General features: G+C 45.6%; 3 protein-coding genes across 17 annotated transcripts; 2 read left to right on the top strand and 1 right to left on the bottom strand.

Annotated features, from left to right (window-relative positions):
• Nucleotides 1-6985: 6985 nt before the first annotated feature.
• On the top strand, nt 6986-18418 carry OVOL2 (ovo like zinc finger 2). 2 transcript variants are annotated; one of them, XM_065834915.2, is made up of 4 exons: nt 7021-7175; nt 7871-8061; nt 10294-10483; nt 16212-18418. In XM_065834915.2, exons 1-4 carry the CDS (start codon nt 7076-7078, stop codon nt 16520-16522), a joined length of 792 nt encoding a protein of 263 aa, XP_065690987.1. In that variant the 5' UTR covers nt 7021-7075; the 3' UTR covers nt 16523-18418. The 2 variants fall into 2 exon arrangements, with proteins under 2 accessions (XP_071661960.1, XP_065690987.1); XM_071805859.1 differs by lacking the exon at nt 7871-8061 and having other exon boundaries at nt 6986-7175.
• A 2698-nt stretch (nt 18419-21116) lies between these two features.
• On the bottom strand, nt 21117-30535 carry MGME1 (mitochondrial genome maintenance exonuclease 1). 13 transcript variants are annotated; one of them, XM_065834236.2, is made up of 9 exons: nt 30404-30535; nt 29111-29202; nt 28043-28062; nt 27375-27469; nt 26028-26112; nt 24968-25551; nt 23578-23794; nt 22817-22949; nt 21117-21590 (listed from the first exon to the last, which is right to left on the bottom strand). In XM_065834236.2, exons 6-9 carry the CDS (start codon nt 25485-25487, stop codon nt 21456-21458), a joined length of 1005 nt encoding a protein of 334 aa, XP_065690308.1. In that variant the 5' UTR covers nt 25488-25551; nt 26028-26112; nt 27375-27469; nt 28043-28062; nt 29111-29202; nt 30404-30535; the 3' UTR covers nt 21117-21455. The 13 variants fall into 13 exon arrangements, with proteins under 13 accessions (XP_065690308.1, XP_071661957.1, XP_071661953.1 ...); XM_071805856.1 differs by lacking the exon at nt 30404-30535 and adding an exon at nt 30239-30260; XM_071805852.1 differs by lacking the exon at nt 27375-27469 and having other exon boundaries at nt 28907-29202.
• SNX5 (sorting nexin 5) lies at nt 30531-48324 on the top strand. 2 transcript variants are annotated; one of them, XM_071805850.1, is made up of 13 exons: nt 30531-30581; nt 39926-40030; nt 40499-40609; nt 41198-41319; nt 41634-41757; nt 42383-42478; nt 43325-43430; nt 43510-43585; nt 44409-44448; nt 44538-44624; nt 45739-45898; nt 46634-46719; nt 47765-48324. In XM_071805850.1, exons 4-13 carry the CDS (start codon nt 41246-41248, stop codon nt 47810-47812), a joined length of 897 nt encoding a protein of 298 aa, XP_071661951.1. In that variant the 5' UTR covers nt 30531-30581; nt 39926-40030; nt 40499-40609; nt 41198-41245; the 3' UTR covers nt 47813-48324. The 2 variants fall into 2 exon arrangements, with proteins under 2 accessions (XP_071661951.1, XP_065691817.1); XM_065835745.2 differs by lacking the exon at nt 30531-30581 and adding an exon at nt 30766-30916.
• The last annotated feature ends 16668 nt before the right edge of the window (nt 48325-64992 follow it).

Raw genomic sequence — 64992 nt, 5'->3', positions numbered from 1 at the left:
TGGCAGCAGTCATCTGGCAGGAATGAGGAAGCCTTGGGGGCCACAGAGGTACCATTTGTCCTTGGGGAGGGGACAGGGGATTTTTTACTACCGAGGTCTGAGCTGGGAGAGGCGTGGCAGAGCTGGCAGGACTTGCAGGATGGGGAAGCACAGCCCCGCATACAGTGCAGCAGTTTATCAGCCTGTGCCAGCTGTGAGAAGCAGGGATTGTAAAGGTGTTTTGAAAGTGCTCTTGTTATTTTTAGGAACCTGGGAAGGGCCTGGCTGGGTCAGACCCCAGCTGTGGCTCATCCACCTTTTTTCCACTAGCACCAGCCAACACCTGCCTTTTTGGGGAGAGCTTTTCCAGGCAAGGTGAGCAACTGCCGACTCCCTACCCCTGGATAAAAGGTTGTGGTCCCAGTAATCTAATGGGACAGGCTGGTCTTGCCCAGCAGCTGGGCTTCATGCTCCTTACTTGAACTCTCAGCCTCTGTGAGCACATGCAACACATCCTCATAGGCAACACATCATGTTAGAAGCGCATCCCAGCAGCAGGACATCCTGACAGCAGCACATCCCAATGTGAAGCATATCCTGACAGCAACACATCCCAACAGCAGCTCATCCTGATGTGTAACGCATCCTGACAGCAGTGCATCCCATTGGCAGGGAACATGTGTCTTTTCCAGGGCAGCACCTTCTGTTTGCATAAGTCACCCTGCTGAAGCAGGCACCATCTGGGCAGCAAAAAGGGAGCATGGAGATGTGGTGGTGCTAAGAGTGAAGCATAATGCAAGGAATGGCAACATCTCTGAAGGATAAAACCAGCACGTGGGTTTTCAGTAGACCACCCACTGTAGCCTTCCCTTTGTGGTCCAGCAGTAGGTGAGGCACCCTTGGGAGTCAGGATCAGGCCCACAGGCAGGGAAGCTGCTCATCTTCGTGGGTATTGACACCTGCTCTGGAGGGACCCACAGGGCCACATCTTTCCCTGACCCATCAGAGAGAATCAGAATCGTTTAAGTTGGAAAAGAACTTTAAGATCATCAAGGCCAACCATAAACCTAGCACTGTCAAGTCCACTACTCAACCATGTCCCTAGGAACCTCATCTACATGTCTTCTAAACACCTCCAGGGATGGTGACTCCACCACTTCCCTGGGCAGCCTGTTCCAATGCCTGACAACCCTTTTCGTGAATAAATTTTTCCTAATATTCAATCTACACCTCCTCCGGCACAACTTGAGGCCGTTTCCTCTCATCCTATCACTTGCTACTTGGAAGAAGAGACCAACACCCTCCATGGTACAACCTCCTTTCAGGTAGGTGTAGAGAGCAATAAGGTCTCCCCTCATCCTCCTTTTCTCCATGCTAAATAATCCCAGCTCCCTCAGCTGCTCCTCATCAGACCTGTGCTCCCTTCACCAACTTAGTTGCCCTTCTTTGGACATGCAAAATCCAAAACGCAGGTCAAAAACAAGTGGCTGCCACTCCATTTCTTCGTTGTTCATGCAGCTGGTGGGTTTGGAGCACAGAGAGATGTCTCTGGTGAAAACATTGGAGAAATCCTAGGGACTGAGGACCACCACTAGCCACTGGTTGCTGGAACTGTAGGGGCTCTGACTTGCATAGATGCGGCTTTTGGAGGTTAGAGCACATGTGGATTCACTGATATCTAATAAAGGCTGTGTGTGTGATGTATTTTTAAGCACTGTGGGAACAGTAAGAGAGAGCAACTTGCTATCTTCTGTGTATCTACCAATTCGCAGGAAACTCCTGGGATTTCACTACCTTTGCAACCTCTGGTGATGTATCAGGCTCAGTAGGAACACACCAAAGTTCCCAACAAGAAACTGGGCACACAGTGAGATCACAGGAAACCAAGCAACAAAAAGAAGTTAGGCAGTGTGAGAAAAGATGGGGAAGGAATTTCAAAGTGGCTTCTAGAGCAGATGCTCGTGTGGTCATGTTTCTATGGCAGAGTCTGCTAGCTCAGGGCTCTGCTGACCACCTTGTGAGAGCGGACGTCTCTTCAAGGGGGGTCACCTCATCCTACCAGAATGGTACTGGACCATGTGTGGGGATGTGGGGGGCACAGGTCCTCCAGCAGCTCCTTCCCCCAAGCCTCAGAGCCATAGGTGCCACCAAGGAGGGTGCTTGGGGGGTGCCAGTGGGGTCTGACATATCACAGGAGAATTTGGATGCCATTTCCATGGGGAGGGGAGCAGGACTCTGAGGCTTGGCGGGGAGTGGCCCCGGCAACTTGGGGTGACACCGGGCGCCCTGAGGGAGCAGAACCGCAGCGAGTGGGTGGCTGCAGAGACAGCGCCAAGCAGGCGGGAGGGAGTGGGAAGAAGCGGAGGTATCAGTGGAGAAAGACAGGGAGACGCTGGGAGTGGCAAGGGCCGTGGGAGGCAGGGAGACAGGAGCCTGGTGAGTCAGCCTGGTGGGGTGCTTTGAAATTCGGCAGGGAAGCACAGGCAGGGCAGGTTCTGCCACAGCCTGGGGAGCCATCTTCCCCTGGCTGGCACCCTCTTCATCCCTCCTTCGCTGCTCAGCCAAGGAAAGCAGATTGCCTCCAAACCAGGGTGGCTTGTGGAGCCACTGCTCTCTTCTTCTGAGATAACGCTGGCATGGAGCCACCCTGGCTCCATCCGCTGCAGTGAAGCGGTTCCTCATCTAACCAGGAGAGCTGCCAAAATACCAAAACCCGGCTTGGAAGCAGAGCTTTCCGGTGGCTGGGCTTGGCCCCGTGGCTGGCAGCACAGGGAGGTGTTGTGCAGTCATGATCAGGGCAGTAGCTTTGCTTTAGATGTTCAAGCAATGTTCACATCCCCCTGACCTCTGGGGGACTGTGGGCCAGTATTCACCCAAATGTTGGCATTGGAGGTGCTATGCTTAGGGTGGGAACCTGCCCTCGGAGGCAATAGCAACCCCGTCTGGCAACACATAGTGTGTGCGTGCAAGAGGCTGCCGAAACCCGGCTGAGTCACACCTGGTGCTGCAGGTGTGTGAAGGGGTGCAGCGTGGGGTGGAGAGGAGCAGCCACTGAGAGCACATCAGCTCTTTCACAGGCAGATGCTGAGCTGGGAGATGAAGGGCAGAGATCTGTCTGGGGCTGGAAGCAACATATGCCCTGGGTGAGAGGTTTTTTAAAAGCAGGGGACCTTTCCTCTGTGTGCTGCTGTGGGCTTTCAAGGTGTGGTCCTCAGATGTCCCTGCGATCCTTCTGGGAAGAACCTACAGCATTCTGGACCTCCGCTAGAAAATTCAGGGATGCAGCAGGTTGGGAAAGGCTGTGGAGGAGATACCCTCCCTTTTTCCCAGCTTGCCTAGGCTGCAATGGGAGCATCTTCCTTCTGCAAACCCTGTAACACCTCCCTGTAACATGGCTGGGGTATGAGCCCAAGGCTCATGGTGGTCTTGTGGCACCTGTTCCTGGGTGCCAGCAGGGGCTCCATGCTCACCACCCCCCCTCATGTGGGGAAACATGGAGCTTTTCATGGAAGGAGTGTCACTCTGGGATGCCTCTGGCAGAAGACTGGGTAACCTTTTGGCACCCAGCCTCTTCCCTGACTCTCCCAAAACACCTCTGGGATCACTGTAGGAGTTTGACAGCCAGGGGGATGTCAGCTGGTGTTTCAGGCACACTGCAGATCACAGAAGATGAAGGTTCGTCTTCCCAAGGATCTGGAGCTATGGCCTCTCTTGCATGGTCAGTAAACTCAGATTTATCATCGTTGCTGGGAGCCAAAGACCAAAAGCTGTGCTGTTGCATTGCCAGGCTCCTGTACCAGCCAGGGTCTCATCTCCGTCCAGCCCAGTTTGGCTCAAAATTCCGAGAAATCACTGGAAAAGGGACACTCTGTGACTTCTCTCAGCCTTATGGGCAAAGCATCCCTGTGTGTCATCTACAGGTGTACCTGCTGGTGTCCCTTCATGTCCCTGCAGGAGGGGTGATGGCTAGGGACAAAATCCCACCAGGGGCCAAGTATGAAGGTCCCTTTGCTGGTGGAGAGAGGAATCCTCCAGAGGGACAAGTTCCCCATGCCCCTTGCATACAACCATTGATCCCCCCACCACCTGTTGGTGGGTTGGAGAAGGAGGTGCAACTGAGACAGCAACACATGGCTGATTCATTGCTTGATCCAATCTCTTCCCTAAATGACGAGAGTCAAATGAAGCATATTTTAGTAGTCAAATTGTAAAGATGGCTCTCATTGTGGTTTGACCCTACAGGGTATTTTGTGCACTTAATTTGATTTACACCCAAAATGTTAATTTAATGTACTGGATTTTCTCCCACACCCAAGTAATACTGAAAATTAAACAGGATCCTACAGAAAGGTTTGTGTGCCATTATCTTGTTATCATTGTTATTTATTGAGTAATTACAGTGCTTGAGCTGTGCATGCAACACTGCTCAAGCAGCTGTGTGGAGAAGGATGCTGGCCCCTCAGTGACATGTCCATGGCATCAGGTGTGGCTCCTTGCAATGGTGTTGGTGGGCGCATGCTATGAGCATGCTTCCCAGGCTCCACTGGGGTAAAAAATACCAAGGAATGGTATTCTTAGGAAAGGCAGCATCATTTTCTTCTGGGCTACGGCCACGCAGCACCAAGGTTTGGTCAGCATTCAGTATTTCCACCTGCTAACTCAAGGGGAAGGTAGCCCACTGCTGCGGAGATGCTCTACTCTGTGGAGGTGGTACCTCTCCATCCAGCTCCTCTTGCCTTGCTGAAGGCTGCAAGACCTTCTTTTCACCTTGTGCCTCCAATGGCTCTGGGCACACCACAACCCTGACCACTTGTGTCAGGCCTCCAGAGGTGATAATAATAATAATTTAGTTCCTTATTGAGCTGTGCATGTAGGTGCATGTCTGATTTGGAGCACCCCAATTAAATGTGTGCTCCAGGACCTCACTAAATGGGAACCTCAAAAGCAACATTTGAAAAAGACAAGAAGACGTTAAAGTAGTCGCAGCAAACTCTTGGTTCAGGAGTGCTGTGATTAATGTCATTTGCTACCTCTTTCAGCTTGAAAGACAGGGAGTGGTTAAAATAAAAGAAACCTCGAAAGCATTGAAATAAAATCAATTAAACCCATGTACCTTCATTTTGACCCAAAGCAAAATCTCAGACATAACACAGAAATTACATAGCCTTAAAGAGAAAGAGAAGTTTTAACGTGTGGTATTGCTGAGGTATTGCCTGAAGGCATGCTGAGGTGGCTTCTCCCCTGGCACTTGCAGAGACTATAGACTCTCTGCAGGAGCAGAGGGAACAAGTAGGTGTCCCCAGCCCACTCCATCACTCCCAGGGATTGTCCCATGGGTGAAGGATCAGGGCTTAAAACCCATCCTGGAAGACCAAGTGTAGGGTGGTGGGGAAACTCCTCTGCTGCTTCAGCCTGTGGGATGATGTCTGTGCCTGAACATTGGTCTGGTAGACCCTCCTGAAATAGGGTACAGCAGACAGGGCTGCTGCAGCTCCCGGCTGGGATTTTCTTCCTGGAAACACCAATTGCTTTGGGATGCTCAGACTGGAGGATCTCTCTGGTGTGTGACACCAGGTGTGGGGGGTAGGGCTGGGGATCCTCCATCTCAGCACCTTCCCTGGGACTGCAGCTGCTCCTACTCCTCCAGGCAAGAGCTTGCACCAGTTTACCCCTTGATAAAGTCTCCAATGGTCCCAAAGTAGTGGTCCTTGCCCCAAAGAGTTACTGAGGATGTGCATTAAGCAGAGTTCTTTCATCTGGCCATGTTTGATGGTGCATCCTTTCCAGAAGCTCCAGACCCATTGAATCTTTGTCTCAATGAATGAAATGCTGAAACTCCCATCTGTTTACCCTGGCCTGTGCTTTGCTGTTTTGGAGGAAAGCAGCAACCATAGAGAAGAGCGATACCATCTGAAAGGCCTCTTCACACAGGGAAACAACTTTCTCTGCTCAGCCCCACGAGCCCACACAACTGCTTCAGTCTGGTCCTGGCTCTTCTGCAAGGATGTGATCAGGGAGGAGGCACCAAGTGCGTTTCCACTGCATTTAATAAGAAAGCAGATTGAATAGTAAGCGTGAGGTGGGAGAAGGCACCCTTGAATTCTGTTAAATACCTGAGGACACACCATGCACAGACTTTACTGTGCTTGGAGACTTTCCAGTGCATTTTTGTGGGTTTTCTTCTGTTTCTTATGCTTCCTTCCCCCCACCCCATCCTCTTCTATTTTGTTTAGTTTCCACTTAGGGAAGAGGAGGAGAGGACAAGAGGCAAATAAAAAAAGAGGGGAGGGAGAGAAAATGCTGAGGCTGTGACACGTTTTCCATTTTAAATCAATGACTGAAACAGAATAAAACCTTTAAAAAAACACCAAACAAACAAACACCACCCCCCAAAAAAAAAACCAAACAAAAACACAAAACCAGAAGAAAGGCTTGTCATTAAGGAAAATAATAACAACAGCTTTCCCTCTGCTGCTGCCCCGAGGACAGCTCAGCCTCTTCCCGGGCTCCCTGAGGAGCATTCCCCTCCGCGACCTGCCCCGGGGGGGCCCTCAGCGCAGCCCCCCGTGGGCGACGGGACGCGCACTGCGGGTGGAAGCACCCCCGGCACCCCCCGGGCGGCGGGCGGGCAGCTGGTCCGGCCGCACCGGAGTGGCCGCCAGCGGGGCGGCGGGCGGCGGCGGCAGCGCTCCGCTCCCTTTTCTTCTTCTTTTTTTTTTTTTTTTAATTTTCAGACGTTAAATTCTTTTGCAAACATTCATGCCTTAGGAAGGGCTGGAACAAAGCTCAGCTGCTCCAACCGGTCGGACAGGTAAGCAGACTTGTTGACACCGTTATGTTTGCAGCACGCATGCTCCTTCCCAAGTTTCCTGGTGCATTTTTCTATTCCACCTTATGAAACTTTCCTCCCCCCCCCACCCCCCTTCCCCTCTCCTCCCCTTCCCCTCCCCGCTCCTCGGCGGCTCTGCCCGGTGCGTGCGGTCCCGCTCACCGCGGACGGCAGCGCAGCGCCCGCGCCCCGCCGGGCTGCGGGCGGGCGGCGGCTGAGCTGCCGCTCCGCTCCGCTCCGTGCCCAGCCGTGCCCCCTGCCCTCGCCATGCCCAGAGCCTTCCTGGTGAAGCGCCGGAGCCCGCAGCCGGCGGTGCGCAGCTGGGATGGGCTGCCCGACGAGGAGAGAGCCGACACCTACATCCCAGGTAGGGCGCCGACGTGCTCCCTCCCTCGGCACCGCTCGCCGCCGGGAGGGAGGGAGAGTGGTCCCCGCCGGACCCCAACCCTTGCCTCGGTCCCCGGGGGCTGTGGAGGGGGCGGGCGGGGAAAGGGGCTTTGCCGGGCCAGGAGAGCCCCGAGGGGGCGGGCGGGCAGCGGACCGGGAAGGGCTGTGCTAAACGTCGTGGGGGGGGATCACGGGGACCCTTCCCGCACAGTGGCGGGGGTGCTGGGTGCTGGCCCCGCCGGACGATGCCGCTCCCATGCCTGGCACCATCTCCCACGCCGGCGAGCCCCCGGGCATGGGGGGGACAGTGTGAGTGTCCTGGAAGGTGGGAAACCTCGTTTGCATGAGAAAGGTGGCGGGGGGAGGAGAAGGACCCGGGCTGTGTAGGGGGCTGATGTCTTCCTGGCCTTCCCCTCCCCTCCTCCTCCTCCTCCTCCTGCCCTTGCCCGGGGTATAACGGGAAGGCGGCGGAGCTGGCTTGTTTGAACTTTGGGACCGTTCGTGTTTGAGTTTCCGATTGCAGCGTGAGCCGGGGATCCTCCCCCGCCTCCCGCGGCCCGCCCGCAGGTTAAACACCGGGGCTCGGCGGCTTTTCCCCGTTGCCACCGCTGCCCCCCTCCCCTGGCCGCGGTTCCGCGATCCCCTTCTTTATCGCATCCCGCCCCCCCGCTGCAGGCGGGATCGGCTGCGTGCTGCTGGGCTACGAGGACAGCTGCAGCCTGGAGAGCAGCGGGAGCAGCGGGACCCGGGACGCGGAGCCCAGCGATCCCCCGACGCCCCAGCCCGCCCCCGGCGACTTGGGCACGGCCGGGGGGATGCTGCTGGACCTGGCCGTCAAGCGCCCCGTGGTCAGGTCGAAAATCAAGGTAACTTCCCGCAACCATGTGTTCTCTTCCCCGGTGATGGGGTGACCCCACTTGGAGGGCAGAGCCCAGCTGCTGGCTGGGACACTGGGTGACAACAGTCCCTTGGGCTCTCTCTGCTGGAGGTTACAGCACCTGTCCCACACAAGGAGATGGAGGCCTGTGAGACCAGCTGGCTGTAGGATGGCAGTGGCAGGGCAAGCCTTGTAAGCGATGTACCTTAATCTTCCAGTGCCCTTTGCTTTCCCTTATCCTCGCCTGGGACATGCTGCTCCTGACCTGCTTGGCTTGGGTCCCACAGGAGCTCTTAACCCAGCTGGGAAGGACCAGCCCTGGCAGCTTAGGAGTCATGCCCCATGGTGTGTGGGTGGATCTCGTTCCTTAATGTGGGGTGTCCTTAAAAGACTGCGTTCTAGGTTGTAGTCAAGGGGAGTTGTCGTGAACCTTCCAAATGTCCCCTTACCCTCTTCACTTATCAAGATACCAGCTAGGAAAAGGTCCTCCTCCAAAGCTGTGAAAGGCCATTACCACCTCGAGGTGTACTTACAGGGTTGGGTGAAATGAAGCAATTACCTGTCCATTAACTTAACTGGAGAGTCTCTCTGCTGCAAGGACTGGAGCTCGTGTTGACTGGGTGTCCCTGGGCAGAGCCAGGAAAGCAGAGTGGTGATTTCAATCCCCAGGCTGAGAAGAAGACTGGTCTTCTCATGGTACTGGACAACCCAAGACCAAGCTCCCAAAGCACGATGGTGATACATATGGGGTGACAGGACCATGTCTATCTCTGAACATCCAGGGTTCCCCTCAGCAGAGGCGAGGCCAGGCCACCTCAGTGCTAGGAAGGAGGAGATGTGTTTACCAGTGGCTAGTTAACACCCCATTAAACCCTGGCTGTTGCTTTGCCAGATGGAGCTGTAAAAATTCCCACTGTCTCTGCTGAGATCACAGCCTTTCGGCCACCATGTTATTAACCTCATGATTAACACTAGGTTTTCACCCTGCTTGTATGTAGCTGCATGAGTCTTACCTGTTGCCCAACAGATACTTCCCAGCTGCCATCCCCCCTCTAGTTTCACACCTCGTGGTTTTGCAGCTGACTTTTTTTTAATCTTTCTTTACAACTTTCCATAGTAAGTGAAGGAGTAGGATGGGAAAAATAAGTGGCTCTTCAGGAAAAAGAAACTCCAAATGTATTCCTTTATGAAGAGCTTTCCCCACTGCTGTTTGACTTTAACCTACTTTGTATAATTTAACCTGAGCTATTAGCACAGTCACAGCGAAACCTCATTTCAGCAGTTGTGTTTTCTCATCATGCCACAGAAACTCGCCAAAAGCACCACGAGAGCCGATGGACGTGTGCGTGCGGTGCTGCCTGCTGTTCTGGCTTTCGCTTGGCCCAAGAGGCTGGTGGCAAGCAAGTCTGCTCCCCTATGAATAATTAAACTAATAACGAAATATTTGCATCTTGTAGACGTTAAGCCTGCCCTCTGAGGAATGCTCTTCCCAAGAGCTGAATCATCAGTGTCTCCCTTAGTCAAGTTAGGTCATGGTGTTGGCGCAATATTTTTGGTGTTAGGAGCGGGAATTAGGAGTTTAACCCCTAATGACACTCAGCTGTTAATTAACAAGCCAGAGAGACCAACAGGAGGAGGTAAATGCCATTGTTTCATTCTCTGCTGATTCAGCACAGTGTGTGTTGGTTTATCTCATGAAACATACCTTTTTTTTCCCTGCTGGCTGTTTTTTGAGGGACCTATAGCAGCTGGAAGCATGATTAGCAAAGGCACCACATGGGTATGATTTTCTCGTATCAGGGAGGGCCTTCCATCTCCCACTAGGAGAGTGCAGGAACAAACATATGCGGCCTCAGCGAGACATGCTTGTAGCCTAAGCGCATGTGCTTATGGATGTAGCTGAATGAGGGTCCCTGCCTCTTGAAGGCATCCAGCACACAGGCTTTGCTTTAACCCCTGGAGCCAAGCTATGCAATATCTGTGGAAGTCCCAAACCACACATGTTAACAGTCACCCATCTGATTGCAAGGGAAGCGTGAAAGTTTCACCCAGCAAGAATCTCTTGAATGCTTTCACTTTTCATTTTGAATATATCCGAAGTATTCTTAAATGTAACAATGAGCCATCCGTCCTTATTTTGTTAGTTTTCTTATTTGTTTGTTTTCGTTGTTAATCTTTGTCATGTCGATGCCTGCTCACCCAGTTCTCTTCCATTCCCTAGTTCACCACTGGCACCTGTAACGATGCTACGGTGCATAGCTGCGAGCTGTGTGGCAAAGGCTTTCGCTTGCAGCGGATGCTCAACCGTCACATCAAGTGTCACAGCCAGGTGAAGAGACACTTGTGCACCTTCTGTGGAAAAGGCTTCAATGACACCTTTGATCTGAAAAGACATGTCCGGACCCATACCGGTGAGAACATGTTCCCTGGGGGCTTGCAGACACCTCTGGGTAGTGGGAGTTGGGAGAAGGGGTGGGATGGGACTAGGATGGGGGCTGAGGGTAACCCGGAAATATAATAATACAAAACCCAGGTAAACAACATTTGCAAAAAATAGCTGGAATGTGATGGAGGAAAGGGAGAGACATGAATGTGGACAGATAAAAGTCCTGGGACTAACGAAATCTGAGAACTAATAAAGTCTGTTAGAACTGCTATGGTTGCATGAGCTGGCATCCAGGTCTGGTGTAGATGTTGCTGTGTGCTGCCATGCCTGGGTCAGCGAGACTGGGATAGCCCACCCAGGAGAACCCACCTGTGATAACTCACCTGGGATAACCCACCTAGGGTAACTCATTGCATGTTATTGCGAGTCCAGCATGTACTAGTGAGCGCAGGCAGGTGTTGGATGAAAATGCTTTGCCCTCTAGAGGCAATGAGCAGCAGTTTCTTGGGATCTTTTTTGGCGAACCTTTCCTGCTGGCTATCCTGCAAGGTGGGCTTATGGCTTGATTTTGGCACCGTCTGGAGAAAACAGAGTGCAGTTCATGCTATGCTTTTTTAGGGAAACTGACACATCTGACTTCTGCCAACTCTGTGCATTGCAGCCCCACCTGCTTCAGGCTACCAGCTCCCACAATCCCCTTTTGGAGCCGTTTCCCTCTGCATATCCAGCCATTCAGATCAGTTTGGCCACTGATCCTCTACTCGTTGTGTGGGTCACAATATGGGTTGAAAATCAGGAAGAGTTGGTTGAGAATCAGGAGCAGTGGGTTAAAAGTCTCCCAACAGCAGTTCCTGCCCTGGATTGAGGGTGGGTAAAAAAAGTTACCTTCAACCTGATCTAGTTCCCTCCTCCCTGCTTGCATCTACGCCAGATGTACAGGCATAACTGAGGATGCTGTGATTTAAGCCCATGATGGCACTGGAAGAAAGAAAAATCATCCCTTTCCCTTTTCTGCTCACTCTTGCTCCCAGGGATGCACTTTCTCTGGCTGCTCTGCAGTGGGTTCAATGCTCGAGCCCACCCCAAACAGCAGTGGTTTTGTTTCTTTGATCGGTTGCCTCAAATCCAGCTAAGAGAAGTACTTATCCTAACTTGGAGCAGGGAGAATGCCATGTTTGTGTTTTGCTTTTTCTTAGTAGAAGTGATGGCTTAAACACGTATCAACCGCACTGTTCCCAAGCAAGGCACTTTCTGGCAGACCAAGCTGCCTGTGCTTATGGAGCTTTGACTTTGCACTGTAGAGCATGCAGAAGATGCATCCACCACATCTCCTGGGCATGTTCCAACTTTCCAGATTTGTGGTTAGCTACAGGACCTGCTGATTATTTGGGCTTGCTCTCCAATTCCCCGTTTTTGGCTCAGGCACCATTACCCAGATGATCTACCTGGACACATTCCTGTTCAATCTGCTCTAGGTGAATCTGCTTTAGCAGGTGGATTGGACTAGATGATCTCCAGAGGTTCTTTCCAAGCCCAACCATTCTGTGATTCTGTGAACTGCTAGAGGTGACACAAGTATGTTGATGGGCAGGAGTTGTTTCTTAGCAGTAGAGCTCACTAAAACAATTCTACCCATTTAGGTGGGAAAACATTGATCAGAGCCAATGTTTTTTGCTCTTTTGGTTTGTCTGCAAGGCTTTCATGTGGAAAGGAAAGCTGCTGGGTGTGAGCAGGGAGCTGCCACTGGGGTATGGCTGATGTGTTGAGTTGGTGCTTCTGAAAGAAGTGATTTTTTAACCTCTCTGGTCATCTTTTGAGATTCAGAAACTAAATCCAAGAAAGTCTCTGTTCAGAAGCTAAATATACATATATGTTGTGGCAGCTAGAGTTGAAGTCACTATGCAGGAGTGGAGCTGATTTTGAGAAACTCTGGAAGCGAACAGGGGGTGAAAACACACTGTCCAGGAAATGTGAATCTTACGGTTAGATTGTCCCCAAGTTTACTAGAAGCAATCTGGCATCACTTTTTCTCCTTTCCAGTGTAAAGCCAGGATGGACATTCATATATATCGTATTTGCCTGATGCATGGTGGGGGCATGAAGGCTGGCTGCAGCAGCAGTACTAATATGTATTGTGTATTGGTGTTTATCTATCTCTGAAAACGGTTGTCTTTTTTATGCCAAAGTTGATTGCTGTTGAGGAAAGCTGGACTATATTTGAATGTTACAAAGAAGACAAACGGGCTGGAAGTGGTAGTGTGGGTTTTATGTTTTGTAGCTACAGGTGCTCATCTACATGTGCTCCACTGGCTGTTGGTGTTTCCAGTGGAAATTGTTGTGCAGTGTTTGTAACCAGACTGTGCAACAGTAGGGTAGTGTCAGAGAGAGTGAAAGCCAAATGTCCCAGCCTAGCTTCATGGCATAAGCAGAGTTACACATTAAAGATTAACTAATACGCATAGTAAAATCAAATTTTAAAATGTTTCCTAAGTAAAGAAGAAGTTGCCACAGCCCTAATGGTCTGTGCCATCCTGGCATGATCACTCATGCACTTGTGCCTGTGGAGCACTGCTGGTGTCACGAACCAAGGGTGATGGGGGTTTAAATAGCCTTCAGATGAGCATGAAATGGCACCCAAAATTGCGTTTGTAAAAGATACATTTTTGTGTGTGAATTCTAATGAAGATGTAGAGTTTCTTTCCGTTTGCAGCCTAATGTAACTGAAGCAGTCTCACTGCAGTAGGCATTAGGAAACTTTAGGCTTGGTAGTCTTGTGGAGGGCCACAAAAGTTATCAGGTGGCTAGAACAGCTCTCTTATGAGGTCAGGCTGAGAGAGTTGAGGTTGTTCAGCCTGGAGAAAAGAAGATTCCATGGAGACCTTATTGTGACCTTTCAGTACTTAAAAGGGGCCTATGAGAAAGATGGGGACAGACATTTTAGCAGGGCCTGTTGTGACAGGACAAAGGATAACGGTTTTAAAAGAAAGGAGGGGAGATTCAGAGCAGACATGAGGTGGGTGAAACACTAGCAGATTGCCCAGAGAAGTGGGCAATGAAATGAATGAAAACATTCAAGGCCAGGCTGGACGGGGCTCTGAGCAACCTGATCTGGTTGAAGATGTCCCTGCTCATTGCAGGGGGTTGGACTGGATGAGCTGTGAAGGTCCCTTCCGACCCAAACCACTCTATGATTCTATGACTGTGTGAGCCAGTACACCGGCATAACCTCGTTTTACAAGACTTGTAAAAATGCAATCAGGATGCTGCTTATTAGAACTTCTGATCAGTTTGGATTTCTGGTAGAAAGATCAGCAACTGCGTGGTGAATTTGACACAATCCAGTTACAAATTTATAGCCATGTGTATGGACACGTGTGCTTTGCTCTTTTTTGCATGGCACCATAGGACTGATCTTCCACAGGCTCGCGTTTCACCTTTCATTGGGAAAACAGGGGTTTAGGTAAATCCTTGCATCAGTATTAAGGCCGTCCTTTGCTTGAAAACTTACCGAGCTAGTCTAGTAAGTAAAATCAAAACTGGTTTAGGTTTTTCTCAAGAGTCACTAAACCTTCAGCTATTTGTCATGCAGGTATGGGCAAACGTCCTAATCTACAAGAAGGGCAACAGGGATGACCCTGGCAACTACAGGCCTGTCAGCCTCACTTCTGTGCCTAAAAAAATAATGGAGAAGGTTATTCTGGGAGTTACTGAGAAACATCTGAAAGACAACACAGTCATTGTTCACAGCCAGCACGGGTTCATGAGGGAAATGTCCTGCTTAAAAAAACTGATTTCTTTCTATAACAAGGTTACCAACCTAGCTGACCAAGGGAAGCCTGTTGGCATGATCTTTTTGGATTTCGGTAAAGCCTTTGATACTGTCTCTCACACTATCCTCTTGGACAAGATGTCCAGCACACAGCTGGGTAAACACACAATGCAGTGGGTGAGCAATTGGCTGAGGGGTTGGGCTCAAAGGGTTCGGTGAATGGGGTTATGTTGGGCTGGTGACCAGTCACTAGTGGGGTTCTGCAGGGATCCGTCTTAGGGCCAGCGCTCTACAATGTCTTCATAAATGACTTGGACACAGGACTTGAGAGAATACTAAGCAAGTTCTCTGATGACACAAAACTGGGAGGAGCTGTTTACACTCTCGAGGGCAGAGAGGCCCTGCAGAGGGATCTGGACAAACTGGAGAATTGGGCCATCACCAACCACATAAAGTTCAACAAGGGCAAGTGCTGGATTTTGCACCTGGGACACGGCGACCCTGGCTGTACATACAGACTGGGGGACGAGATGCTGGAAAGCAGCTCTGCAGAGAGGGATCTGGGGGTTCTGGTTGACACCAAGTTGAACATGAGCCAACAGTGTGCCCTGGCAGCCAAGAGGACAACCGTGTCCTGGGCTTCATCAAGCACAGCATTGCCAGCCAGGCGAGGGGGGTGATTGTCCCACTCTGCTCTGCACTGGTGCGGCCTCACCTGGAGCACTGTGTGCAGTTCTGGGCACCACAGGATAAAAAAGACATAAAGCTACTGGAGAGTGTCCAGAAGAGGGCGACAAATTTGGTGAGGCGTTTGGAGAGGAAGCCATATGAGGAGTAGCTGAAGTCCCTCAGTTTGTTCAACCTTTAGAAGAGGAGAGTGAGGGGACACTTCATTGAGGTCTACAGCTTCCTCACAAGGGGAGGAGGAGGGGCAGGTGCCGAACTCTTCTCTTTAGTGACCAATGACAGAACCCAAGGGCATGGCAGGAAGATGTGCCAGGGGAGGTTCAGGTTGGACATTAGGAAAAGGTTCTTCATCCACAGGGTGCTGAAGCACTGGAACAGGCTCCCCAGGGAGGTGTCACAGCCCCAAGCCTGACAGTGTTCAAGAAGAGACTGAACAACACCCTCAGACACATGGTGTGAACTGTGGGGTTGTCAGATGCAGGGACAGGAGTCGGACTCGATGATCCTTGTGGGTCCCTTCCTACTCAGGACATTTTATGATTCTATGATACTTGGGGGTAGTTGTTAAATTGGTGTTGCTTGGTGGTAAAATGGTTACACTTTACCGCTATTTTGATAATGTTTGTTGTCTGTACTGAACAAAACTGCTCAGGCACTCAAATCACCAGCCAACCTCTTCTCCCTCCTCCAAAGTAAATGTACATATTTCTTTCATCTTAATGCACTTCTCCTCTAGAACTTGAGTTTGTAATCTCAGTCAATCAAGTCTATATTCTACAGAAATGTTCTCATTGGTTTGAAGGACTGTGATCACTGTGTTTTCATTTAGGGCTGCCATTCATTGAAGCCTCATTAAGCTTTGCTCACTAAAAGGGAAAAAATTAGCATCTTACTGAGATGCATGATTTCATTCGTTATAAAAGCCAAAACAAAAAGTTACCTGAAACCAATAGTTCCTAATCACAAGACTTCAAAAAGTCAGGGCTCTGAAGAAGTCAGTTTTGCAGGAGCTGACAATGGCTTCTTCTTTAGGACAAAAGCCACCGATGCACATCTGTTATCCTCAGCGTCTACCGACATCCCCTTGAAACCTAGAACGGTTTTTTGTTCCCAAATATATCAACCCATTCCTGAAAATTTTAGCCTGAAAGGAAGAAGTTTTGTTTAGACAGATAGTTCCTCAGGCTATTAGCTCCCTGCTGTGAGGTATTTGCTCAATAACTAATATGCCAGAGCATTGCTCATAGCCGGGTCCTTAGCAAATCAGAATGGTAATGGCTGTCTTTTAATGTTGCAGGAATTCGACCTTACAAATGCGAGATTTGCAACAAAGCCTTCACGCAGCGCTGCTCCCTGGAGTCTCACCTGAAGAAGATCCACGGTGTGCAGCAGCAATACGCCTACAAACAGAGGCGAGACAAACTTTATGTGTGCGAAGACTGTGGCTACACAGGCCCCACGCAGGAGGACCTGTACCTGCATGTTAGTAATGTTCACCCTGGAAGCGCTTTCTTGAAGAAAACCTCAAAAAAACTTGCAGCGGTTTTGCAAAATAAACTGAGCCCCGTCCTGCAGAGGAACTCCAAAAATGACGACAAAGATGAATAATATGGTGGATTACAGTGGGCTAAAGGAATGAAGTTTACATATATATATATATTATTTTTTTAAAAAACAATTTTGAAATAAATCCCTGAAATGAAATGGACGCTTTTGTTAACAGAACTCTCTTGATGTCGGTAGTACCTCAACTTGAAAGAAATTTTCCTATATTCGATGCAAACATCACTTTTTTATCTGGCCAAAAAAAAACGGAAAGGTTGGAAGAGGCGGTCACCTCTCGGATGGAGCATTTACTGAACTGCCGTTTAGGCAACCTGTTTTCTGTTTCAGCTCTACCACATGTCTGAGTGGCCACTGACAAATAAGTTACCTTCCCCCAGTGTATTTTGTAAAGATAATAGCAGTTACCTCCCATACAAATTACTTTGAGAGGTTTGGGTGAAAAGTGCCATGTAAGAGCAACTACTAGTACATTGTTCTATGCAAAATGAATTAAAATGGTGTTAAGAATAGGAGTCCATTGTATCAGCAAATAAGACAGAATGTGCAAATAACCTTAACTCTGGCCTCCATGCAGTAAAATAATCATTTCTGGAAATGTGATCCAAGATGAGCTGAGACTTTTTTAAGGATGTGGAACTTTTTCCTCCCAAACTTTCTCTACTAGCAAATGGCATTATTCCAGGGCAGACTTACAATCATGTTTTAGGTACCTTAAGCTGTGAACTTATTTTATTATATTTAGATTTAAGTGTAACCTTAACACTCCTGGACTTGTCATGCTCACTTTGGGGATTATTACAAAATCCTTTTAACATACATCAGTATCAATCCAGAAACCCAAAGAAAATCGTTTAATGACTTGAAGATACGTATTTTTTTGCGAAGATGAAATGCAATTCTGTATTTTATGGTGTGTATGTGCACGTGTGTGTTCATTTAGGGCTTATTTTTCTTCTTAATGATTAAGCTCATTAATACAACAGAGCAGTGCAAGGCAGTGAAGAGGGACACTTAGCCTGTCTCTGCCTCATGGGATCAGCGCAAACCTGCTGGCAGGAATCTGTCCTCTCATCCATAACCACTGTCAGTTTAGAAGGCTCCTGGTGAGATAGGAAGCAGGTGGCGATGATGATGAGGGACTGGTGCTATGTGTCTGTGTGTTGAGGACTCACCTTATAGTCCTGCTCCGGCTCTTTGTTGACCCAGGACAACCAAGAGGATAGCCTGTAGGGACTACTGAGTGTGAATTTTGGGATTTAAAGGAAAGGGAGAGGGATGCCCGTACAACTCACATTGCTGAAACCGCCTGACACTTTGAGACTTGTCAGAAGCTGCTGCAGCCCTTGCCGGGCACTTGAGTGTCTTATACTTGGTGTGACAGGGCTGGGTGGTGGCTTCCTCAGCAACCACAAGCTGCTCTGATCCAGGCGCATATTATTCACCTGACTCTTAACTTAATGGACACAGCTGCCAAACAGGTTTTTTTTTTTTAAATCCGTTTAAATGCATGATAATTAATGGATTTAATTTGTAAATTCCCAAACTTCATTTTGTGCTCAAAATAAAGCTGGACGCTTGGGGAGAATACACTGTATTCTATATATGTTGAAACGATAGCTGAAAAGTAACTCACCTAAAATACTGTTATAGCCAGGACCTTCATAATCATTACTACTAAAATGAGAGATTCTGAACATCTCTGCAGGAATCATTAAAGAGTCTTCTCAATTTGCCTCAGTTTTGTACAGGCATCTACTTGGGTTTTAGTGGGTAAAAGCTTTTATGAGTTTTAAAGGATTTGTAATGATACTAATACTTTATTCAGCACAAATGTTGGTGCTTGGGACCTTGAAAACAGGGATAATAAAGTGACGCTACTGTGTAAAGAACAAACTTGTCGTCCTATGTAACAAGAAAATTTGCAGAATGCTTTAATAAATGGGAAGTCCATACGGAAAAAAAAGCATCTGAGGTAAATTAGAATATCTTTCTTTTGCAGAAAGAGCTAAAGTTTATGCACTGATCCCTAGTTCTGAGAACATGCCGTTTATTATTATTATTATTATTATTATTATTATTATTATTATTATTATTATTATTATTTGGTGTAAATAGAAGGTTGCCCACCCTGAGCCAAGCATGCATGCTTGCAAATACATGGGCAACATTTCCCAGGTGAGAAGACAAGTGTTAACAGCAGATCCAGCCAGTTGTGCTGGTGAGACTCCCCTATAACTCACCAGTGAGGGCTCAGTCATGAAACTCGAGTTCAGCTCCCAGGTGGGACTGGTCACTAAAGTCCATCTGAGCAACGTGACCGGCGTTCACCTTCCCGCAGAGGACTCGTGCTTTACTCTGCTGAAACCTCAGCCCTTGCTCCGGAGCAGTGGAGGTGTGGCTGGAACCCTCCCTAGCTAGCTGGAGACATTTTGTGTGTGTGTGTGTGCACGTGGTTTATTTTCCCTCCTGTAGCACACATTACTTTTGATTTCCCTCCAGTATTACTGCTGAAGCATGTCCCTGCCCAAAGAACTACAGACACATCAAGGTGGTCCATCCATGTGATCTCGGTCAAAGAAAGCATCCACAGCAACAGAGAAAAGAAGCGGGTAATAGTACACAGAAGAAAAACAGCTCTGGATGGAGAGCAAAGCCCTGACAAGCTGGATGCTACAGCTGGAGCAACTGCCCTGATTATCTGGCTGTTTTTTCTGCAGATGACAGATAGGCCCTGTAGCAGATGCCTTGGGCATGTCTATTGAACAGTCTGGCAAGTCCGTTTAAACTGGGCACAAAGTGGGTTTGAGGTTGTGTGACACTGGCAACACCCATCTGCCTGTTCGGTTATGGGAAAAAATGGCACCAGATTGTGCCTCTAAAGAAATGTTCCAGAGCTCCAACAGGGATGTCAGAGGCAGACAGGCCAACAACCTCCACAGGTACTGCCTGAGGGCTACCTACCTCCTCCTGGCTCTTTGGTGGTACAGACACATCCAAGACTTAATAACAGGTTTACAAACTGATATTGTCAGTGACGCTTGCAGCCTTCCTCAGACACCAGGCTTTTGTTAAACACACGAACATAGGGGAAGCCAACAGGTACCTGCACTGCTCAGGCTCCAAACTTGTCCTTATTTACGAGGAGGCAGCATGAGGCTGAAGTCTTACATGGTTCAGAGACAGCTGATGGCTGTATGATGCACTGATGAAGGCAGCAATCCCACCCAAACACTGCCCAACTGCTCCGCACTCTCTCAATTTATCTAGTCTAAAGCACCACTGCAATTTCAGAATGTTTTGTCACCTCCAGCTTCTGCCCAGGGCATCTTCCCTTTTGCTTATGCCCACCCTCCTGGTATCCACAGAGTTATCTTTCACAGAAAATAGACTGTGTTCAGTGGTGTCAAACCACCCACTTGCTAAAATTCTGTGATGTGGTAATGTACTTGTAAAACAGGTAGAACTGAGCGCTCACACAGCCTTGCTGTGGTTAGTCATCTTTGAACCTGCTTTCTCAGTCTCCTTGATTTGTCTTTTTCGATAGAAGTCTAAGCACAGAATAATCACACCATCACCAGGCCAGGTCTGAATAAGCAAGTACCATTATAACTGAGTTTCATTGCGCAGGTTTCCACAGTTCAGAACTCAGAAGGAACAGAGATGAAGCATTATAGAGCTTCTTCAGCAGCAAGCCTGCTCATTAGTATCTTTAGGTATGGTTCTGGCTGATTTTTTGAAGCTTATGGGTTGGTTGTATTTTTATTTGTAATCCGCAATGATATCACAAAAACTTATACATACAATCTAGAGAAAACAAAGAGAATGAGGGGAAAAAAGCTTTCCAGGTGCGCAACGCACAAAGTAACACTGCCCGACATCATCAAGGCTTATTGCGTGTCTTATAAACATTTTTGGAAAAAACAAAACAAAACCAAACCAAACCACAAAAAAAACATACCCCCTCCCCACCCAATCAGCAGCTCTTCATTCCTCAGAAGGCCCTGCTTCAGAGTCACAAGGGTGCTTTTAGAGAAACTTCCTCACACCAGCAAACGTGATAACTCAACACTGGAGAGATCGTTCCACACAGGGAGGCTCCCTGTTGGCTCAGCCCCGCAGCAAAGCCAGGAGAGATAAAGGCAGTTGCAGACTTAGCCTGCTCAGAGCCTCACAACCTGAGGTACAACACCTGCTTACACCCCCACGGGTCTTTCGTGTGAGGCGTGCAGCCTGTTAAAGAGCCTGAGGGAGGAGCCACTAGAAGTAGCTGAACTTCCAACTTCTCAGAAGGCTTGCTGGAAATTTCTAAGGGAATCAGTTACAATTTTGCTCCTTTTTGGCTAAGTCACTTCTGATAAATGATGACTTTGTTAAATAAGTATGTTAAATAAGTGCTCATTCGAAATTTAGCGCAGTTTTCCCAATTGTTGCTGCAAGAAAAATTACATTAGTAACAACCCTGTTAATAGATACCTTTGAGATGAACAAGAACTAAGTTGACTGAAACCCAGTCTACTATATTCATTTGTTTTTCATTTGCATTTCCCTCAGCTCAGACAACACAGATGTCATTTTGCTTCACCTCATCACCTTAATTTTCAAAGGCTCAGTTCTGCAACAGATTTTTTCTCAAAAATGACAAAAGGAGGATGATTTATTGAACAGTTTTACTGATAACAGAAACTTCCCTATCAATCTCAGGTTTCATAAACTCTGTAGGGAAAAACAGAGATTAATTAAGATGACTTTGTCCAGCCAGGTCCACTTCAGTCACCTACAATGTAAGCAAATACACATTTCCCACTCCAATTTTTCTTTATTTTTTTTTTTTGAGGGGGGTCGAAAACCCTCCAATATTAAGAAATCAGCAAAGTTACTGAAAAAAAGCATATGTATTCCAATGAAAGATTTAAACAAGGGATTATTGCTTTGGCTCTGTGCTCAGACCACTTGCTTCTGCACAGCTTAGTTTGGGTCAGTTTCTGTCCATGTACTCCTCAAGGCGCAAAAGCCACTGATTCCAGTACTGCGAGCACAGGTCAGGATCCATGAAATGCGGATGCGCAGGGGAGCCATTCTTGTAGGCAACCACAACGAGTCCACAGCTGACCTACAGTTAAAACCAGAAGGCTGTCAGAAATTCAGTGTTAATACACAACTTTAATCAGCAATTCTGAACACTAAACCTCACTGCAAAACATCATCCTTAACATATAAGTGCCTTAAGAGGTGGGGAACAAAAGAGCAACAATTTAACATAAACTACTTGGAGACTAACATTTAAATGCTGAAAGTTCAAAGCTCTGACTGGCTTTGGTGAAAACTGAAGGACTCAAACTTTGAATTCCTGAATTTTACCAGATGCTGGTAAAATTCTCAGGTTTTGCCTGGGGTCATATACCAGACTGATGTCATTCTCCAACATCAGTCTGAATGAAAACGGTTATTTAGGTGTGTTCCGACATCTATTATACTTGACAAACAGCTGGAATCCAAACACCATTCAGCTACTGGGGTGAAGAGAAAGAGCTGGGGGACAGAAGGCTAATAGCAGAATTCTAGAATTGCTGCCTGTATTTCACTCTGTAAGGACCATATCTGTTAAGTGCTTCTGTTTACTAATCTCTGTAACATTCTAGAAAGTTGTCTGAAAAACCTACAAATTACCTTGCTCTCTTCTGCTTTGTATTTCCCCCATTCAGTGTTTTGTATTGAAATAGCAATCCTTGAGGCCAAGCAGGCCTGGCCAGAATTGTGTTTGGAGTCTTTAAAAATATTATTCCACTGTCTTCTGATTAAGTGATTAACAACACACTGCTTTACTCTGAGGAACCTCCAAACACTCTAAGTATATCACTTAGTGCCAATCACTTAGTCCCTCATTTGCTAGTGGGATATAGCAACACATGATGCAAGCAATGCCCTCCCTCCACATTTCCCTGTTTGCGGGCTCTTTTGCTTGACTTCCTTTCCTTCCCGTTCCTGTTCTTGACACAAGCGAAAACCACACAGAACAAATCACTAGGGGTTGCCCAGATGCCAAGTCTCTGGGAGTTCATCTGACTTTCGATGATACAGAGCATCCCTGGGTCCCACTAAGCAGTTCCTCAAAACCAATGAAAATATACTGCTGACACGCAAAGGCAGCAGGATTAGCCAGAGTAGTAGAGTAATTTCACAGTATGTCAGTTTAACCTGGTCTAAAACTGGGCTGCTTTGTTACAAATCCTACCAACAGTTTCATGACGGATGGCAGGTGCTAAAAGCAGGAGGTGGGGAGAAATGAAAATAATGTGGGCACTGCTGCCTGTCTTGGCAGGTAGCAGGCCTACTGACCTGGAAGTCATAACTGGCATCATGATTTATGGCTCCAATATATGCTGCAACCTGCAATGGGTTGTCAAATGTATTCTTCAGAGATGGCTTTGGTTTCTCTGAAGTTTTCCAGTCAATCACACACAACTGGCCTCTGCATAAGATGAAAAGATAGGACGTTTTAAACTTAAGTTTAGTCACAGTGAGAAATATGGCATGGGACAGTAAAGAAAGGCATATCTGTTTCAACCTGACATCCTGTTGCTCATTCCTAAGCCCAGACTAAGCAAGTCTCTTCCACAATGGTAGTTTAGATCTCAAAAATCAAGACTTACTAATATCTGCTACAGTTCCTGGCAACTGCTGAGGAGCACTTAACTCTTCCCCACTCATAGAATAGTTTGGGTTGGAAGGCACCTTCAAACGTTATCTAGTCCAACCCCCTGCAATGAGCAGAAACATCTTCAACTAAGATCAGGTTGCTCAGAGCACCATCCAGCCTGGCCTTGGGTGTTTCCCGGGATGAGGCATCTACCACCTCTTAGAAAAATGGTTTCTCATATCCTGCTCCAGTGAGGAACTCTCGACAAAGAACAACAGCACTTCTGTCCTCAGGTTGATCCAGGGGAGTTCATTCATTTCACCTCCATCGCAAGATCTTTTCAGCTTTCCCCCCACCCTCACCAACACACCTGCTCCAGCCCAGGACGCAGCCTCCCATGTGTCACGGAGCAGCACGCAACACTGGCATTACCAGGTTTTTTAGAGAACCACTACCTCACCGATACTTAGCCACGCAGTCTACCAGGCCCAGATACTGGAGAGTCTCATGCTGAACGGCACTTTCCAGAGCTTTCACTTCGCTGATATCTTTTAAGACATGTTGCACACTTGACAAGTAGCCGGAAATGTCTTTTCCCTGCTCCTTAGCTGCAGTCTCTTCAGACAGGAATATAGATTCCAAAGCTGCATGAAATAGCTCTCCTTGGAGGAAAAGATCTATGAAAAATGTGAAAAAACCCACATTTTAGACACTACTTATAATACCTGATGGACTTGTATTCTAGATATTACACAACATAGCTCTTAAGCTAGTCCTGGTTTTTGTACTGAAAGCTTGAGGACTTGAGGAGGAGAAGGGAATGAGACATAAACATAAATCAAGTGTCAACAGTGAAATTAGTATCTCTTATATTAATGCTTACATTACTTTAAAAAAATCTCATTAATTACTCAGAAACAAAATATGACTTTTGATTTGTTTATTCAAATAAATTTGTGAATTTCTATGGAATTTAAAATATTATTCTAGGCTGCTTTTGCTGCATTTGCTTCTCCTGCTGCATCAGTTCATTTGAATGGAGCTAGACTCCTTTTGAAAGGGGTTGGTATAGCTCTAGGAGTAAGGGCTTGCTTGTCTCAGAAATTATTCCAAGAAAGATACATTTTAAATAGCTGTGTAATGTTTGTTATGCCACCTTATTCACAGAAATGCTTAGTAACTCAAAAAGCATAAACAAAGGATATCCAGTTTTAAAAAGCATAATAACTAACGTAAGGAGTGCTCAGGTATTTACGAACCTTGCTACAAGGGGCTACCTACCATTCCTCAGGTCCTCCCAGATACCCTTCAGTCCTACAGCTCAGAGGAAGTCATTTTTGTAGGTCTCACGAAATGAAAACCTCTACATGCATGCCAATTTCATAGAAAAGGCTGTATATACTGGATAAACTAGTTACTGAAGAACTTCAACAAAACCAGCTTTTTTTTTTTAAACACTCAAGCTTATTTCCATCTTGTTACAATGTAGCTTTGTATCTGCAAACAGGTTCAGTAACATCAGCTGGAAAATATCAATTTGTAAATAGCTACTAGCAACTAGAGAAATAAAGGAGAAGCAGACAGTACAGAGCAAAGAACGTCTACAGTCTAATTCTCATTTCCCACACATTTCTGAATCCATTTTGGTAGTCTGAGAACAAAGATCAGAGCTTAGATTCATTGATAACAAGTGTACTCATAATATGCTCTTTCCCCAAAATGGAAAAAAACTTACAGGATTTCCAGAACACTTGAGGTGTAGGGCCAGACACTGCAACTATGCCAGCACTCCTCAGCCAGCTATCCACACTACTGCTTCTACTTTGTAATCACACTGTGGTTAGACTTACTTTTAGTATACTCATCAAACCCAGCTTTTCCAAGTTCCAGTATCATTTTTTGCTTCCATCTTTCTAAATAAAAGTTTTGCTGCGGAGACATAGTCTGTTGGAGAACACGGGTAACACTGGGCATTTTTGTTCTTGGTAAAGAGATTTTCATGGGCAGGTTTGAATGACTGTTGACAAGGGGAATTCTCTTGCTAGGATTTATTAAAGGAACCCAGTTCTTGGGAGTTTTTGTTTCAGTTTTAATTGGAGGCCCATATAACAAATTGTCTTCTTCAAATATTGTCTCTGGTGTCTGGGCACTGGTTTTGTAAGATGTAACAGAGTAGACCAAGTTCTTGTATTTTTCTTGGTCAACTTGTTCATAACTGTTAACTTTTTTCTTCTTACTATAAAGACAAGTAGAGGTAGCCAGACACAAATATGGGAATTGCTTTTGGCAAAAAGGTATTTGGAAAAGCATTTCCAGTTTCCCAGGTTTCCTGGAGAGTAGCTGTAGGAATTTCATTCTGATAAGAAACATTTGTAAGTAGTTATAGTTTTCTTTCTTCTTTTAGGAACAGTCTGTAGGTCACCATATTTTTTCCCTGTGGAAAAAGAAATTTGTGATTTCCAGAGTCATAAAACTCTACCGTTAACCTATTTTTGTTCTTTGCCAAACAAAGAACTGCTGTGGTCAAAGTGCCCTAATACACCTTATGTCACCAAAATTCCTTTAAATAAAGAACACAATAAGAGAAAGAACCAATAAGCAATGAAAAAAGTGAAAGATGATGAAAACAACCTGTGCTATCCACAAAACCTGAAACAAGGCAAACGCATGAAGATGTTGCAAGAAGCAAATACTGTAGCAGAGGATGCTCTGACTGCAACAGTAGCAGAACTGTCATGAAAGGAGACACAAAAAACTGTTTCACAGCAAACACCCCCCGCAAAAGGGGGGGAGGGATTAAAAAAAAATGCTATGCAGAAGAGAATTAAGCAAATCCACTGTTATGAGGTATTAAAAACAAGCAAGTTTATAGCGGATACCAAACTTAAGAGGATTGTGGTGACAAACTACCTTTTGCAGAATAGAAACATGTTTTTCTCTTGTATTCCTAGCAGACAGGAGCAGTATATGGATGCTGAAATTGGGAATCTCTAGACTGGGAAAGCCAAAGAGAAAACAGATGTACTGCAAGTATCTTCAGATTCAAATAAATATTTTAAAAATCAGAGCAAAATATAGAAGTACTTTTCTAAACTGAGTTGCCAGCATAGTTGTGTCCTAAGAAACTTAAAGTTCACAGTATAGCTTTCAAGACTACATTGTAACTGCAGTGCTAAGTCCAGGAAAGTTTATGCACAAGGATAAACTGTAAACACTTGAATAGTGGCATTTAAATCAACACTAAAAACTTGCAGAATTGAGGCACTATTCTCCTACTGAATGTTATCTGCTTATCATTACAAACTTCCCTTCTATTGACTGCAAACAAAGAATATGGACAACACACATTACCAACTGACATCAGCATTTTGTTCCTGAAAATACTTTAACATTACTCTTTTCTTTCCCCACACTTCTTACACAGCACTTCATACACTGCCCCAACTGTAGGCACCACAGAAAAAAAAAAACATAGTAGGAGGAGTTATTTTGTATGGACAGATCCTGCACTCCTGCAGAACTGCAGTGGCACCAGCGTGTGGGTGCAGGTATCTGCCACACAAAGCAGTTCACAAAAATGTGGCTGTATTGGCTGCAGCTGGTGGGATCCAGGCATCACAGAACAGGAGGGTGAGACCTTGGGCTCTGGTTCCATAAATATTGTTCTTCATCTGTGAAGGACAAAACCCTCCAGCTGTAGAAGCTTAATCAGGAGTAGGCAAATACACTCATGCTGTCTTGGTATGGTTTGGGCAAATAACTGATATAACAAAAAGCTGACACAAGACATCAAGGGTACAAACAGATAGCATGTAACCCAATACAAAATCTGTCAAAAGCCGATCTGAACCAGGAAAACACAATGAGGTTGGATCAGAACTTTGTGTTATGTAGAAGTGGCATTTCTGACGTGGTACCAGGTACCCTACAACCAGATTTGCTACGCTGTTGTATAATGGTCTCAGTCTTTAGTTACGGTTTCCTATAATTACAATGCACATCAATCAAAATAGCTAATGAATTTAAAATTGCTTCATAGTCCATAACAGAGGAATATAATGAAAGTACCAACTGGTTACTTCCGCTACCTTTTTACAATCTGATGATAAAGTAAGCTACATTACACAGGAAACCTTACCATTTAAGATACTTTGAATGTGCCACTTCCTTTTTTAAATGATTACACTATATTTAATATCAAACCAAATCTAAATCTGCTTTCCTTATCCAGCAGAACTGGGCTAGGTGGAGTTGCACCTGTTTTGTCATTTTCCAGTGTTCAACAGCAAGAATGGGCATGACCCTCTGAGCATACTCTGACCTTCAGATTCCTGTCAAAATTACCCTCCCAGCTGAAGATGAGAAAAGCACAGTCAGGTAAGTTACAAAGGGACAAACCAGACAATTTCAATAATTTTATTTCCACAAAAGTGTGCAAGTTTTGCCAAAAAACAGAACAACCTGCTTTAGACAGGTTACACAGCAGCAAGAAATTGGACTGTTTGTGTTCTGTAATTTAAGTTCTGCCCTGCTTCATTTCATGGACATCTAAGGAAGTTTTACAAACTTAAATGAAATGTAACCAAATTTATGTTACCTCTCATTTTTCATTTTATGTCAAGAAGCTCTTGACAGCTTGCTAAAAATTTATAACAGCATAAAGAGGTACTTTTAATGAAGTATATGTTACAATTTTTCAGTTCCCCTTGGATTTTCAGCAAATGAATTTTATATGTCTTCACTATTACTACCAATTGTTCTAATAAATCTATTTTTAAGAAGCTGCCCCTGTTTTATCTTTTGAATATCCTAAAGCAGTTCATTTCTGCAAAACCGTTATGCCAGCATTTACAGTAACTAATTATTCTCAGAAGATAATCACATTTCTAAACAGACTTTTTCAGTCTTGGAATAGGATCAGTTACCTGACAGAATCTGCCTCTTGCTGAAAAAGAAATAATGAACAATGTTAGCGTATTACGACAGGTGTCAGTTTGCTGCAGCAGGTAACAAAAAACAGTAAAAGCAACAAAGGGATACATAAATGTCAGACTTAATACCTCAAACAAAATGCTCTATTGTATTCTTTCATCACAAGAAGCAGTGCCTAAAAATTAATGTCTCATTTCTTAGGGTTTACCTCTAAATAGAGCTGCTGAAGCTGTGATTTAAAACTAAACATGAAAAAAACCCCTCATATTCCAATGTAATAGCATCCAAGCTAGTAGTTTCTCGGGCTGTTCTTTGATGACCATTAATATGCTTCCCCAAGTGTATTAATGAGAACAGAATAAGCATTGGGTCAATGACTGTGTATTTGTTACATGAGCCAGAGCACAAAAGAAAACGTTTATTCTGGCCTTGTGTCAGCTGCAGGAAGCAACATGATACCTGAGTCAGCATGAAGTTCTCTCCTTGTAAGCTGCCCCCTCAACATTTGTTAAAACGTAAATTTATACCAGATCAGTGCTTTGAATCATGTGGCTATTAAAATATGCAATATTACAAGGCCTGGGGCTAATTTACTATAACACTGATGTAGTGTTTCAGTAACATCTAGTAGGAATTTTTAATTAACAGTCTATATTGTTCTTGAGTAATGTCTGCAGAAATGTTTGTCCACTCTGTGAACTGAACCACTGAGAAAGGGAGTTTGTCAACTGCTGTGCTGTTCTACAAATGAAGCGCTTCTAGGATTGCTGAGACATAAAGAACACTTGTATCTAGTGGAATAAAGAATCACATGTTTTTCAATAAATCACAGTGGCATTTCTGTGCAAATAACTTACAAGGAATAGAGCTGGAGTGGTCTGGATCTACTCTCAAACATAAAGAATTTAACTGATATTTCTCTCAAGGGAAGTGTCTCTCTTCTCTCTGAAACAGTTTGTATTTGAAGACTAGTAAAACTGCTTCAGGTATTGCATGATGACCCACACTGGAGAACTGAACACAAAATAACCAGGCAAAAAAAAAAAAAAAAAGAAAAGTACTTCTCTTAAGTTTCCCAAGCCAGTTGACTTTGCAGCTCCAACAACTGGACTAACACAACTGAGGAAATTTTTCCAGGATAGGAATGAGTGGCCTAAGTGAGAGGAACAAGAAAGAGTTAGTTAGCAAATTGTTCACATCCATAAAAACTTTCGGACAATAATCAATACAGCTTTTTTTCCACAGTCACCCATCAAGCAAACAAAAGCACTAGTTGACTTCAGAGACAGCACTACTAAACACAGTTACAGATGTGTTACCCTGTGTCCCTAATTTGAGGAGAGCAAATCTGCTGATGAAGGTATGATTTTAAGTTAACATCACAGGTCTTTTTATCTGTGAAGAAGTATTACTATTTGATGTGGAGAGGCAACAGCAACCTGTTTTTTTTTTTTTGGTCAGAGTGAGCCCTTTCTCTTATTTTTCTGGTTACAGCTTAATAATGCAGGGTTTTGACAGCTTTAGCAATTTTAGGACTTAGCACACTTGCCCATTCCCTGCTGCCAGCCTCTCTTGGTTCCTTACAGTTTGTAAGCTAAATCATTGAACCAAGCCAGGTTAAAAACACACCTCCGTCTTTTGGGAAGTTAACAACACGGGGAGAAAAATGAGATTAAAAAAAAAAATAGCAACTCACTTTACAGCACAAGCCTACAATGAAGAGAATTATTGGGAAACAGGGTTGTAACACGAAGTCAGCGTTTCCAGCAAAGTAACGGGTGCAATAATTGGCTTGATGTCGGTGACCAGCAAGTGCCCTCCAGCAGACGGAGGTACCAGATGCCCAAAAATCCCGGGTAGCGCTTGTGCACGGTTTCCCCCGACACTCCCTCAGGGATAAGCTGCTCCGGCCCCGCTGCCCAGCGGACACACCCACCCGGCCCGGGCCAGCCCCGCCGTGAGCCCCACATCACAGATCAGGGGCAGGAGCGGGCAAACGTTCCCCGGGCGTGCGGCCAGGGTGCGGGGGCAGGAGAGAACTGCAGGCCCAGGGCACCTGCGCTCTCGCTCAGCTGACCCGAGCCAGGTGGAGAGGCCGGACTCGAGGGAGCGCCTTTCTGCTTCACCACCGCAGCTAACGACGGCCACGCAGCCCCAGTCCACCTTCCCTTGCCTTCCTTTTCCCTTGCCTTCCTTTTTCCTTGCTCTCCTCTCCTCTCCTCTCCTCTCCTCTCCTCTCCTCTCCTCTCCTCTCCTCTCCCCACGCTGCACGTGCCCACCGAGGCTCCCACCGGTCCGAGCCCGAGCCCGAGCCCGAGCCCGGCCCCGGCCCTGTCACGGGCAGCGGCCGTTACCTCAGGTCCGCGCTTCCCGCCAACGCCACGGCCGCTGTCCATGTGCGCGGGCGCGCTCCGGCTGCCACCGATGAGCACGCTGCGCACGCGCGAGCCCCGCGGCCTCCTGGGATTTGTAGTTCTCCAGCCGCAGTCAGCCCTGGACCCTCTCCCTGCGCTGGAGCCCCTAAGAGCGGTGGTAAGAGAAGCCTGTTCCTTTCTTTCGATTTTTTGAGTGTTCTTTGAAAATCTCTGCCGAGAATAACCCATAGCTCTAAAAGCAAGGGGGAAAAAAAAAAAAAAAAAGTAAAACCATTACGCCACCATCTTGGATGAAGGCAAGCGGCACTCTGCCCTTACCCAAGATGGCCGCGGACCCGCGCGGGTGCCGCCGGGACGGTGGGGGTGTGTCCCGGCGGCGTGAGGCGGTGTCTCCGCCCCGGGCTATATGAGGCGGCGGCGGCGGGGAGGGTGGTGAGCGGTTGGCCGCGCTCGGGCGACATGGATTTGCTCCGAGAGGACACGCAGAACAAGGTGGGGACGGCGACCCAGATTTGGCTGAGGAGCAGTGGGGGTGCGGCCGTGCTCCGCCGGGCTGAGGGCCGCGGTCGGTCCCGGACTGGTCCCGCGGGGTGTGACGGAGCTCCCCACCCTGCCTCCCCCCGGCAGCACTGTGGCAATGGCAGGTTTTTATTTGTGTTCCTTTTAGTGTTTGTATTTTAATTATTGGGCTTCTTGGCCTCTGTGCTGCGCGCTCTCTACACGCAAGATCTTCTGAGGGCGGGCGGTCAGGGGAAGCACAGGGAGCTGCCCCTGAAGGAAGAGGCGCCTCGAGAGAAATAAAGAGGGGAAAAGAGGGTCGAAAAAACAGGGTGGGAAGGAGGAGAAGGGAGGGGTTCTGTAGCTGCCACAAGGCAGAGTAGGGTGTGAGCGGAGCACCTGGTTGGAGGTGGGAACAGGGTGACAGGCAGGGCCTTGCAGGAGCTGGACCTGCTCATCGGGACCTGTGGCTCAGTGCTACTGGGAAACTGCTTTCGGCTCTTCTGCTAGAGGCATTCAACCTTGCTCTGTGTGACCAGCTTTCCTGCTTGTGTGGCCTGTGTTAATTAGGTTGTCAGCTGTCACTTCAGCTGTGATGCCTCTTTGCTTTAGTTGTCACATCGGTAGCTGACTTGGTTTTCCTTTCTTTGTAGCAGTGTTGAAGCTTTAAGTGCAAGACTTAGGTTTTGTCTTTGAGAGAGTATGAGGTGTTACCCAGTGTTAAGACACCAAACTTCTCAGAGCAAATACAAATTAAGTGCTAAGGCAGGAACTTCTTGAATTAATGTGTGTGTATGTAGTCAGGGCTTGGAATTTTTTGTATACTGGACAAACTGCCTGGTGTAACCTACCTAGTGTACCTGGTTTAATAACTATCCCACACACACCTTTAATAGAACGTAAGACAGCCCTTTAACAGTCTGTAAGCTGCCTGTTTGATTTTCATACTGTTGCATCTGCATGCAGTTTTGCATTGTGACTAAGCTTAACTCACAGGAAGACGATTTGTGTTTTAAGCTATTAAAGGTGTTTAATTCTTCTCAGTTGGTGTTTTCTCTAGCCTTTTGCAAGATGTATATTACTTGTCTTGAAGGCTAGAAATACACCTACCTTGAATAACTTTTTTTTTTTTTTTTAAGAAAACTTCCTTTCATTTACTTCTCTTGCTTACAAATATTCTAAAATGAACTTGATCTAGTAGACATGGCAAAAGTTTGAAGAGGTGTTTTCTGGTTATTTGCTTTGAGTTGTGAACTAACTGGTGCTTTAACCTTTCTCTGCTGCATGTGAGACTATTAGTGTTAAAGTATCTACCATTTGAGAATACTGAGTGGAAGTCTTTATAGGCTTTGCAGGAGCTGGATGTGTGGAAGGGAAGGTAAAATATCAACTGTCTTGCAGGAATTGGTAACTTTGAGTGTTTATGTGCCCTTTCCAACTTAACAGAGAAGAACATTGGGGGAAGGGAAAATATCCCCATGGTGTGGGCTGGAGTATCTTAAAGCTCTAATACTAAATAGCCAAAGATTAACTAGCTTGTTTCAGGTAGCAGGGCTGTCTTGGGATTCCAGCAGCAGGGAGAAGGACAGAAATACTCCTATCTTGTCTGTTCCTGTTTGGGTAAGGAAACAGCCACATGGAGCTGGTGTGTGGCCAGTAGATAAAGCCTGTGCCTATAAAGGGAACTTCATTAGATATTAACCTTGGATGGGAAGTATAAACCAAAAACTGACCCTGAGGTGCAAAGCAGGAGACGTTCAGGATATGTAGGAAGAGGAAGGGAGGGTAGGATAAGGGTGATTGGAAACACAGTGGGAAAGATGGTGTAATCTGTCATGGGGAGGAAAAGGCACTTCAGAAAGTGAAGCAAGTAGTGGGACTGCCAAGCTAAGCTTGTGCAAATACTCTGCTATTTCTTCTTCTTAATGTCAGTGGTGTGATAGTATTTTAAAGGCTTTAGTCAAACTGTTCTGGATGAAAATACTGAGAGTATCATAGCCCTTCTTTCTCAGAACAGTCAGTAGAAGACAAAATGGTATGTCATAGCTTGGGACTTGCTGTTATCACTCTTGAGCAGTGGTTCTTGGTGCTAGATGACCTCAGCATGTTCTGGAAAGAATTGAGGGTCTACCAGATCTTGCTTATGCCTTGAGAAAACTGCTTCTGTGTGCTGATGGGCCCAAAAGCATGTGGGGAGATGAACTGCTAGAAGGTGAAAGGTACTGAATAGGCATAATGTACTGTCAAGGACTTACAGCCTCCATGAAGCTGGCCTACCGGTTTGGGCTAATGGCATAATTTTAAATCCATGGGTTGTAAAGAGAGCATGGTGAGGCTGTATTGCTGCAGGAGGCCAGGAAAACATTCTTGTAGATGCTGACTGTGGCTTAAACTTTGCTTCTGTTGCACAGTTTCCATTTTACCTGGGTATGCTTCATGTTACAGATGGCATATGGACTCAAAGTGCTTAGCCATAGGCTGTGCTCTGCAGGCAGACTGCTGCAGCTGGGATGATTTGATCTGCGCTTCCAAAGCTGCTGCTTGACTCCCTGAGCTGAGGAAGCAGTGGGTTGGGTGGAAGTGTCCTGTGCACTGCTGAGTGGAACAAGGTGTGCTTGAGAGGCTTTTGCTTGGGATATGGAATCCTTGAATGGTGACAGTGTCCTTCCCACAGCCCCTTCCCTCTGTAAGGAGGTGCATGACCACTTGGCTTCTGCAGAGATCCCTCTGACAGGAGGGCTAAGAAATCAGGCCAGCTCAGTGCACAGCCAGTGGCAACAGGTGCTCTGGCTACAGAGGCTGCCTTCTGCTTACTTGGCAAGCACTGCAGTTGGTGAGGAATGCCATTTCTATGTGACTAAACAGAACTGTTATTCCCTCTATCTTTGTTTTAAGCAGAATAATTAAATCATTGCATCACTGAACTTCTACAGTCCCAAGTCACAAATTTCGGAAAGCATTTTCTATAGCATAAGTAACAACATGAAGGCTGCATGTGAAGGGGCTGGTTTATTTTCCCGGTTCTATGTGACTTCGACTACTTTAGGACTGTTTCAGCCGAATGTCAGAGAGCTAACAACAAGTCTGTACTGGCTCTCTACTGCTGCATGCACGCAGTGTACTTTCAGACATATTTTTTTGTATCTTGATTAAGAGGAGAGTTAAGCTACTTGTGCCAAATATGACTGAAACATAGTTCCAGCAACTAATGCCACTAATATCTGCTGGCCAGGTACCCTGAGAGGCTGCTGGTTAACTCCCAAGTATTGAAACAAGGCCCTCTGGAACTGAGGGCTTTGTATAAACTGCGAGAAATCATCATGATCTCTTAGTGCTCTCTGGAGAGCACTTAAACTAGTTTAATTAGAAAGCCTACTCTGTGAAAGTAATGGATGCTGGGTAATGGCAGATGTAGTTACTGAAGTCTTGTTTGTGGCTGTTGCTTGAATGACAGCAGATAGGTTATCAGGAGGAGAAGTTTTTTATAAGGTAGCTGACAACAAGCAGAAAGCTGTGGCATGTAAACCCTTGTGAAAGGGCTCCTCGCTCCTTCTGGGAGCCCAGCTATGTGGAAAACCATTGGATTAATCAGACTTTTAAAGCAAATACAGATTCTTATTTTGCTAGTGTTCAGATGTTGTACACAGTTGCTTGCACTGGCAGATTCTTTTGTTAGAATGCAGAAGTAACATTGAGTCATCTAGAACTGATGCTGAAATTGCAGAGGGCATAATTGTAAAAGCAGCAGCTCAGGCTGCTCAGCAGAACTGAGCAGCTTCAGTAGCTGAGGGCATTTCCTCCCACTGCATGCTTCCAAGCATGAACATGTGTTTTCATTGTGTGAGGCCTGAGCAGAAACTTGTGTCTGTCAAGTTGAAGCCTGGGTATCTGATGGTCATCACATGGCTGTACTTAAATTATTCAGCTCTCTTGTTGTTTGTTTAACATCTTTAAGCAAGTACTGTAAAACTCTACCTGACTGGTCACAGTAGTGCTCTCTGCTGACTCTTCTCTTTGGGTTTTGAGATAAGGTGGTTGTCATAGTGTCCTAATTGGTACCGTAATTTGTGTTTAGTCTTTGGTCTTAGAAGCATTAATCAATATGATGTCTGTTATTCTGGAGAGCTTTGCTTGATGCCTTGCTCTCATTTCAAAGTCAGACAGTTGTGGTGGGTGGTATCTTTACTGAAAAGGGAATGGTCTTTATTGAACCCTCAAGAAACCCTGAGGATCCCAATGTGAGTCATTAAAGAGGCATAAGCCTAGACGTGGAAGGCATCAGAGTAGCTGTAGCAGTTGCCATAGTCAATGCAAACCAGAAGCCTCCAAGCTGTTTCTGACAAAGGGAAGTGAGAGGCGAAAGTGGGGGCGTGTTTCAGTTTGCAGCCCAACCCAGCTGTTTCCCCATGGTGCTGCTCCAGGAGTCACCATCCTTTCTACCTTTTTGGGCATGTGCTGCAAGCAAGAAATAATCTCTCACCAACTTCTGAGTTTGAATTATATCCCCCTGAAGGTGTTGGGGGACAGACCTGTTTCTGGTAACTGGAATAGGGAGACTTGAGTTCTCTTGCCCACTGCCTTGAGTGCATGGAGGAAGCAATGATGTCCTAGCAGAGAAATACCTCCAGATACAAAGAAGCTGCCAGGCATGGCAGGCCAGAGAGCTAGGAGTAGTTTCCTGATGAATGCTGCGTGCCTGGAGGTGAAAGTTTAATTGCTCTGCTCTGCACGGCCTTCATGTGACCATTAGCAAGTTGGTCCTAATTCCTGCTTGTGGGATGGGTGTAGGAGGGATGGTGGAATGAAAGGTCCTGAAACATGAGCTGCTAATGCTGCAGGAGCAGGTGTTTGTATTGATTAAGGGTTGGTGTGGAACATCTGCTTGATGTGCAATGGCTTAAGGAATTACTGGGGGGTTCCAGTGAAGGATGATTAGGGATCTGGAGTGCTTTCCTTATGAAGAAAGACTGAGAGCTGGAGAAGGCTGAGAGGGGATCTTATTTATACTTAAATATCTCAAGTGTGGATGTCAAAGGGATGGGACCAGGCTCTTTTCAGTGGTGCCCAAAGATAGGATGAGGGGCAATGGGCACAGACTGAAGCATAGGAGGTTCCATCTAAACATGAGGAGAAACTGCTTTGAGGGTGACAGAGTGTGGGAACAGACTGTCCAGAGAGGTTGTGGAGTCTCCTTCTCTGGAAACATTCAAAACAGGCTCGGATGCATTCACATGATCTGTTCTAGGTGAACCTGTTTTATCAGGTGGGTTGGACTAGATGATCTCCAGAGGTCCCTTCCAACCTCAACCATTCTGTGATTAATGCCTTATAGAACTGGGATAATGAGGGGGGCTTCTTGCTTCCAGTTCACTGGAGAAATGTTGCCCCAGCACTTTCTGTAGGGAAGCAAAGCACTTCATCCTCTTGAAGTCAGGCAGTGTGAATGCTCTCTTTGTAGTCTGAGCCTTGCTGCTGTGATTGCATAATCCTAAATGTCTCTGACCTAGAGTTAGGAGCCCACAGTGACCTTCACAGGACTAGAACAAACCAGTGGTTTTATTAACCTCTGTTTCATATGGCTCCAGAATCCTGAAAGTTAGAGGTGATAATCCTCTGCTGTCTTCAAACAGATACGCTTCTTGTTTGAGCCTGCAGAGTGGCCTTTAGGTATAGGCTGGATAATGTACATTTACAGCAGGTGTTTAGTTAGGAAAGGTACAATATTTTATCAGCAAGTGGCTTCATGTAGTCCTGAGGGGCAGGATCCCATCACTATGTGTAGGTGTCGTCTTGACTCTTGTCCTGTTTCTGATCTGGTCTTACACTTTGGGCCCTGTGCATGGTACACACTGGTCTAGAGTGCATAGCTGAGCACTGCTGCTGACTCCTAGTTGTTTCTGTGTAAATAAGCTCCCCTGCAGGGGCATTCCTGAGGACTGTTAAAGCTGTCAGTTATGTGTTCTTGCCCCATTGTCTCTGCAGTTTATGGTACAAGTGCATGGGAGAAACACCTGTGACATGTGAACTGCTTTAATCTGACAGAGCAGTACCATCTTGTGCCTGTTCCTGCCCACCTTTTGTGCAGGCATGGAGGGGTGTTCACACAGCATCTAGTCATGGGTTACTTTCTCCACAACGCTTAACAAGAAAGGTTGAAAATTCAGGACTGGCTGATTTGTGTAATCTTTTCCTTAGTTTATGTGAGAGAAAGCAGTTTCCTTTGGCTTATCGTACTTTCCAGACTCAGCAGTTCATATTGTTAGCACTGCTGATCCTATTTGGACAGTAAAGATAAGTAAGCAGGATGCAAAACAACGGGGTCTGCATCTCACTGCTTTGGCTGCTGGTGTTATCTGGGTGGGAAACACTGACCAATTTGCCTTTCATTCAGCTGGCAGAGAGTGGGCTGTGCTCCTGGTGAAACTAATGTCTGAGGTGGTATTTACCTATCCTGCTAGTGCTTGGGTGGGGCAGCTTCTGCCTAAACCAGTGTCAGTGACCTCCAAAACATGCACATTTGTGCTGTTTGGTCTGTGCCTTCTTAGCAAGTCCTATGTAGGCTGTAGCATGCCTGTAGAGAGATATAATAATCTGTCCCATAAAGTATCTGGAGAGAAGCAACTACCTTGTTGGACTCTCTGACATCCATTTGCATGTGAGCAGTGCTGGGACTACTAAGAACTGTGTTCCAGGGCATACTCTGTGAGCTTGATGTCCTTGCTTGCTGCCAAGGCAATATGCAGCCTTCTGTCCTATGTGAGTCAGAATGGGAAGCTCAGTGTGCCAAATACAAGGTCTTTCCATAGTCATAAGGCATAAAAGGCATATCTCTTAGCTAAAGTACCTTTTTCTAACTCTAGCAAACAGGTAGTATGCAGCAGTTAGTCTTTCTAGCATGGCTAGAAGGATGAGGGTACAGTGACTGGGGTATCCCTTGCTTAGGCTTGAGAATCTGACCATGGATGCTGGTATTGACCACCAGTGGTAGTGGGAGTCTAGGCAGGGCAGGCTGGATGGAGGCAGATGCACATCAGCCTGACAGCTGTGTCCTCTGCAGGCAGCCATGGAGAATTCTCATCTACCCAGCCTGCAATACACAGATGCCCAGGCTAGAGAGAGGGAATTTCTAAAAAGCTTTTGGAAACAAAACTTCACCTTATTAAGCACAACCTCTCAACAGTTCTTCTGCAACTTTACAGCAGCTTAAGGCAGCATTCAAGCTATCTGTGATATGACAGGATTGCTCACATGCTGTCTGGCACTGTTTGCTTGTGGGCTCTGCTGCTGAAGCTTGTTGTACTTATCAGGTAGTTGGGGGAAGCTCCGGGCATGTGGGATCTGAGCACTAATATGCTGCAGGGTGGTGAAACAACATCATTGTGGCCCAGTTCTCTCACTTGCTTTCCTGGGAAGGCATTCAGAATTATCTTTATAAAGATAACCTTGGGATTCAGCCTGCCTCTGATGGTCAGCCTTCAGTCAACTTCCTATGTTGTAACCTTGATCTCTGGCAGTTTCTCTCTTATGCAGAAAATAAGGATGACTTGTTAGGCTGCAACACTGAAGGGCCTCTTAGAAGATGGGTTTCATAGCACAGGAACCACCATACTATGATAGACTAAGGTTCCTGCACGCTTCTGGGGTGCAGATGACTGAAGCTTGTGATCACTAATAGCTTGTAAAGGTCAATTCCTTGGTATCTAAATACATGATTCTACTTAATGTAAGAACTGGATGTATGCATTAATCTTGGTAATATATGCTTGATACATCTAAACTGTTTTGCTTGCTTCTGAGGTCCTGTAGGGAATTGAAACAATTTGTCTTCAATGGTTGAGTATGATCAGTGAAGTACAACCTGATTAAGGAAGTTCAAATTGTAAACCAGAGGGAGAAATGGGTTGATGGTTATGCTCACACTTACTGCTCATGAGTGCAGCTTGTCCACTTCCCTGAACATTGTGCTGTCTTCAGCATCAAGACCTTGTTTACTTTGAGTCAGAAAGGACTGTCCTTGCAAGGAATTTCAGTAGGACTATAATTTGAGGATGCTAGTGGTGTGTAACCTAGAGCATCTTCAACTGAGAACTGCTCTATAAAAGTTTGGTTGAAGTTGTATTCTGGGTGTAGGCTGTCTGAAGCACTGGGAAAGTAAGTCTGGTCTTTACAGGAGACCTCAGAGCATACCAAGTTCAATAAAGACTTCCTCACATACCATGCTCAGAAACCTCTTCTGAACGGCTCTAAATGGAAACAAATAGCATTAAAATGTTGACAGATACAGAAATTGTCTTGAAAGCCTAAGACCTAGATTTGAGAGGAAGAGGCTTACAGATACAAGCAATAAATAGCTTTTTGTAAAGGAAAATTCAGGTATCTTTGAGACTAGTTCTTGTACCAGCTTAATGGGGCTTTCTTTAACAGCAAGTGTACATTCTAGCAGCAATGAATAATGGGATGCAAGGTATCCTAAAAATGAGATTGAACAGGTGCAGTGCTAGTGCTGCAGTGTTCTTGGGGTTTGGTCATGTTTTTAGAAAACAGTTGGCTCTCAAACTTTATAGAAGCCTAAAGGAAGAGGTTTCATACCCTTTTTTTTCTCCAGGATCAACTGTTCTGCCACATATTGTGGAGGCACAGGGTCATAAAGAGAGAACTACTAGGGTTGTTATCTTTGAAATGGCATAGTAGGCTTTGGCTTAATGTGCTTCAAGTAAACAAGCTGGAGAAGTACTGGAAGGAGGATGCTTCTTGTGAGAGAAAACTTCCCAATACCTCTGGTGTGAACTCTAACACTTGTTTCTTCAGACTTTAAGCTAACAAGCCTTTTTCTTTTCCTGTGTTTGGAAGAGAAGGCTTGTCGCAATGATGTGGAGGTAGTATCAAGGCTGTCATGCTTGTCCATAATGTGCTGTTGTTGGAGGAAGAGATTTAGTGCTATGTGGTTCTTCACTAAACCTACTTCATGCTTGACCAAGGCATATACTGTGAATTCTTTTGCAGCTGAGGTCTGTATCTGTAGACCTGAATGTTGATCCTTCTCTCCAAATTGATATACCTGATGCCCTAAGTGAAAAGGACAGAGTGAAGTTCACTGTGCATACTAAGGTAAGATTGTAGAGTTACAAGTGGTCTTAATCTCTGTATTTACAATAAATATAACTGTAAAGATGGGCTTGACAGTGAAGGAAATCTAGATGGAGATTTTTCACTTAAAGGTGGCCTGAAGGCAGGGGTGTGTGTGTATATATGTATCTGCAGAAACTTCAGATTTCCTAAGACTGGATTTGCTTTGCTGAGGAATCCTAGTGTGACACCAGAAGGCTGGGGGGTAGGGATGGGGAAACCAGCTACTGCAAAACTTCACTGAGTAAGCTGCATTATTGCTATTCCACAACAGTGCCTATTCTTTAAATAGTATACTTGGTAGTAAGGCTCTCAAATGAATGCCAGCTCAGCTAAAAGGGAGTAGGCAAGGCTCTTACTAGGCAAAATAGCTTCCTTTGGAAATGGACAGAACTGTTTCTAAAAGCACTAATTTACAAAACAGTAGGGCTTCTATATCTTCTCTTCCAGACTACGCTGCCTGCTTTTCAAAGCCCTGAGTTTTCAGTTACAAGGCAGCATGAAGACTTTGTGTGGCTGCATGATACGCTCACTGAAACTGAAGAGTATGCAGGACTCATTGTAAGTACTTCCTAAAAAATGCAATTCTAAATGAAAGACTATGGTGATTTAAAGTGCATACTAGTAAGAGTGTGAAGTCTGCTTTACCAATCATACTAGTGTTTCATGACTCAGGTATTCCCTATGCTTCCTTTTGCCTTAATTCCCAAACAACTTGAGTGGTACGGCTCTGTTTGCTTTCCATGTAGCTTGGAGCAGCAAAAAAAGACCTCTGTGCTCTGAAAGTTCCTGACTCAATGGTGTTATTAATATCTGTCTGAAGATAAAGACTCTGTTTAACAGTATTTTGTTGTGTTATTTTCTACGATGATTCTGTAGGAGGCCCTGTGGGACACAGAAGATGGCTGGCTACAGGGTAGATTATAGAGGCTGTTCATCTCAATTGATTTCTCTCCTGAGTCAGGGGCAGCACAGAGCTGGGAGGGGCCAGCAGGGACCTAGGCATCAACATGCCCCTAGAATTCCTGGGTGCAGAGCCTTGCTCACTTGCCATGACCAGGCAAGTCATAGCCTTCCAGAGAAGTCTAGAAGTGATTTTTTTTTGAAAACTATTTGCTAGCATCTGTCACTAACCAATTCCTTGGCTAGATACCTCCAGCACCTTCAAAGCCTGACTTTGATGGTCCCAGAGAGAAGATGCAGAAGCTAGGGGAAGGAGAAGTGTCTATGACAAAAGAAGAGTTTGCCAAAATGAAGCAAGAGCTGGAAGCGTAAGTGGAATGAGCATACTGCCTTAAGCTGTACTTAGAGAAACATCCTGGGAGAGAAACTTATTTAGTGGTAATTAATCTTGTTCTGAAGGGTGTTTGCTGCTGCCTAATCTTTAAAATCCTGGAGCTGTGATGTTGCTGAAAGTTTCTCTCAAACTGGAAAACTTCCTAGCTAAAGAGTGAAAATAGCTTCTTGATCCCTAGGTAGCTATTTCAGAAGCATGCTGCTGAATATTTGCACTCTGTAAACTTAAAGCAATTCTTTGTATATTGAAGAAGGCAGTACAAGAGACTTAGTCTGTTCTTTCCTTCAGTGAATATCTGGCTGTCTTCAAGAAGACTGTATCATCACATGAAATCTTCCTTCAGCGGATTTCTTCTCATCCCGTGCTCAGCAAAGATCGCAATTTTCATGTTTTCCTGGAGTATGACCAGGATGTAAGATACCTTTTTTTCTCCTTTCAAAGTGAGGCAAGGTGTAAGTGTGTCACTTCTCTGGGCCCAGTCAGAATGTTATGCAAATCTGTGTGTAGTGTCAGCAAGCAGATATTGCCAGTACTTCTTGAGATTAAAGGACGAAAGCCTGGCCTTTAGACCTTTTTCTGCTATAAATCTCAGTGGTTTTTAATCCTAGTCAAGTTGATTAGGAAACCAGCTTGGTATGTCTCGATGTCTTAGAAACAAATATGTTTCAGGTGTACCTATGCTGTGTAGTGCATGGTCCTAAAAAGGAAGGATGGAGGTGTATTAAAGTTAGTACTGCATCTGTTTTGTTACACTTAATTGACTGATGGATGCTGATCCAAGATATGCAAGGAGAAACTGAGCTGTTTCTGGGAATGAAAAAAATCTGAGGCACAGCATAGTTGAACATGTTAAAGTCGAAAGATTTGTTACACAGGCCATCTTTGTACAGCTCATAGGGCTATTATAGAGAGCTTGGAAAATGGCTTTCTTTGTTGTCTGCTAGATATAAATGATGTTACAGCACTGCAAGTGTCAAAATAGTCACTCTTTTCCCCATTGGTATGACTTTAAAGCTCTCCTGGGCTCTCTTTTGCAGCTGAGTGTTCGGAGGAAAAACACAAAAGAGATGTTTGGCGGCTTTTTAAAAAGTGTGGTAAAGAGTGCTGATGAAGTCCTTTTCTCTGGTGTCAAGGTAAGGTAGTTGGTTTTCCTCTTACTTAGCCTAATCTTGTTTTTCTTGCTTCCTGCTTGAGGGAAGTTAGTTATGTCTGTTTCAGGCTTGATGTGCATGAGGCTCAGTTACTGATGCTAACATTCCTTGTTACTGCTGTCCCAAAAGTTGTGTGGAGTAGCCTGTACTAATTTTGACTAGTATAGAAGCTTTACGCTGTTAAATTTAAAGTGCATATTTAAAGTTTCTGGTGGATGCATAAGAGTTGCTTTAACACCTGATGCTGGTGGACAGGAAGGTATTGCACCTTTGGTGAATGTGCTTGTGGCTTTTTTCTACTTTGGAGCTGTGAACAAACATGATTTATGGGTTTCTGCTTGCACTTGATGAGATCAGATACCAAAGACTCCTGTAACTGGTCCAGCTTTTCTATCATGTTGCCATGGTAGCTCTTTCTAATAGACTTGCTGTCCTAAACACAATGTCATGAAACATTTCAGTACATGTAATGTTTGTGGATGTGAGGCAACCTTGTAAACTGCTTACTGCTTAGCTACTGTGTTGTAGAAGACCTGGGAAATAAAATTCCAGCAGTTGGTAGCCCTCTGATGCCAACTTACTGGTTGCTTCAGATAACCTGCAGTGTTGAATAGTCCAGTGTCAAGCCCATATTCACTTCATCATGAAGAAACTGTCCAAACAGCTTGGTTTGTCAAACCCTTGGCTTAGGGTCTTGTTGAACTCTGTTCTTCAGTAGAGACTGATAGGCATAATGCTCAGGTGGCTGTGGTTATTTCTTTGACCCTTCCCAAAATTGAGCGTGTATTCTGCTGTAATGTAACTGACTGAAGTCATGCTCTCTTTCAGGAAGTAGAAGACTTTTTTGAGCAAGAGAAGACTTTTCTTGTGAACTACTACAACAGAATCAAGGATGCATGTGCAAAAGCAGATAAGATGACACGATCTCATAAAAGTGAATATTTTCAAAGACCTTTCTAAAGACCTTGCAGTCTTGCTGATTTCAGCCTCAAAATCTTGTCTTGTTCTTGCAGATGTTGCAGATGACTATATTTATACTTCAGCTTGCTTGAACAGCCTGGCATTAGAGGAACCTACAGTTATCAAAAAGTAAGTAATTCAAACCGTTTATAAATGTATTGAGTCTAGGAATATCAAATTCCTTCTGTAAAATCCAGGACATTGAGTCATAACTGTTTTGAGTTTATTGAATTTCAAGCAGGTGGCATTAAACTTTCTTTCATCTGATACTTGTGGTATGACAGATGTAAAATTATCAATTGCATCTGACTCTTAGCTGATCTCTTGCAAGTTATGCCCTAGAGCTGAATTGTGCTAGTCTTCAAATCTCCTTCTAAACAGAGGTCTCCTTCAATTTTTGTTCAGGTTGCACACTCCCAGAAATTATGGGAGAAAGGGGTTATGCATTGTGTTCTAATGTGCTGTTAAATACAACTGCAGCTTACACTAGGCCTGTATTTTCTTCTGGACCTTTGCAGTTCCAGAAAACTCAAAGTTTAAGCTGTGGAAGTCTAGTTACCTTTTCTGAGGTGAATTCTTCCACCTTTCTAAGCTTTTGCTATCAGTTTACCAAGACCTTATTAAGAGTATATAGCTGAATAAACAACAAGATGTCTCATCCTCCTTGGAGACTAGCAGCGGGGAAATTCTCCACAAGATCTTTCTGGTCTAGAGATCAGTGTTGTTACTTTAAATGGTGTCTAGCTGCCCAACTATACTAGTCTGCTAGGCTGGAATTGGCATCTTTCGTCCAGGTCTTTGCTTAGACCCGAATTCTTCTTAAGCTGTTGTCTGGATCTGTATGGAGGAATAAACTCCAGCCTTCAGCTTTTTGGTCTCCTGTCAGTTGATCCTGGAACTCATCAGACTAGGAAGTATCTAATACTTACTTATGTCATTTTTTTTCCCTTAGGTACTTGTTGAAAGTTGCTGAGCTCTTTGAGAAACTCAGGGTAAGAGAAGCTTTGGAGCAGGGAAAGAATATCTGAATCTGGATGTTACTGTTTCCTGTTATATACCAACTATCTGATCTTTTCTGCAGAAGGTAGAGAGTAGAGTTTCATCTGATGAAGACTTAAAGCTCTCTGAACTGTTGAGGTACTACATGCTCAATATAGAAGCTGCTAAGGTGAGAACAGTTTTCTGTTTGAAGCTCAGTTTTATTATGGGCATCATGACTCACCCATGGCATTCTTTGTGCTATAGGAAGATGGGAAGGTGGACTCTTGTTTTGCCGAAGAAACCTGGCACTCCTAAACCACATCAGAATACAGAAACTATATATTGGCTATCTGCAGCCCAGTCCACTTACAGAAGGACTGGTTAAAATCTTCAACAAATTTTTCTTTGGCGTGTAGAGAGGAAGAACTCATTAGATGTCTGTAAGCAAGTTAGAGCAAACTGAATTTGAGTCTGCAGCAGTGTTCTAACCCTTCCCCTGCCTGTGTACTCATGACTTGTCAGTAAAAGCAATGATGTCTGATTAAAAATCCTGAAGTAAATCCCAATTACTAAAGTACTTCATCATTAATATGTAGTAATATGTGAGGGCTGTTGGAGTTGACTTTCAAGAGGGGTTTGGTCAACTGGTGTGACTGCAAAAGCCTTATCAGCAACTCTTCTCTAATCAATACTTGACTTGACAAGGGCGTGACTATGCTGAGAAATGATATCTAGATATAACCAGATGGGCATCTTCATCTAGTGTTGCACCTGTGATGTCATGTGCCCTGGAATACTGACTACAGACTCCCTGTCTGGTGTACTGATGTTTAGATATCAAGACTATACTGCTGCTAGATTAGAAAGGAATTAACACAAAGACCTGTACTGCTTCACATGTTTAAGTTAGTGTTTCAGTCAAACTGTCAGATCTCTAACAAGTTAAATGATAGTATATCCCCTTACTGGAAGGAGACTGAGGGAATTCAGAAAGTGCTATTACTCCTTAGTGGAAAGGTCCGCCTTACAGAAAGTTAAAGCTACTTTAAGAGAAGAAATGATCCCTACAGTAGCTCTCAGACTTCCTCAACTAAGGGACAAGTGGCTGTTCTGATTACTTGATACTGCACTGGCAAAAGGCTCCTGTTGCTATGTGAAGAGCATAGCAGGCTATAATGGCTTGTTGGAAGAAGCAGAGTCTGGTGCTGAAAGAAGTGAAATCTCCTGCTGTTAAGGTAGTTGTAATCTCAGTTTGGGATGCAGTCCTCATAAGGCTTTGCACTATTCCTGTCTACTTTCAGGATCTTCTGTACAGACGTACAAGGGCTCTTGTTGACTATGAAAACTCAAACAAAGCTTTAGATAAAGCCAGACTAAAGAGCAAGGATGTCAGGCTGGCTGAGGCATATCAACAGGATTGTTGTCAGAAGTTTGAAAAGATTTCAGAATCTGCAAAACAAGGTAAAACAAGATTTGCTGTATTTATGCTCAATGGAGATCTTAATGCAGTTCAGGTCTCCATTTGACCTTCAACTACTGAAGGCTTTTGAACACTCTCCTGAAGCAAATAGTCTGGACATCCCAAGGGCAGTATAGATGCCTGTAAAATAAATGCAGCCAAGTATCTTTAAGAATGAATGTCTGAAGCAGAGCAATGTCAGTACTAGACTCACCTTAATTATAAGCCCCTAGTATTTGCTTTCACGACTGTACTCTTGATCTCAGCCTCTAGCTGAAAGTAACTACTCAGACTTCTCATTATCTCAATTAGAACTGTGCAATCAGGCTTTTGCTCTGTTCTGGTACAGCTGAGTGCCTCATACAGAGTTTCAAACATTGGTTCTTAGATGTCTTTGGACAACATAAACCAGAGGAAACATACTTTCATGGTATATACACTACTCCTTTAACGTTCTTGTCTTTTAAATGTTCTGGGTTCTCAGCTTATGTGTCTGTTTTATTCCAATTGTCTTCCTGCAAAACCTTTCTGTCTTAGATAACTGTCTCTTTCCTCATCAAGGTGTCAGTGTCATGTGACATATGCACCTTCTGGCTAGAAACAGCAGGACTAACTCAAACCTTTTTGTAGTAAAATGCTGTAACTACAGCTGTACAACAGAACTCTGGAAACGTAAGGGGCATTACTGAAATGTCACACTTTGTATGTGTCTTATCTTTGTTCTTTCTTCCCTACAGAACTGATGAGCTTCAAACAGAAGAGAATAGCAGCATTCCGCAAAAACCTAATTGAAATGGCAGAACTGGAAATAAAACACGCAAAGGTGTGTTCTTTTTGGAATTTAACAGGCATAGCTTGAGAGAAGTGAGTTCTGTAACTTGGAGGATTTGCTGGTTTCCTTTTAAAACTACGAAGTGTAAAATAGAAGAGCTGGGCTCTTCAACCAAGATCTGAAGAGGTGAAGGAAAGGAAGTGAAAAGCTCTAGGTGTTGTGCATACAAAGAACAAATGCTGACAGTTTTATCTGTCCTGTGCAGAGTGTCTGTTTTCTACTTGTCACTCCTAGGACACTGGCCTATTGTGCTGCAAGTGTGAAGTCTCGATTTTGCAGGTAGTGCACAACCACTTGCCTAACTTCCCGTGAGGCAGCCTCATCTGTGGGTTTCAACCTTTCCTGCATCTAGAGGCAGCTGCTGCTTCAGGTGTTCCTGAGTGCTGTGAGAGCACATTCTGCAGCTTGTGATCTAGCCATCATCCTTTCTCAGTTGGCTTGTCAGTGAAGGGGGACACTGGCTTTTTAGCAGCCTCTGCCAAGCTTTACTGAGTATGCTTGAAGTAGGCTGTGGAGACAACACCATATGCTGCCAGCTTAATCCAGGAAAGTGCACACAGGTTACCAAGTCTGCTAACTTAGTGTAGAGAACAGAGCAGGGAGCCTCAGGAAGAGGTGACTGTGCATCCCCAGCTTCTTTTGGAGAAGGGAAATTTAACTTCCCACTCCTTGAGAGTGCTGGGCTTTGTCACAGGAAGCTGCTTCACTGCTGATATCGAATGAGACACATAAAAGGCTTGACAATGTGGTTTGATTTGGTCCACTTTAAAAACTTACTATTCTGTCTCTTACCCCTCTTTCCCACAAGCAGAGTCATGGTTGCAAGCCTGCAGGAAGAGGCAGATTGTAGACCATATGATCTGGTTTTGATGCTTTATTACTTGAATGCTTGTCTTTGCAGTATATGCTCTTTAACTTTGTCACAGGGTACAAAATTTGGGTGATGGACCTGCTATTTTGGAAGCTACTTCATTGTGGAAGGCAGGGTTTAAATTATCAGTTATACTGATCTGAAATTAATTCTCTTCCTTTCCAGAACAATGTGTCTCTCCTGCAAAGCTGTATTGACTTATTCAAGAACTAAGGAGCCTTATTCTGAAAATGTGAAAAAAGCGTCAATTGCACTCAATGGCCAGGGGCAACTTATTGGCTTGACTTTGTTAGCTTAAATATTGTCACAGGGATTGAGTAGTACTTAAATATGTTGATAGTGGTACATTGACCTTCTTGGTATAAATGAGAGCCAAACTGTGTATGAATTGTCTGGATGTAGCTGACATCCTGCTGACTGATAACTCAAAATGAGTAAAATGTAAGAAATCAATTTGCTGTTGACTGATTTCACCTAGCAGAAAATGTTTTCTGAGAAGAACTCCTTTTCTTGCAGGATCATAAATCTGTCTCTTCATAGCCCTGATATATTTAAAACTTGCAAGTGGTGGTGACTTATATAAGTGTAGTAATTTTATAAAGTAAATATCCTAACATTCCACTTCCCAGACAGATTTCTACTACAATATATTTTGCATTTCTATAACTACATTCAGTATTTGTACACTTCAGCAATACAGCAAATAAAGATCTCTGATAGAACAAGCTGGTTTTGTATGGCAAAACTTTGTGTGGGATGTAAAAGGGCAAACGGGGGTTTCAGGCACGAACCTGTGACAAATTACTGATCACCTGGAGCTCTTCATTTGGAGCACTAGGGTTAAATATTTAACAGGATTGTTCTTGGAATGGGTGTTAACATGCAATGTGGCAACTTCAGGTCTTGTTGCTTGAGTAGCTTTCAAACTTTTATTTCCTATATGCTGTACACAAAGGAAACAAAGCCTTTCAAAAGCATTGATATGCTTGAACTCTAAGATGGAACTCCTCCAACTTCATAGATGGCTTGAACTCCTGCAGGCTGTGTTAGTGCTTCATATTTTGTCAATCTTTACACCTCCTGCTAGCATCAAGGGACTGTTTAAAACTTCAGGGCTTCTGCAAGCACAGCCATTTCCAGTCTTATATAAGAGAAACCTTTTTAAACTTTGGCCAACTGGGTGTACACCTTCATAACTGATGCAACTCAGCCTATAAATCCCAGGCTCATCTTTCTACAGGCTGGCTGTCATTTCACATATGTGGATATAGATCAGCAAGCCATACCCTTCTAAAAGCATCTGAGTAAGAAGAGTATCCGAGACTTGGTTAATATCTTGTGACTAAAACTTCTAATCACCAGTGGGTGGCAGGCTGGGACAGCTGCTGGTAACTAATTGCACAATATTTACCCTCACTGTGCTGTAAGGAAGTACAGGAAATTCTGCTGCATACTGTAATTTCTTACCTGGCAGCTGGACTTGGGTTGATCTATAGGAGAAACTAGGTGCATATGTGAGCAGTCTGCTCATAAGGAAGGACAGAAATCTTTCTTTAATAAATGTGGTGTGACTGGAGTTGATTTTTCTTGTAGCAGGGTCTTGAATAAAGACTTAGCAGAACAAAGATTGCCACAGGCAAGTCAGTGTGATAAAGCAGGTTATCATCAATGTGAAAATAAGTTTTTAGAAATATTGCTGACATAATTTAAAAGACTGTATGGGAGGTAGAATAAGAGCAGAGTTTCACAGATGTTCCAAACAAGGATTGACTCTAGTGTATGTGTCATGATCATGTCTGTAAAGCAGTTTACCTGTACAACTTGTTGCTCCAGTTTATGGATTGCAAATTGGCTTTGAAGAACAGGCACAAGCCTTATCATTGAGATGGTAACTGTGGTATGTGGCTTTTCACATCATCTCCTTTCTATCCATTTGAATGAGGTCAGAGGGAAAACTAATGTTTGGTCAAGTTTACTAAAGTTTGTTAAACATCCAGCTCTAGTATTGTTGATGAAAGCAGATACTGCCTGGAGGTAAGTGTGCCACTGGCCTGCAGCACAAGTACTTAGGTTTGTTCTACACAACCCCTGCCAGCCATGTTCCCCCCCAAAGTTTAAATAGGAGGTCTCTGCTAATCCAGCTGGTTTTGCCTGAAATGGACTAGGGGTTCTCCCAGTAGCAGCTTGGCAGGTACAAATCTCCAGGCTGGAACTAAGGACATGTTCTTTTAACACAGCTGATGGCAGGGCTGCATCCCCTTGTGTGCTGGTGTCATGCTTGTAGTTTGTGTTACGGGAGACAGCATAGAGAAACTGCCTTCCAAAGGGGAATATTTCTAGTACCATGCAGCTCCTGGGCTGTCTGTAGTGTTACAGGACACATAGTAAGTTTGGGTTCTATTTTTTTCTCTTCCATCTTGGGGATGAGCAGATGTTATTTGTCCTCCCAATAGAAACATGAATCCTTAGGTATCCGGCTGTGTGCTCAGCATTAGAGAGTAAGGAGGTGATTTGTGTCTTTGGACAACAGTAGCACAACTCTGCTTGCGGAGAAGCAATGATGACTCTTGGGATGGTGCAGACAAGGTGGGCTAGAAATGAGTCCTTGAGTGCTGAAGGTATCTGGCTGGCTGTTCCCAGTGGAGCAGAGCTAACAGTTAACATGGGCATAGAGCAGTGGGTCTGGATCATGGTGCAAACCCAGGAGAGACTAGCAGCAGGACAGCTGTATGCAGAATGCTGCAGCATTGGTATGGTGTTTGCAGAGAGTCAGGCATATTGAAATGTCAGCATCTGTAGGGTGGGTAAAACAGGTGGTGGTTGTACTTAAGGAGTTGGCAGTATCTAGATATTGGAAAACTGCAGATGGAAATCAACCTGGTTCAATACAAAAAGCTCATAAATGTGTCCTGTTATACAAGATTGTGATTCCAGGTGGTGCAATAAAGCAGGATTTTGTAGCCATAGGAAGGGAATGATTAAGGGTCAAGTGTACTTCAAAAAATAGTTGGCTTAGCTCTGGCTTATGTGATTGCTCATGGTTCTAAGATGACACATTGCTGATGCTAAGGCTGGTAAAACAAGCAGAGGACAGTACCTGTGCTTTTGGGATACAGAAGGCCTGGAGGAGCTGTGGGCATGGACTCTTTGTGCTAATTGTTGCTGGATCTAGGCTTCCCCCAGTGGTTCTGCAGCTATGACTGACTTCACAAGCCTGAGAAATGCCACTAAACACCCTGGCCCAACGGGGAACAGAAATTCAGCTGCAGTCTGACTGATCTTGGGATGATTACTGGTAGCAGCATACACGAATTTCTCAAAATATGGAGCTGGGAAGGTTTTCTCAGTAAGTATTAATAGTTTCTGGAACTTGCAGTCTCTCCCAAAAGATTGGGAGGAGCTGCTTGTTTATGCTGTGAAGCAAAGAGCTCTGCAGAGTTCCCATTCTTGGTTATAGCTTTCAGTACTTTCCTGCTGTCCCAGCACTTGCTGCTATGTCTGAGAGAGCAGTAATGAGTTATTTCAACTTGTGCTTTTAAACACCTGCAGTATCACTTAGTAACAGTGGAATATCTGAAATGGATTTGAAATCACTGGTCACCAATGAATGAATACAGGCACTGGTGATCCATTTTAATCCATCAGATTGTTGCCTGGCTCCAGCTTTGGACTTGCAGCTCACTGTTTTCAGAAAATTGTGGTTCTTCTGCTATCAAAATGCTGTCCAGTGGTCAAGCTCTGGTATGGGCTCAGCCTTGCTTTTTGTTTACTTTTTGTATTGTGAAGCCAATGAGAAGGCTCAGATGAGATCAAAGTCCAGCTCAGCTGGGTTTTGTGCTAGTGTGCTAAAAATAATCACAGCTAGGACTGCTTTGTAACCTGAACAGACAAGTGAGGATGGTGCCTGTTTTTCAGGGAAGGGGATTTGGGAAAAGGTGACTTGCCTGTCATTCCACAGGGAGTTTTTGTCAGAGCCAGAAATTTAACTTGGAACTGAAATTCCACTCCATGGCTACTGCTGTTGGAAGCGATCGAATGAGTGCTTGTGACTTTACTGTGGCTGCAGTTGACTGCTCTTCTGTGCAGATGTGGTAACTGCTGATGTGCATGTTCTGCCTGTGCTCCTATGCAGTGAAACCTGTTGGTTTCAATGACTTTTAGTGCTCTCTTCCGTGGGTCTGTTTTACTTGGCAGTGGAATTGCAAGGTCACTTTCTGCAAGAGAGGATAGTGGAGTTCTAGGCAGGTGGAAATGTATTGTGAGTGTTGTCTGCTGATACTTTAGCTTCTTGTCAGCACTCAGATGTAGAGTGTAGTCTAAGGGTTGTGTGTACTCAACTGCTTCCAGCACCTTAACCTGTTATAGGTAAGGCTGTTATTCTTCTCCATGATTAAAGGGATTCTCATTCCTTTTCTGTTTCTTGAGTATAATGTTGCTTTGCCCTTACTTAAAAACTTTCCCAAGCCTGTTCTGTGTGGGGAAAATTCCCCTGAGAGTCTGATTCACTAGTATAAAACAAGGATTAAAAGAATTTTAAGGTTCCTGTTTAATGCTAGCCTACTACCTGCTTTGAAAACGACATGCTGCTTTTTTGTCTGGTTTAGTTTGGATCAAGCTTGTTTTGCTTGCTCTCTGGGGAAGTTTAAAAGGGAAGAAAAAAAAATATAAAAGCCTGGCTCCATAAAACAGCATGCGTTTAGATTGTACCTGTATCTCAGGCCAAAAATATACCTTGGGTTTGGTATAATTTAGTCAGGGGCTTCCAGCTCTTTCTTGATTTCCTTGTCTTTGAAAACTTCGTTAAACAAAACCTTGTTAGACCTAAAAGGTTAATGAGCAGGTTAGCAGAGATGTTCTAGTAAAGTTAGTCTACTCAAATTTGAGACAGCGATGGATGCCACTGAAAGGGGATGGCCTCATTTCCCTTCCTGTTTTGTTCCTATTGCATCCCTTGGCCCGGTCCTTATGTTTGTGTGGCTTCATGCCAAGCTGATGTAACTCACTAAAATGGCATGAGATGGGCCAAAATGGAGATAGGCCAAAACAAAAACAGGCTCTGCCAAGTCAGTGCAATGAATCTGTGTTCTTGGAGCAGAGAAGCATGCAGGCCTGTGCAAGGGTGACTCAAAGGGGATGGAGAAGAGAGACCTTGCTGGGGAGGCTTAGCTTAGCCCAATTGTGTTTTGAAACCGTTGGACCAGCAGTGGTCCAGTAAGTGCTTCCCTTCCAGGAGAGAGTGGCAGTCGTTACTTCTAAACCTGTAGTGGGAAGACCTGGGCCATCTAAATTCAAGGCTGTCTGCATGATGGAGACCACCTTTGAACTGGGGACTGTTACTTCTTATAAGAAGTTTGTCCTTCAGAAGGTGCATAGACAGCTGTTGCTGGGAAGTGGTGGTGGCAACTTCTTCAGAAAGATTTCCATCCCTTAGTATTTGAGAAAATAACTCTCCTTGTGTGGGCAGTGCAGCACTGGAGATTTACCCCTGCTCACAAACCTTTTAAGGGGGGCAGTGAAGTGGTTTTGGATCATGGGTGCGGTAAACATCAGCAAGTTGAAACCCTGAGTTAACAGGCAGTGCCACTTTAAAATTTTTCATTCTGCTGTGGAGATTATTGGCACAGCCTCCTTCAGTAAATGTGAGGTTGTTGCCATGGAGGACAGGAAATCCCTTGTCTGCACAGAGAAGGAAAAACACTGGAAACTATCTTACTGTAAAGCACAGCTGCCTCTGTGCTGGGAGAGGGGTGCTTACTTCTATGGAGGGGTTTCCAAAGTCTTGATTTTTGTCTGCCTATCTTCGCACACATTTGCTCTGTTTCTTAGTGGTCTGCTTGTGCATTTGAAGAAGAGCTGGACAAAGGAAGTGGGAGCAGCTGGTCAAGACTAGTTTTAAGTGCCCTGATTAATGTGAGAAGCAGGAGCGATTTTCACTTGGGAGTAAGATACTTAACAAATTTACAGTATCTGCCTCCCCTTTTAACTCTGCAGCTCCTCTTATTTTTGTTCCCTCTCCTGTTTGCAGAGGAAGGTCTCTGTGTTGTCTTCCCTTGGACCTCTTAGAGCAGGGGGCATCTCTGCTGTGGTTGGTCTGTGTTCTCTACCTGGCAATCTGAGATGTATCTTGGCTGCTATTGCTGGAGGTAGGAACAGCGTCTCAGGCTATATGTGCAACTCTAGCAGCTGGTTATCTGTTCCTGCAAACACCTAGATGCTTAGAGCGGGGCTATCCTGATGAGATAGGGAAGAGATGAGATTTGAAGAAGCTCTTCCAGGACATGTTGCTGCCATCTTTTCACTACAGGGTCTGCAAGCAGACCCAGTTCCCTTAAGAGCTGAGACCAGACAAGCCTGTGGTGGGTTAATCAGCTTTGTCAAACCATCACTGTTAACTGCCTCAAGTTGTAGAAAAATTGAACTGCTTGGTTCCTGCTGGTATGAATACCTACCCCATCATCAGTACTTGTCCTTCTTACCTATGATCTGTTTCAGAGGCTAGAAGAGCAGATTACTGCTGGTGCACACCACTGGTTATGGATCACCTGTAGGTGGACCACTGGATCAGGACTTTCTCTTCCTTCAGAGATACATTTGTCAGCTGTCTGGTTCTGTCCCATTGCTGTCCTGTCTGTTCATGTTGTTGCAGTCCTGAATTGTGTTAGATACTGAACAAAAACCAAGAAGGCCATGTCCAACTCTGAGCTTTAACCTCTGCTTAGCAATGTTTTCTGGGCCAAGTTTTTGTGCAGGTGCTCATGAATCTGAACTTGCTGTTTCAAGGCTACAGAGGATACTCCTGCTTGTAGACCATGGTGTTATGGAAGGTGTCTTGGCTGGATAGGAAAGGGACCTCTGCTCTTCACCTTCTCATTGTACACCAGTTGTTGCTTTTAACATGGCGTGGTACTTCCTTTGAGTTTAACTGAGCTGTGTTGTTCATAATGCTGTATGCTGTTAAATCAAAAGCGAGGCCTCTGGGGATACCTCTTTGGAGTTGCTCATAGGGATGGTATGGGTGGATTTGAGGCACCTTTGGCACCCAGTGTGATGGGAACAGCATCAAAATCCCAGGGCTCTGGTTGTGGTGGTTATACTCCTGGGTCCCCCCTGAAGCTACTCCAGGATTTCCCTGGCAGCTGTTTCCAGACTTGCCATAGCCCAGCTTTTACACAGTGCAGAATGATGCAATCCCAGTTCAAACAACCCTCTTGCACTGTTTCTTCTCATACTGGGAGAGTGTCTTCTGATGTAACCTGGCATCGTTGTGTTGATTTGGATGAATGCAAGACTCATTTACACTGATAGGGCTCTCTGGCTGTGTTTGCCCAGCCCTGAGTACAGTGGGTTGTGGCGTCTGTCTGAAGTCAACAGGTAGTAACCTGATCCACATTTTCCTTCTCTGACTGACCACAGAGTGCCACCTCCTGCTTTTTATACCAGCTCTCCCTAGGTGTATTTGCACAAGTAAAATCCCACCCTCTGTGCTGCTTTGTTTTCCCATTGGTAGCTGATGGTATGTGTTTTAGATGTCTTTACCTTGATGTGAAATGGTTCTTTTGCCCTGATGTGAGACTGGGTTTTTTAGGCTTTGCATCCATCTATTGCAGAAAGCCTGCATCAATCTTGGGGGTGGCATTCTGGATCTGAACTGGCACCATTTGGCCCAATGGCATAGGGCCTGGCTGGGTTTCATTAAGGATGCCTGGTTCTCACAGTGTTTCTAGTCCTATGGTCTGTAAAACATGCTAAGTGACACAGAGACTGGTCACTGATGTGAAAAAAAACCTTTGCCTGTCCCTTGTGTGTGTGTGTGTGTGTAAAATGAGAAACAAAAGGGAGAAATTAAAGGCAATAAATGAAAAGAGAGATGGTCTCGTTGATCTTCAATTCGGTTGTCAGTGACAACCGTTCTGGCAACTGAGTGCAGCATGGAGTCTGTCTTTTATTTTCTAGAGAGACCAGGCTACCCTTTTGTTAAAAGAGGAGGCTAAGGAACATGGCTCAGGGGAGAGCAAGCGAGCGAATCATCTCCCTCACTAGACCCCAGGACAGTGTCTCCTTCCTCTGTGGCAGGGGTTGGCAAGAAGGGCAGCCAGAGTTTGGTCTTCTGCAGGAAGAAGGATGGAGCCAATGCCAATGGAGCTGATGTTCCAAAAAAAGACTGGGTGTGCATCTGCCCATTTTTTGCATTATGGATGCACACACCTAAGAGCCTTCTTTTGTCAGACCATTCAAGGGGGTTTGAAGAGCCTGACTTAACAAATAAGCCTGCGTTATACCAAGAGTAAAATGTAACATGGCATCTGGATGCTGCATGTAGCTCAGCCTTGGGTAAGAGGAGAAGAGGGAAAATGCAACATTTATTTGCTGTCCTTGGAACTGTGCATGTAATGTTTGTCTGCTTGAGTGAAATTGCAAGCTGGAGGTTGTGTAGTGAAAGAAGAAAGATGATGCTTGGCTGAAAAACTTTACTTGGGCAGAGTAATGTAGTCTACAGAAACTGGTTAATTATAACAGCTGTGTGCAAGCCTCCAACCACTAAAGCTTCCTTGGTGCACACAACAACCAGAGGGAGGTATAACGCAAACAGGGAGTTCTCTGTGGGAGACAGGCATCCGTGTGTCTTAGTGGAAAAATCTCTGTAAATCAATTACCTAGCTCTGTTTGGTTGTGGAGTAGCTGAAAAGGAGCAAGGATGGGGGAGGACAGGTGCCCTGACTGATAGCTGGTGAGATATAGATTGCTTTGGTGAATGATGGAGGTGGTGACAGCTTCCTCCCCTGGCTTCACCTGTGGCAGGAAGGATATAGGTATCATGTTATCACACATTGGCATTATGCTATTGAGTATTTCTGTTTGGTGTTCAGTACCCCCCTGTAAGGTGGATTGTGCAGATGAGGAGCCTGCAGTGTGGGCTTGGGGAACAGGCAAAGCCAATATCCCATCTATCCCCTTAAGAGGTAAGGTGGAGCAATGGGTCTGGAGTCTTCTGGCAGCTCCCCTGTGGGCTGAACAGGCAGAGCACTTTAGGGGACACTGTGGGAGGTATGAAAAGCAATCAGTTCTTTCCAAAGCTCAACAGAGCAAAGGAAACAGGAGCCTTGAGGGCACCCCATGCCCTCTGTTTGCCCTGCTTTGATAGTGTGTGCATACCCTGTGCCTACCAAAGCTGCAAGATAAGGCAGATGTACAAGGAGATGTGCTGGCAGAGTGTGTGACTCTGAGCTCTGTGCTGAAATGACACAATCTTTGTTAAACAGGCCATCAAGCAGCTCTGCAGAGGTGTAACAAAGCAGGCAGGGTAGGAGGGAGCAGGTGGCTGTCCACCGGATGGGTGTGGAGGTGAGGCCAGCATGCTAGTGTGGGACACTGGGGTGCTGGCTTATCACAAATTTGGCCAGAGGTGTGGCAGTACCCTCCACTGTCCAGCAGAACAGTAATGTGACCTTGTAGTGCTGAGAGATGGTTTCCATTGCTGTCCTAAAGAGCTCAGGAAGGTGTTGTGATGAATGGTTGGACAGACACACCAGTATGCAGGCAAAGGTTGTCTCAGCTACTTTGCCCAGGACATGTAGCAGAGAATCATCCAATGAGTCAATGCCCTGGGCAAATCAGTGGGTTTGTGAGCATGTTGAAGCCTGCTGAGCTCTACAGAAGAGGCATTTTCTGTCCCTGTAACCTCAGTCTGGAAGCATTGTGTAGCACAGATACATGTGTGCTTGCAGCCCAGAAGGCCAATTGTATCTTGGACTGCATCAAAAGGAGCGTGGCCAGCAGGCTGAGGGATGTGATTTTGCCCCTCTGCTCTGGTGAGACCCCACCTGGAGTCCTGTGTCCAGCTCTGGAGCCCTCAGTACAGGAAAGACATGGAGCTGGCCATGACATGGAGGGGCTGGCTGACATGGAGGGGCCAGAGGAGGGACACAAAAATGATCAGAGGGCTAGAACAGCTCTGCTATGGCTGAGAGAGTTTGGGTTGTTCAGCCAGGAGAAGGCTCCAGGGAGACCTTGTTGTGGCCTTTCAGTACCTAAAAGGGGCCTGTAAGATGGGCCAAACTATCCTGTGATTCTATGACTACACTAACTTTACAAAAAAATTTTGTTTTTTCCCCTCTCAGTGATTTCTGCAACAAGCTGCTTAAGACAGGCAATGGCCTTTACTAGTGTTTGTGTAACACCCCGGGGCAGAGGAGCCCTGATCCCAGCTCTAAGCCATCATCCCAGGAGTGGGTGCTCTTCAAGCCCTGTGAACCTCTGGAGCTCTTTGCTCTGCAGGGCTCTGTAGCCAGATATGTGCAGAGCAGTAGAGAAAGGAGGAGGCTCCACCAGGGTTCCAGCTGCCAGCAGACAGTCTCTGTGCTAGTTATGGGAGAGAATTCTGCTGAGTTGGGCCAAATAAAACTCATTTATCCCCTTGGCCTGGAATTGCAGGGATGCTTAAAGGAGAAAAGTTGCAGAGCTGCAGTGAATGAGGACAGATTGAAGAGCAGAAAGAGGGTGGAGGGAGAGGGGCAGCTAGTGCTGCCCAAATCACAGAATCATAGAATAATTTGTTGGAAGGGACCTTCAAAGCTCATCTAGTCCAACCCCCTGCAATAAGCAGAGACATCTTCAACCAGATCAGGTTGCTCAGAGCCCCATCCAACCTGGCCTTGAATGTTTCCAGGGATGGGGCATCTACCACCTCTCTGGGCAACTTGTTCCCATGTTCTACCACCCTCATTGTAAAAAAATTCTTTGTCTAGCCCAGATCTCCCCTCTTTTAGTTTAAAGCCATTACCCCTTATCCCATTGTAACAGGCCCTCCTAAAAAGTCTGTCCTCGTCTTTCTTACAGGCCCATTTTAAGTGCTGAAAGGCTACAATAAGGTCTCCCTGAAGCCTTCTCTTCTCCAGGCTGAACAACCCCAACTCTCTCAGCCTGTCCTCATAGCAGAGCTGTTCCATCTCTCTGATCATTTTTGTGGCCTCCTCAGGATCCTCTCCAACATGTCCATGTTTTTACTGTGCTGAGGGCTCCAGAGCCTCACAATGTTGGAATAAATGAGGGTCCCCTGACTGCAGGGATAATGTGTCTTAAGCTCTCCATCCAAGCATGTAGAGGTGGGTGTCTCCATACCTGTGACCTTCGTGTTTACTGATGAATGTATGTCTACCAGCCACTTGGGGCCCATGTGGAGTACGAGCTCATGTTGCTCGAGGGAGAGGGTAAAGAAAATCTTTGTCCTGAACCTCCCTGCAGGCTCCACGATGGCCTGTATCCATCCCTGCTTGGCCACTCGGTTTGACCTCCTGTGCCTCCCTGTTGGGCTATGCAGGATCTGTTCTCACCATATGGTTTTTGTTGCCATGAATGAGTGAGGCCAGAAATCTGTTATATGAAAGCAATATCACAGCTGATTTCCTGTGGCTGGTAAGGACAGGAATTGGAAAAATAAATTGGCATTTTTCACTGAAGTGGTGCTTGTAGCATATCACTAGGTTGGGGAATGAAATGTAGAAAATGGAGGGTGATCAGCTGTGACAAAGATACCACAGCAGGTAGAAGAATTTTTTTCTAATGTTTGTGTTTCCATGTTATGGGTTCCTGCTGTAAACTTGTGAGGAATATGCTCCTTTGCTATAGCAAGGCTGGGTGAAATTCTCCATGTTAACCATCAAAGGTGGGCTCTGCTTCCCTGGCCAATGTCCCCTCGTCACCATAACTTGCTTTCCAGCCTTGGTAAAAGTATAAACTCCAGGAAATCAGCCTGAGGCTTTGGATGGCTGGAAAGGTCAGATCAAAGAGGAATTCACAAACAAGCCTGCAAAAATGAGAATGAGAGTCCATCTGACCCAGAGTGCTTGTCCTTAGTTCTGCAAATGGAGAAATGACTATGCAGGGGGCTACATTGCCACAAGTAAGTTAAAGATATGCAGGAGTGCTTTGTGGCTGTGTTTGGCCAAATCTGTATATTATTAAATTACCTCCAGAACAGGGTAGCCATGTCCATGCTGCTTGTTGGAAGTGCTGTCTGGGCTACACTACCTCTCAAATCTGAAATAGCTGTGGAATAAAGCTACTCAGTGTGGGCTGAAACCACACCAAGGGCCATTGTAACAGTCATGGTTCCACTTCGAGCAGTGTTCTCTGCTGTGTTTAAGGACATTATTCCTAGGATATAGAAACTGTCTCCCCTTTCTTTGATGCAGTGAGGAAGCTGGTTTGTCCTCACTTGTCCATGTGAGGGTTGGGGGATGTTCCAGCTCTGGGACTTGCTGGATAAGGAAGAGACTGAACATATCTAAAGGAGGGTGTTTTGGGCATTTGGTGTTGTCTGAGAGGTGGTGGTAGAGGGCTCCTGTGTCTGCTTGTCTCTTCCATCTTTCCTGCACTGATGCCTGGTGTGGGGTGTTGTGGTGAGCTGGCTGGTGTGGTAGAGAACCTTGTGTATCTAACCAGGACCTGTGATTGCTTAGCAGATTAAGGGGATTGCTTCTTCTGCCCTCAACTGTGTCCAGATCAGCACCTCTGCTTTAAACTAAATGCCTTGAAATCAGCCTGAGAAAAAATGGCTTGCTGCTGAATCCAGGATTTCTGGGCTCTGCCTCTGCAGCAGCCACAAGCAGAGTTTGCAGCTCTGTTTGCTGCTCAGCAGCACTCACAAGCACAGTGTCTGGCAGACCTCCCACCTTTGCCTTGTCTGTAAATATTTGTGTCCTTCCCTCGTCCATCAGCAGCCTGGTATTTGTGCAGGGAGGAGGTAACAGATGTTTGAAGAAAATTTTCAGTGCTGCCTGTTCACAGGAGCTGTGTAGGAAGGCTGCTTTGTGGGACTGCAGCGCAGCAAAGCAGAGTAAGCAGTGGTGTTTCCTTCTGCTGTGTAAAGCTACCCAGAGACATGGTCTCAGCAATATTCACCTGGGGGTTTGTGGGGCACTGAGCTTATCTAGCAACTGCCTGAAAACAACAGGTGCTTTCAACTTGAAGCACTGGTGTTTGTAGGCTGCTACAAAGAACAGGGCTATTGGTAAACTAAGGTGTTTGATCTCTCATCTTTAATGCTTTCCTGAATTAACCTTTTCCAGTGGCTACAGATTTACTGTTTCTTTTCTCTAAGACTCACTGTGGTTCTGCATTAGCCCGACTGCCCAGTGGCCAGACGGGTGGGCAGGCATCACCCACCAGCAATCCCACAGAGCCATAGTCCCTCTGGGATCTGCACCACGGTGCTTTCCCTTCCACTCCCCGTGCAATGTATGTATTTTTGGTGCCACAGGGAGAAAAGTGTGGCGACAAGGCTCTGATTTGAGGTTCACTCTGGGGTCTCAACAACCTTAAGCTCCTTGGGGACCTTACTCAACAGTCTCTGCCTGAATACTACCCTCCCTGCCATCATGTGTGTGGATTCTTTAGTGCAGCTTTGGTTCCACAGTATGGGGAATGTCACCTGCGAGATGGACTGGACCAGAGATTTGCTCTGGCTTAAGGCCCTCTTTCCCTCCTGATGCATCTACTACCACCTCCCAAAAAAACCCATACGAACCTCACTCCACCACACCAGAAAATATCAAATGGCTTTTCAAACTGTGGTGGTCTCCTGATCCCACTCTTAGAGGTATTATAAAGGAAGAAAGATAAGGAGATGAGCCAGGCACAGAGAAAGTAATCAGGTTCATTTCTTCATCTCTAAAATGCTGCAATCACTGTAGAAGTTGTAACATGCACCTTAAAGAGTACATCTCTGTTGCAGTCTTTGGACAAAGCCGGTTTGAAACAGAGCAGTACGTGGACTGCTACCGCCACCCTTGCAGCAGTCTGGAGCACGAGATCAGCCACAGAGCTCACTGCTGAATTGGATGGCTGCTCTGGTGCTGGTGTTGCAGGGATCACTGTGTTATCACATCCCCCTCAAGCAAAGGGAAGCATCCCTGTTTGTGTCCCTGGTGTTAACATACTGCTCGCTTCTGTCAGGATCTGCTTCACCAACTTGTGTTCCCAGGCTTCTTCCTGATGCTGTTCAGGAATACTTACTCCCTGCTCAAAAAAAAAGAAAAGGAGACACTTTTTGGGAAACATTTGCCAATACAGGTTTGAGCAATGCTCTCTGTCCCTGTCTCCCTGTCTATCTACAACACCAGTTTGTGGGGCCAGGAGTAAAATGGAGCAGGGAACTGACCCAGGCTAAAAAGAACCTGACAAACTGATAGCTTAGGTCTCAGTGCAGATACTGCTTGTGAAACTGTGGCTGTGGTCAGAGGAGTTAGGTGGACTTTCTGAGAAGTGCTCTAGGTTATCAGGTACAGGTGTGTTTTGTCTGAAAAGCTGCAAGGCCAGTATCAGAGAAAGGTTTTGATAAATATGTTGCTGCTTCTGCTGGCATGTCAGTTCTTTAAGGTTAATGACAGTGTATTTCAGAGCAAGAAAGCCCCAAACCCTTAATCACACACAGAACTGGCTGAAACAAGAGTGAATGATGCACAAGCATGAGTGTGATATTGTTCCATTTCCTGATTGACTTGTTGAGGAGATATTTGCCCTTGTTAGAGGTATATAACCCTCCAACTGGCATGGAGTCAGAAAGTCTTTATTTTGACTTAGCAAAAGGGAAGGGAGCAGCAGAAGAGGATGAGCCAGCATTAGCCCCTGAAGAGACAGTAGACAGCTGGCGTTTTTCCTGGTAAGTCCCTGCCTCCTCCACTCGCCTGTTTTCATGCTGTGTATTCCTACCTCCTCAGGAAACACTTTTTCTTTTGACTGTAGTAGCAGTTTTATTAATGGCTTTGCTGGATGGAAAGAAGGGCTACTGGCCCTTCAGGAATGGGCTGTTGGTCTTCTGGCTCAGTACAGGACAACTGACAGCTCTGTCCTGGCAAGTCTGGCCTCACCTCACGTGGCCATGCTCTGTCCACACACCTCCTGCCTGTCTCAGGGCACTGGAAGGAAGATTTTTTTGTTTCTTCTTCTCCCCATTTCTGACCTTCCTTGTGGGTTCAAACTGAAGGGACCTCAGTGGAGAACCGGCTTTTCTCCTTGCCTGAATATGGGGAGGGACAGACTGGTCTGTGTGCAAAAGGTCTGGTCTGCATATCTTGCAAAATGGAATGAGGCTGGTTTGTCTCCAGCCTGTTTGCCCATGTGGCTCAGTTTGTAGCCCAGTGAAGCTGAGCAATGCTCTCCCACACACAGCACAACTGGAGGTGGCAGCATGGAACAGGCTGTTCAAGGGGGTGGGTGATATATGTGCGACTGCACCAGGTTTGGCTCCTTCAGCCACCCCTACACCAGTGCAATAAAAGCTGCCTGCAAGAAAGGCTGTGGCCTTTGTATGATGTAAGGAGTGGTAATTAGGGCCGCAATAGCACTGTGCAGGGCTCAGAACTCAGAGGGACTCATGAGTGCTGTAGCATGACACAGCTGAGCTACATCTCTGCCTTAACAAGAGGTTGGTCTCTAGCTTCACTTTAGGATGAAAGGAAGCATAGTAAACCCCTTGGAAGAGCTGGAAGTGCTATTGCCATTCTCTAGGAGATTCTCCTCTTCCAGAGGCAATCTCAGAGTAATCTGGAGGTGCTCACCTTTCCTCCTCTTGTTCTTCAGTGCGAAAACATGATAGCTTCCATGTGTCTCAGCATAATTGAGCTGAGTCAATCCATTGCCCCTCCCTAGACCATGTATGTCTGCCATCTAGCACAGCCACCTCTATCTTTGGACCAGCCAGACACACCAAGGGATGTCACAGTGTGACATGGAGAACGACTATGCCTGTTTGTTGTTTTTACTTTCCTTGTGTCTTTCTCAGCTTGGTTGCTCTGCACCCATCCTTGAAAAGTGGTGGGGATTGGGGAGGTAGAAATCTCTTGCTACTTGCATCTCTCATCAGTGCTTCAATGTTCACTGAAGACCGTGTTTTACTCCTGAAAGGGAAAGTGCTGAGAAAGCACCTTCCTTCAGCACACCACACCTTAGTGTCTCTGCATGCCTTCGGAGGGAAGAGCTGGGTTTTCCTAAGCACCAGATGGAGTTGGGTGCCTGAGCCTCACCAAGGGGGACAGAGTGTCTGCGTCCCTTTGGCCTGTTTCAGTAGCTCATCCATTTGGTCTTGGATATAATTGGAAAGACAGGCCTGTAGTGTGGGTGGAATTTCACATTTGAGCTCCATGGGCATTGCACATGGCTGGGTCATGCTACAAACATGTTCCCTGCCTCAGTTACAGGTGAGGAGTAAATTGCTGTGTATTTTCTGCCCTAGTAGATATTTAGTGAACACGTGAACGTGGACTGCTTGGCAAATGCAAAGCATGGCTGGTGTCTGGGCTGAGGTGTCCTCGGTTTTTTGAAAAGTGGCATCTTGCTTTGAGCTGGCACCACCCACTCCAGCTGTGGCTGTGCTCCAGGTCCCTGCAGAAGCAGCTGCCACCCTCCTCCCCAGAGACAGAAGTATTTCAGTGCTGGGCAAAGGAACCTTGTGTCAACAGCTGCTGCACTCTGCTCTCCTCTGAAGGCTGCCAGTTAATTCCTTACAGCACAATCCATTTGCTCTCAGCCTGGAAGCTGCTTGAGATAGGGGCTGTTGTTGCTGTGAGTGCTTGAACAGCACTGCAGACAGGGGTCCTGGCCTCAGGCACCAGGGCAAGGAGAACATTAAACTTTTGGTGGAGCGGCTGTGAGTCCTGGCATACCTGTACGCTGATGGAGCCATCAAGGGAAACAGAATACATTTTGTCCTTTTGACCACGTGCAGAAACCATCACAACTGCAGAAGTACACCTGGTCAGTTTAGAAATATTTTGCTATCCCTTTGCACAGCTGCTGGCTTCATATCTTGGGTACCATTACACCATGTAGGTCTTCTTTTTTCTTTTTTTTTGTTTGTTTGTTTGGGTGGTGTGTGTGTTTGTTTGTTTGTTTTTACTGTCATATTTTAAGTTTCTTAGGCTCTTCTGCTTTTCTGGAAGTGTGTTGAAGGAGCTGAGGCTTGCCTATTCATCTGTGTGGTCCTCACATAACCAGACTTCAAGGCTCTGCTCTCCAGAATGAAGCAAGGGTAACACTGCTGCTTATCATGTGGTGTATCATGTGCCTCCTCCTGTCCTTTGCAATGTTCTTGCCCTGGACCAGAAGCTGTCGTTTTAGGGCTTCTGGTAACCATATCCAAAAATCTCCCAGCCCTCTGACGGAAGGCACTAATGACCAATGCAAACTCATTTTTCTGGTTCAGATTTGTTAAATATTTTTTTGGCAGGCTGACTGGAGAGCCTTCTGCCACATCAGGAGCTGCCTGTCTCTGTGCCCTGCTAAGTGGATGTTGGACGGTGCACTGCCAATTATCCCCCACAAAACCAGCATAAACTCCATCGCCGTGGCTAATTGGGAAGAAATCAGATGCTCATGCAAAACCGAGATGAAATGTA

This window comes from Patagioenas fasciata, chromosome 3 (assembly GCF_037038585.1).
Source record: "Patagioenas fasciata isolate bPatFas1 chromosome 3, bPatFas1.hap1, whole genome shotgun sequence".
Taxonomy (NCBI): Eukaryota; Metazoa; Chordata; class Aves; order Columbiformes; family Columbidae; genus Patagioenas; species Patagioenas fasciata.
The sequence above is the reverse complement of the archived record's forward strand: the minus strand, read 5'-3'. Positions and strand labels throughout refer to the sequence as shown.

Coding starts and splice junctions, on each gene's coding strand:
- OVOL2 (XM_065834915.2), top strand. CDS start 7,076: ATGCCCAGAGCCTTCCTGGTGAAGCGCCGGAGCCCGCAGCCGGCGGTG. Junction 8,062..10,293: donor TGGTCAGGTCGAAAATCAAG/GTAACTTCCCGC, acceptor TCCATTCCCTAG/TTCACCACTGGCACCTGTAA. Junction 10,484..16,211: donor ACATGTCCGGACCCATACCG/GTGAGAACATGT, acceptor TTAATGTTGCAG/GAATTCGACCTTACAAATGC.
- MGME1 (XM_071805852.1), bottom strand. CDS start 25,487: ATGTTTCTTATCAGAATGAAATTCCTACAGCTACTCTCCAGGAAACCT. Junction 22,950..23,577: donor GACTGCGTGGCTAAGTATCG/GTGAGGTAGTGG, acceptor CATCTTATGCAG/AGGCCAGTTGTGTGTGATTG. Junction 21,591..22,816: donor ATGCCAGTTATGACTTCCAG/GTCAGTAGGCCT, acceptor TTTTAACTGTAG/GTCAGCTGTGGACTCGTTGT.
- SNX5 (XM_065835745.2), top strand. CDS start 30,884: ATGGATTTGCTCCGAGAGGACACGCAGAACAAG. Junction 40,610..41,197: donor AAGAGTATGCAGGACTCATT/GTAAGTACTTCC, acceptor TTCCTTGGCTAG/ATACCTCCAGCACCTTCAAA. Junction 41,758..42,382: donor TCCTGGAGTATGACCAGGAT/GTAAGATACCTT, acceptor TCTCTTTTGCAG/CTGAGTGTTCGGAGGAAAAA.